The 61,843-nt window shown below is 40.2% G+C and overlaps 2 protein-coding genes across 2 annotated transcripts; both read right to left on the reverse strand.

Moving 5' to 3' along the window:
* Nucleotides 1-4,968: 4,968 nt before the first annotated feature.
* LOC138403753 (uncharacterized) lies at nt 4,969-6,135 on the reverse strand. The gene has a single exon (XM_069505534.1). It carries the CDS (start codon nt 5,857-5,859, stop codon nt 4,969-4,971), a length of 891 nt encoding a protein of 296 aa, XP_069361635.1. The 5' UTR covers nt 5,860-6,135.
* A 28,809-nt stretch (nt 6,136-34,944) lies between these two features.
* LOC117992116 (fibroin heavy chain-like) lies at nt 34,945-51,695 on the reverse strand. The gene is made up of 6 exons (XM_034979775.2): nt 51,652-51,695; nt 49,244-49,745; nt 43,791-43,979; nt 43,455-43,652; nt 42,795-42,989; nt 34,945-42,239 (listed from the first exon to the last, which is right to left on the reverse strand). Exons 1-6 carry the CDS (start codon nt 51,664-51,666, stop codon nt 34,945-34,947), a joined length of 8,394 nt encoding a protein of 2,797 aa, XP_034835666.2. The 5' UTR covers nt 51,667-51,695.
* Between the last annotated feature and the right edge of the window lie 10,148 nt (nt 51,696-61,843).

The following is a 61,843-nucleotide window of genomic DNA, read 5'->3' on the forward strand; positions in this document are numbered from 1 at the left end:
CAGAAATACCTATCAAATGTAAACCAACCAAAGTGTTTGGATTAATCCATGGATACCACATTCGTTTTCTCAATTAGAATAAAATTTAAATGAAAAATAAATAGAATTATGTGTAAGTATCTGTAACAGTATTTTAATTTATCGTACTAAAACACTGAGGTTGTTGCACTGATTTATACATAGACTAGACTTATTATAATGATTGTAAGGCTACTTGACTGAATTATAAGGATTTTAATAACCGTTAGGTAGGTACCTACGATTAGGTTAGGTTATTTAGGTAAAATAAATATAACCATAATAATTTTAAAATTACTAGATATGTGCGAGTAAACCGAGCGAAAATTTATTATTAGATACAACACACTACACAAGAATTTAAATTTAAATTCCATTCACAGTTATGTTTACTATGAAAGAGAATTTGCATATCTATCAATAGGTACTACTAGATACGACATATTATGTAGATGTAGTAAAATTCATAATAAGTAGATGACCAAAATCATGACGTAATTTTATACTTCATGTCGTCATTTTATGAGTTCTATAATGTTTGATTTCGATTCCTTAATATTTATCTAAAAAAATTATAGGATTTAAATTTACGAACACGTGAATTTTTCCTTCTTAGGGTAAGCCCGCACTGCGAAATACTGTGCTATTTTTTTCTTAGAAAATTGTAATATGAAGCCGTTCATGCGTATTTTTTTCGTGAGTGCGTGCGGTTCCATACAATATGTTACAGAATTCTGCAAATAAAATCGCGATATTTGGAGGGGAAAATTCGCAGTGCAGCCAAACTCTTACCTGTACCAATACAATATATTACCTGCCTACATGCGAGTATTATAAAAGTTGGAACTGGCTGACTAACGTACTCGTATCAACATACAGCTTGGGTCTAGAAATCCTGGATATTGGATGCAGGAACGTCTTGCTACGTCATTGAATAAGTCCCTTAAAAGGATTTTTATTACTACATTTCACGCAGGTGACGCCGAGGGCATAATCTAGTTTGATTTCATCACCATCAACCCATCGTCCCTCCATTGCTAAGCAGATTTAGGTGCTCCTTCCAACTCTTATCCGTTGAGGAGTTCCTCCGGAGCTGTTATGCATAGTTCAATGGAATTTTTGGAGTTATATCGCCGATTGTTTACCGGTCGATTGTTAAAAAAGTTCAAAGGGTAAAGTTTAAGTACAACACACTGTACCAACATCTACATAAAAGATGTTATTTTTTTATTTTATTTTATTTTAGGCAAAAAATCTGCCAAGTAAGATTTTGGTTTGTGAATTTTAATAGTCAAGATAGGGGCTTCTTTAGGGGATCATTCAGAGATTTGTATCATATTCAGCCTATAATTATGCAATATAACACTGTCATATCGTATAACTATCGGTTAAATAAATACCAAATTAACTACCGTTGAATATGACACAAGTCGTCTAAATGACACATGTCATCTAAGTGGTCCCCTAAAGAAGCGCCTATCTTGACTATGAATTCCAGTCAGGGTAACTTGTACTTAATTGAATTTAAAAATAAAATCGACCAAGTGCGAGTCAGACTCCGCGCGCACCGAGGATTCCGGACTCGGGTATTTCTTTCGACATTTTGGATGATAAATCTAAAACTATTATGCGTAAAAATGAACAAAAATCTGTTTTAGAATGTACAGGTAAATTCCTTTCATATGATATTCCTTTTCCTTCACTTGGTATAGTTATGTTACTTTGAAAATTGAAAATACTAATTGATCGTTCATGAACACGTTTTAATTTAATTTTGCGATACAACCACAAATTCACGGTTTTCGGATTTATTCCTCTACTTCTGCTATAAGACCTACCTACCTGGCAAATATTATGATTCTAGGTCAGCGGGAAGTACCCTATATATAGGTTTTCTACACGACAGACGAACAGACAGACAGACAGGCAGACAGACAAACAGACAGACAGACAACGAGGTGATTCTATAAGTGTTCCTTTTTTCCTTCTGAGGTACGGACCCTAAAAAACTTATCAAAATATTAAAATTTCTGTAGTTGCGGTTGCAAATTAAAGTTTACACCTATAATTTGCAACCAAATTTACTTAGAACTTTTATTTGAAAAAAATAACTCTTAACAACAAATACCCAGTAACTTTATTTTACTTTGACGTGGACGCTATAAATATGTATTTTTACTATTTTTATTTAAAAATCTAAAATTTTTATGAATATTTAATATTGATTTAACTACTGGTTATGACTCTTATATATTTGGGTATACCCAAGTTTCAGTAGTTTTTGTACGATTTTTAATTAACGTTAATTACTTAATTTATCCTAAAAACAGTTTAATGTGGTAAACATATTCTACCTACACTTAATATTAACATAATATTGTCTGTAATATTCTAAGAAAATATTATGATGCTTCTTTGTTTGTTTTTAAATTATCTAGTTTTGAAGGTAAAAGGAATTGTTATGATTTAATTTACAAGTAGTTACTCATGCCTCATCCGGGTACACAACTTTAGGTCACATACCTGCCTACGATTCTTATAGAATCTAGAACATGCAATGAAAACATATTATCCATATACGAAGAAGTTTATACCTAGGTATGTGTAATGTGTATCAACATTCACATTAACTTCTAAAGAATTACCTGCAAGAAAACCCGTTAAAAATCCTAATTGGTGGTCTTCAAAAATCTATAAATAATAATAAATCTTTATTTTATTAAAAAAAAAAGTAAACTTCAATTTCGCTTAAAATTACCCTCGACCCCCAAACTAGGTTAACCCGTGTCATGGAGAACTCTACATATCAAAATAGGACATGTAAATGTCAAAATAGGTCAAATTGTGCCACTTATTGATATGTCAAGACTCTACCACCGCACTGCACCGGTTCGGAAAACAAATTATAATATAGGTAATTAAAATGTTAAAATAATTATGATAAGTATTATAATTTTAATATATTTTCTCCAAGCTGCTGGCGGTTGCTATTTGTTATATCGACTAAAATTTTTGGACCTAATAAACATGTTAAATAAGACGAAGATTTAAAAGCTAGGTGTAATGTAAGTTGTAAAAGAGGAAAAAGCTGGGTTCAATCGTAGTTTAAGCACAGAATGTATAATAAGTAAGTAGGCAAGATGTTGGTTTAAGCTATAAGGAAGAGTCATAAAACGTAGTTCGAGATGTAACTAATTTGCATTCTGGTTTCAAGGTAAACGGGGGTAGGTTTTAGGTTGAACAGCTATTAATGTTTGTTGTGGAATGCCATATCCAGAAACGTACCAATTTTGTCATAACTAAAACTTATCTGTATTGCTCTACTGTCCTTATAGCATCCTTACCTGTTTTGGCGGGAACGAAAACAATGAAATGAATACAAGTGTCGGTAACATAGAGGGCAGAAGGCCACTAGTGCCTAGGCGGATCTCTAACCTGGTGCACAGCTTACATAAACTTAGGTTTCAGGTTTCCGCGACAGGTTGAGATGACAATCGGAATATGATGCGGGGTGACCGTCACCCGCGCTCGCCCGCACCGGGTTAGCGCGGGGGCTCTGCGGGTATGCGGGGCGTTCCCTTCCCGATTGCCCCCTCGACCTGTCGCGTACTATAGTTACTATTGTACTCTATTGTGATAGTTGTTGGATTTGTTCGTTGAACAGATACGGATGGGCTATGAAAAGCTGGTAGACGACTGACGGACAGACACACAGCACACACACACTTTCGCAATCATTATTATTACTATGGATGGATTATACTTAGGTACTTAACAAAAGATTAACCACCGACCATGACTGACGGTGATTATGAATTCATGATCATCAAAAACAAGAGGAGAACCGTGTGTCGGCTTGTCATAATGAAAACTTTATACCTACTAAACCTTACCTAACCTTACCGGGGGGGGGGGGGGGGGGGGGCGCTAACATCTTAGCATCCCAAATGGCAACCTCACCTGCACGTGGTGCCCCCTGCGAATCAGCGGACGAGGATATGACGACCAAAGAATGGCGGGATTCCATATGGGCTTGGCTTTAAATAATACAGATTCTTATGATACTTCAAATGAACAGCGCCAATTTGGCGCGCTCTTGGAAAGGCCTATGTCCAGCAGGGATTGGATTGGATTGGAAACCTTACCTAACTTTACCTAACTTTATACTTAACCTTACCTACCTCCTAGAAGTTACGTATGTATAGCCAGTATCCACTGTAGGCACAGGAACTCTGCTCGAGTCAGTTCCGCTATGTGCGTTGTAGAATTTTGGGAAAAACGTATGACAATTTATTATTTGTTTGCATTTCATAAGACAACCTACTCTTATTGATCTTAATACTGATAAAACAAAAAATAACCTTGAAAAACCCAGCCACTTCTGTTAAGATTGCCTATCAAGCAGATCTTCATAATATTTAAGTAGGCAAGTAAACATAAGTGGGTTTGTTTCATAGCTTTGGAGATTTATGCAGACCTACAACATATAAAAAAGCCGTGATAACCTAGTGGTGACGATGTCCGCCTCCTATTCGTGAGGTCGGGGTTCGATCCCGGGCCTCTAACTTTTCGGAGTTATGTCGCTTTAATGGTGAAAGAAAACATCGCGCGGACACCTGCACCTAAACCTAGATATAGTTATCTTACTTCGATTAATGATTGAAAATAACTAATTATTAGTTATGACCACAATTTAATTTTTTTTTGTGTGATGTAACCACAAATTCACGGTTTTCAGATTTTCCTCCGAATGTCAGCTATAATGAACCTACCTGCCTTAGACTGCTACCTGCCAAATTTCATGATTCTAGGTCAACGGGAAGTACCCTGTAGGTTTCTTGACAGACCGACAGACAGACAGACAGAAAGACAACAAAGTGAACCTATAAGGGTTCCGTTTTTCCGTTTGAGGTACGGAACCCTAAAAAAGACAAAATATATTATTAGGTACTATTTTTTAATATAATAACAAAATATGTGATCATTTTTTTCAACGCAATGTCTATTAAATAATCGTTTTGTAGATGTAGATGTTGTCGTTGTCATAGAAGGAGTTGACGTAATAGATTTTATGGTAATTATTGAAGTAGATGTTTCACTTCTCTCCGTTGACAACATAGTCGCTACTGAAAATTTTACTTGCTTGGCTTGGCTTGATACAATAGAACTTGCGATATTTACTGTGTTTGATGTGGATAAGGAAACCGAATTTTCTTTTGTTGTAGACTCTTTTGTAATAGATATGGATTTGTTCGTAGTATCAGTTTGATATATTTTTGTTACTTGGCTGAGTAGCTTATCAACGGAATCTTCGTTATTGCCATCTCTAGCTGGCGGACGTCTAGGATTGGTAAAAGGTCCTTGCCAATATCCACATTCTAGTCTATCACCCCGAATCCTACAGCCATTGCCGAAATCGATTATTTTATTAGTTATATTTCCAACATTTTTATTATATCCACAAACGACTCTATCTTCTACAGTTTTGCATAGAGTTCCATCAAAGTCATAACCTAAGCAGGGCTTCTTATTATTTGCGACTGTATCGACAGGGATTTTTCTTGAATTATTGAACATACGCACATATATTTTTGGTTTACCAACGTGTTTACTAGTTGTTTTTCTTGAACGATTAGTCACTCGCAAATATTTGGGTTTACCAAAATTTCCAGTACGCGACTCTTCATGTTGGTAATTTATAACATTATTTGTAAGATTGGCTTCATAGAGGGGGTCAAATAAAATAGATCCCATCTTAGGTGCACATTTAATTACTACTACATAATTTGATAGAAATGCACACAGTATCTGAAACAATAGAAATTTATAGAAAGAAGCCATGTTCTTTATTATCGTGAGTAGGGCTTTCGAATACCGAATTTTTCCAATAGCGATATCCCGCGATCCCAGTATTTTGTGTCCCGGTTTGTGAAAAAATTTAATGTCGAAAAACAATATTTTTCGAATAAAGTAAGTTTTCCGTATTAACTACCTATTATATTTTTTAGCTTTCCATTCCATTACATCAGCCTGTATGCGTCCATTGCTGGACATAGGCCTTTCCAAGGGCGCACCACCAAACACGGTCCTCTGCCTTTCTTATCCACCCGCTTCCCGCTTCTTCACGTCATCGGACCAGCAGCGGGTTGGAAGTCATCCTACACTGCACTTACCGGTACGTGGTTTAAACACGTCAGCCCCTACGGCTGTCGGTTCTGCGACAGACATGGCCTGCCGATTGCCACTTCAGTGCTAATCCTTTAATTTAAAATGATGTTTTTAGCTACATTCAATTCGCGCGCGTACCTACATGGGGAAATACAGGTTTTAAACTTAGTCGAATAAAAAATATTAGCACTTACAAAAAAATATATGCAGTAGAATGAGTATCTGTCACTGTGTAGTTTACACTATCGCCAATACAGGTATCGCGGTATTAGACGTTTCAATACCGGTATTGAAAAAAGGCGAAAAAAGTCCTGAATCCCGGTATTAGCCAATTCGGTATTGGAAGCCCTAATCTTGAGTAATTGTACCATATCTACCTAAAAATTTATCCGTGTCTACGTATTTGTACTGTTGTTTTCAAAATCAACACTGCGTGTGCGCACAATCGATATGACATGCATTGCAAAGCACGTTGGGTATCTGCTAAGCTAGTATCATAGATCTATAAATACTCGCTAGAATGTAGTAAATATTATAATTACATTTTAACTTTATCTTGAACTATATCTTTAACTTTAAAATGCATTGAGATGAAAGAAATGAAAGCTCTCACCGAAATTGATATTACTGACATTGCAGTGTACCTACGTACATAAAAGTTTATCTTCTCTAATTTCAATTGTTTGATTTTAGGTATCATTGCAAACAAAAATTCTTTATTTTTAGATCCCACCAAATCTATCCATTTCAAAAATTTCCCTTGATTTTTAATCGCAATTTTTGATCATCGATCGATTGATAAATTACAGATATAATCTATAATCCTATAATCTCCCTATTGCTCCCTATATACTTTTTGCTTTTTGATCACAGTTTGACACTCTGCTATGGCTAATGCCCATTAATGCCTTATTGAATACTGTCACCAAATTGTCACTGACAGAGCCTTAAAAAAGATAATGCATACATTTTAAGTTTTCACTCGCCATTTTAACTTTTCGTGTCAACTATCACGTCAAAAGTATGATTTTAGTCCTTATGATAAAGGAGAATCGTACTTTTGACATGACAGTTGACACATAGAGCTAAAATGGCACGTGAGTTTTCATTTTGTATGGACTATACCACCTACTACCTACTTCGTCTGTTTTACACATGGGTATGAATAAGTCATAGATTAATTATTGGTCTCGCTCCACTCTTATAAGTATAGAAAATGCAAATTTATATTTCTGATATAGTTATAGAAGAAACTATGAGAATGGTGAAAAAGTTTTGATGATGTAATTTACTAGAATCCGTTTAAATCATAAAAATATGTTGCTACACTGTGCATGCTCTGGTCGATTGAAATGCGTAAGCTAGCCCGTCTTAGGAGTAAGTAATACTTGAAATGAAAGGCCATGGTGGAACGTTTCTCACTTTTTTTTAATAAAGTAAATCTTCTTATCAGGAAAAGAAAAAATAAAATACCCTCAGACACAACCTAAACCAAAAGAGAAATTAGCTTGCTGGCAGAAATGTAAAAGACAGCTGTGTAGAAGATGTCGTATTTGGTTATGCCGAAGAGTTGAAAGATGTCTCAAAAGGTTAATATTTGGCAAAAATGACTTAGGAAAAATTAAATTAGGAGAGTTTAACTGGAAAAAACTCATAGTGAAAAGTTCTGTTGTTACACTTGATAGAAGTAAAAAACAGCCAAAAAAAAGTATTGTAATAGATAACGCCCTTGCTAATGAATTAGATGCATATTCTTTATCTAAATCTACAGGTAAAAAAATTAAATCATATCTCGATAACTTCCAAAACAGATACTTAAATTTATCGAAGGATTCTAAATTAAGTTTAAATTTTAAAGAGAAAGGAAGATTTAGAAGTCTCGCTGACGAAAAAAAGAGTAAAATTTCTATCATAACTCTTTTCAGAAGTAATAAGAAATCTTTAAAAAGTATTGCAATGAAAGACGGTCTTGCCAATGAAATAGATGCACATTATTTATATAAAACTCAAGGTAAAAAATTAAATCATATGTCGATAACTTACGAGAAAATAACTTATATTTAGGTTTATCAACAGATTCTAAATTAAATTTAAATGATAAAGATAAAAAGAGGTTTAGAGACCTTGCCGAGAAATACGAGAAGAAGAATAAATTATTCCCGCAAAAAGATTTACATTTTCTTGAGGATATTGCCAAGTTAAAACTAAAATTTTCACTAACACCATCGAAAGGGGCAGTTTTACAAAACATGGTGGACGATTATAAAATGGGAAAAATCTCTTTTTCTAAAATCCTTAATAAGCCTAAATTGAACATAGACACATTTGATAAAAAAGATCTCAACAAAATGTTGGCTCACTATGAATCTGAAAAGAAAAAGAAACATAGTCCATTTATAAAACAATCAAAATTGAAACAACTGAAATCTGACCTCCGAGAAAAAATTAACTTTCTTTAAAAGAAAAAAACGAAGATTTATTTAAGACTCACTGTACACATCATGGTTAAAAATTAATTGAATAATTTTACATTCGTTCATTTATGAAACCTGATAAGAGATGCTTACAAGTTACGGAGTATTGACTGCGGTGGGTTAGTTTTTAATACTTACTATAATTCGTATGTATTATCAACGTAATTAAAAACGTAATTCAGTATTGAAATTTTTATTTTTCTTGTGAAAAATTATCTAATTACCTATCTCAATAAAATTTCAGATTTGTATAACAAAGGTGATACCTTTGGTACAAGCAAGTCTATGTACTTGTCCGGGAGTTCATGGTGAAATAAAAACAACTCAATTTCTTGAACAAAAATTATTAAACGAAGTACCAGAACAAGTAACAGAAAAACACCGTAAGCGCTGTTGCCCTTACAATTTTGACGGCACAGTTTGTCGCAATATAGGAAACAGAATTTTATGCGGCTATAATAGAAATATAGGCAGCCCAGATGTAAATGATGAAGAAGTGAATTTAAATAATGGGTGCCGAATAAAACATGGAAGATTAGAATGTGGTTATGATCAACCGCCATATATCAACTTTCGTAGACCTCCGGGCTGGGATAATGATGAACCAGCTGAACAATCAAAAGAAATTTATGAAACAGCTACAGGAAAAGCTCTTTTAAAACTTTATTCTAAGCTAAGTACTGTGGTACCAAAAGTTACTACTCGATGTCTCGAGATTAGAGAACGTATTGTTTGTAAAAATATTATGAATAATTTAAAGTGAATATTTAAAAATAGTTTTCATGTCATCTAATCCTAAGCATCTAATGAAAAAAAAATCTGAAGGTGAAAATTGAAAAAGTAGCGAATATCCACAAGCAAAGTTACATGTCAATCGTGTATTTTATAAAGACGCATTTTTATTATTTATTTATTTGAACACAATATATGTATACATACTTTTAAAATTATATTATTATACATCATAGTAGGTGCAATTTATTACCTAATAAGTGGAATAATAATGTAATAATGTCAAAGTTATTTATAAAATAATTTAACAGAATATACAGAGCAACGTTCATTCAAAAGAAAATTGCCTTAGTTTTCGACTAGGTGCTTAATTTTGTGTCATCTGTCATAACTTAACAAGAGTCTGTTTCGCAACCGCCAGATTAACTTTTTCGTATTGAAAATCAGTCAAAATATCTTTCTTCGTTAGATAAAGTTTATATGGAAATTGTGAAACCTTAACCTTAATCTATTTAACTAATTTATCTTATTTCATAAAATCATAACTAATTGCTACAAAGAAATTAGGTAAACCTTGGTGAACCTCATAGTGTATTAAATCAATTATTACTAATAACATTGCCACTATTATTATTTCGTTTATCTTGTTAAAAAATCGTACGGCCAGTAATTAGTGAAATCACTGGCGTGCACACAGAAGGTGGGTGCGGTGGTTCTAGGTGGGTAAGTTCAAGCAGACAATATAAACAAACTAGCTTATGCCCGCCACTTCGTCCGCGTGGATTTACATTTTTCAAAATCCCGCGGGAACTCTTTGATTTTCCGGGATAAAAAGTAGCCTGTGTAAAAGTGTTAATCCAGGGTATAATCTATCTCCATTCCAAATTTCATCCAAATCCGTTCAGCTGTTTTTGCGTGATTGAGTAATAAACATCCAAACATCCAATCCACACTTTCACATTTATAGTTAATATTATTAGGATTATTAGGATATAAGGATTATGAATTAGGATAAGGTGTTCCATTTTTAATTGAACTTCCTACTTAAGTATCACTAAAATAGATAATTACTGTAGTCTGTATAAACTATAAAACGATTACTACAGTCTATGGAAGAGACTTAACAAGCAAAGTTTCCGCTTTACACTTTTCCTATTTAGATAAAAAGGGAAGAACTATAGGACACAGTCATCTATCATTTGAATAAATAATCTAGCGCATCTAATGAGCCCTCAAATCCAGGGTGGGTGTCGTCCGCGAAAAAGCCGAATATCTCCTTCATAATTCTGGACTCCTGGTCATCTTTAGGGAATAAATAGTCCAAGTAATTTGTGATAGCGTCTGACAAACTGCGTTGTCCGGTCGCGGGGTAAAATCCTTTGAAAAATCCTTGTAGCATACTACAGCTGCATATTGTGGCCAATATCATAAACGTTACTGTTCTTAGAATTGTTCTTCCAGACATGACTCTGAAACAAAAGATTTTGAGTGTCAGAAACTTCCTGGCGTCTCAGTAACTAAATGATGACCTCCCTGACTGAGCGCTGAGGAGGTAAGTGGGAGGTCCCGGGTTCGATTCCTGGCATGGGTAGTATTGGTTTTTTTTTAATTGTCTCTGGTCTTGTCTGGTGGGAAGCTTCGGTCGTGGTTAGTGGTTACCGCCGTACCGCTAAGCGATTTAGGGTTCCGGTACGATGTTGTGTAGAAACCGATAAGGGTTAGGTTTAATAAAACTGCCATACCCTTATCAAGTTAACCCGCTTCCATCTAACTGATGATTGACAGCATCATCACCTGGTGGTCACCAGGGTCAGTCAAGAGCTGGCTTTTTTTATCTAATCGATAAAAAAAGGTAAAAACTTAGCAGCTGTTCTTGTGATAAGGCGTCCGTTGATCCCACATCCAACGTTCTAATAGCAGCGTTTCATCATCATCATGATCATCCCATCGCCGGCTTACTACAGAGCACGGGTCTGCTCTCAGAGTTAGAAGGGGTTTTGGCCAAAGTCTACCACGCTGGCCATGTTTGGATTGGTAGACTTCACACACCTTTGGGAACATTATGGAGAACTCTCAGGCATGCAGGTTTCCTCACGATGTTTTCCTTCACCGTTAAAGCAAGTGATATTTATTTACTTAAAACACACAACTCCGAAAAGTTGGAGGGATTGAACCCTCGACCTCCGATTAGAAGGCGGACGCCCTAACCACAAGGCTATCACAGATTTACTGTAATGTTAATCCACTCGTACCTACTTCTATAGGCAATCGCTTAGATCTCTACATCTACTCAGTAAAAGTTATTGATCGAGACGATGAAGACCAAAAAACAACTCACTTATCATACCTACATACGATGATACGACTGCCCAAAAAAGGGGTTTACTTAAGTAATAATATATTTATAGGGTTCATGTAGGTATTTATGCAATATGTAGGCATGTATATTCTTTTCTACATGCTTGAACAGATTTGGATTTTGGATGTGTGGCGAAACGAATTGTTTTTTAATTTTTTTAATTCTGTGTGCATGTCTAAATCCAAACCATCGCGAACCTTCATAGATTAAAGCGCTGAATGTAGAACTCTGAACTCAACTCAGAACTCTTGACCGTTGCCTGTAGGATGGGCGCCTAATAATAATAATTACCTCGTAATTAAACATTTATTGCCTCAGTCAACAAGTGCTTTATTACTATTACTAAGACTTCACTGACAGTCCGTCCTTTCGTCCGTCTGTCTGTCAGCGGCCTGTATCTTATGAACCATAATAATAGGTAGAGACCTTTTGTCACAGAATGTGTACCTATTTCTAATGCCGATGTATTGCCGCTATAACAACAAATACAAAAAAAATCCATGAAAGAGAAAAAAAAAAGTGTTAATTTTCTTGTACGATGGTACGGAACCCTTCCTGTGTGAGTCCGACTCGCACTTGACAGATTTTTATAAGTGGGTAGATATTTATTTTTATTGTTGAATTTTTACAGTCGTTAAATACTTACTTTATACCATAAATATTCAATTATATTGAGTAAAAAATGAAAACAAAACGTGAGTAATGGTCGCAGAAAGTCTTGGCTATGCAAAATCTGAGAGTGAAATCGCGTGTGTTTCGCCTCGTGAACAATAGGAAGGAGTAGCTGATTGCCAACCTTTGCTAGTCGGAGTGGCATCCTAAACAAAGAAGATTTATTAAACTATACAACGTTAGTTTAATAAACGCAAAACCTGAAAATAGTTTGTTCAAAATCACTAACAGAATCGATTGCAATCATTTTTACTATGGGTTACATTTTGACTCTCTCTCTCTCTCTATTAGCTTAGCCGTGTTCATTTGCTTTTTTTGTGCGCATGTGCGCGAATTGTGTATTCGCATTGCTTTTAGTTGAAACAAAGTCACATGTCAGAGTACATAAGGCCGCACGCGCAAAACTAATAATTATACTAAGCAAACGAACACGGCTCTTATCAAATCGTACACGTGTATGCGCGTATTCAATGTGACGTCCTGTCATCAATTTCCGTCGCGCCTTTAATAATAATTAATAGAAGGGTTAGTTTACTTAAATCAGACCATAATCATAATATTCTATCTAGTACTTTTACTTCTTGTAGAGAAAGCTCTTGGAAAATAGTTTTTTCCAGAAGAATATCGTACGGTCTATAATTTTATGTAACGTATACTGCCGTATAATGTATGAAGGCAAGTTTCTCGATACTTAGAATGTATCTACCTATAGTAGGTAATTCTTTTAATACTGGTTTTCCATTTATAGATAACGTTTTAATTATACTTATTAGCCGTCTTTATAAGTTATTATTATAAGTGTTATAAATTATAGGTAACACTCACAATAATAATTAAAAATCAAAGAGTTCCCACGGGATTTTTAAAAAACCTAATTCCACGCGGACGAAGCAAGGGCGGATCCAGCTTTGGTGCCAGGGGGGGGTCACATAGTCGTGGTAAAGTCACAACATCTCGACCTCTTGCGACAGGTCGAGTTGGTAATCGGGGTATGACGAGCGGGGGTTGGGGGGGACGCCCCGCACACCCGCACGCAGGGCCGTCTTTAACCTATTGGAGGCCCTGGGCACATTAGAATAACGGGGCCCCTATGATCTTGACAGAGTTGGTACTATTTTCTTGGAATTGGCAAAGAAAGCAGATAAGTCACGTTCTAGACGTATAAATGCGAATGTTTCTATCCATCTGTTATCTTTTCAAAGTCCATATCCTAAATCAAAATTTGGTACTATTCAGAGATAGTTTACACTCGGAAATCGCTTTTTATCCCGGAAAATTAAAGGGTTCTCACAGAAATTTTAAAAAACTAAATCTATGTGGACTAAGTTGCGGGCATCAACCAATATAAAGTAAAAGCGCGAGCGAAGCGAGCGCGAAATTTTTCATATATTTACGAAAAGGTAGCTACTAATATTATAAATGCGAAAGCGTGTCTATCTACTTATCTGTTACCATTTGACGGTCTATCTTTTTGACCAGGTACTACACAGAGAAAGCTTTCATCCCGGAAACCTGCATACACTTTTTATGCGGAAAATCAAAGAGTTCCTACGGTTTTTTGAAAACCTAAATCAATGCGGACAAGGTTGCGGGCAGGGCAGGCAACAACTAATACAGAGCAAAAGCGCGAGCGAAGCGAGCGCGAAATTTTCTGTCTGTCTTGTTAGGTACTTTTTCACGGCCAAATGTAGGTAGGTAGGTACTACTCAGTGATAGCTTGCATCTCGGAAGGGATTTTTAATCGTAGTGAACAGAACGTCCGAGCGAAGCGAGCGCAAAATTTATGACATTATTTACAAAAAAAGAAAAGATAAATGTCAGAAATATTGTATTACGATATAGATAAATGCCAGAAGTTTTGTACTAAAAACTATAAAGTCATCTGTTGTATAAAGAATAGTTCTATTATCTTTAGGGGTCCCCAGATGCAACGAGCGCTTGGATAATAAAAACTTTACTATAAATAATAAACGTAAAGGACCAATCCGACCAATACATTATAGGTATATAATACATATTATTTTTTACTTTTAGAGGTTTTTAGTGTCGGGAAATTTTTTGAAAAGTGTGAAAAAGAATGAAATATTCTATCATTTGCGTTATCAGTAAAGACAATAAAGATCGGATATAAGACTATTTAACAATCTCTACGGTCCTTTCTTTGAGATGGCTTTTTTGACCGTTGATTTTATCGAAATAAATATGTTTTTGGGTATTCAAATATCGGTTGGTCTGTTATAGTTTGGTGATCTGGCAGGGACTACTGGGCCCCAATCGATCGTGGGCCCTGGGCAAGTGCCGTGTGATGTTCGTCAATCATTGAAGAACGTCACACGAAATGTGACATCTCGATGAAAGGTAGCGGTGTGGCGCGGTAAAATTCAAATTTTGGATGCGTTTGTTCGCAAGAACATAATGTTTTTGCCATCATACAAAATATTATATTAAATTGATTAAGTATTGAAGGAACTTACATAAAATCTAGGTATATAAAAATATAAAAAACATTATGTTTAACAATTTTAATTAGTGGTCCACCTAGGTTCTGGACGCAGCCCAGGGGGGGGGGGGGGTCATGACCCCCATGACCCCCCCCCCCCTGGATCCGCCCTTGGGACGAAGTCGCGGGCATCGGCTATTGAAGCTGTGGTAACCTAGTGGTTAGGACGTCCACCTTCCAATCGGAGGTCGGGGGTTCGATCCCGGGCACGCACCTCTATTTTTTCGAAGTTATGTGCGTTTTTAAGTAATTAAAATATCACTTGCTTTAACGGTGAAGAAAAACATCGTGAGAATCCTGCATGCCTGTGTTCTCAAATGCGTGTGAAGTCTGCCAATCCGCACTTGGCCAGTGTGGTAGACTATCGCCAAAACCCTTCTCACTCTGAGAGGAGACCCGTGCTCTGTAGTGAGCCGGCGATGGGTTGATCATGATGATGATGAAGCTATCTCCATTCCAATTTTCAATCAAATCTATACCGTAGTTTTTGCGTGAAATAGTAACACATAGGTATATTGACAAGTTGACACGGCAATCCGGGTGAGGACGCCCCGCACACCCGCGTCCCGCACAGCCCCCGCGCTAACCCGGTGCCAACATACACGGTACATCTAGGTTACCAATTGTGAATCAAAACTCTTTAAATATGTATTACTAGCTGATGCCTGCGACTTCGTTCGCGTCGAATTAGGTTTTTTAAAAATCCCGTGGGAACTCTTGGATTTCCCGGGATAAAACGTAGCCTATGTCACTCTCCAGGTCTTTATCTACACCCATGCAAAAAATTACGTCAATCCGTTGCACCGTTGCGACGTGAAGGGTACTGATTATTGATCAATTTGATCAAAATCTACACATGGATGTAGTAAATAAGTTCATGATTCTCCACTACATATTTTTAGAGTTCCGTATCTCCAGCTGGAACCCTTCCTGTGCGAGTCCGACTCGCATTTAAACGGTTTTTTGCTAGGTATATAGTGTTATGGAAAATTTGAATGTTTGTTTTATTAATAAGTAAGCTTAGTGTGGAAACCACCGAATTACGTAATAGGTACTAATTTTAAGATCTTTGAGATGTATTGTAGGTAATCATGTTTGTAGCTCTATATTATCAAATAATATACCTATTGTTTTGTCCAAAATATAACTAAGCTGTAGCGATTTTAAAATAAATATAGTATTGTAGCCTCGAAGGCTGTGGTATTTCCAAATGATCGGTCATAAGGTCACAGGTCCGTTTTTGTATTTGACAGACAGACAGTTGCAAAATAAAATAAATTAAATTTATTTACGTACTTAGGTATTACTTACCATAATATTCTAGACTAGCTGATACCCGCGACTTCGTACGCGTGGATTTAGGTTTTTAAAAATCCCGTGGGAACTCATCAATTTTCCGGGATGAAAAGTAGCCTATGTCCTTCCCCGGGATATAAGCTAACTCTGTACCAAATTTCATCAAAATCGGTTGAACGGTTGAGCCGTGAAAAGCTAGCATACAGACAGACAGACAGACACACTTTCGCATTTATAATATTAGTATGGATATACCACCGAGGTAAGTAACTAACTCCGTCGCTGTCTGTCCTGCCTACTCGCCAACTCAGTGTCTAACACTGAATGATAGCCACCGAGCTCATTTGACACTTATTTTTAACCCATTGAATGCTTTCTACGAAAACATATTTTAATATCATTCAATGAAGCAGCAATGTAGAACCTACCAATGTCAAATGAGCTCGGTGCCTATCATTCAGTGTTAGACGCTGAGTTAGCAAATCGCCTCGCAGAACCCAGGCACATAAGTAGATATCCCTTTTTTTTAACGCTGGGAAATGCGTTTACGCATCCCCCTCCTGGAAGCCAGCCAGCCAACCAACAGGAGGGAAGGGATGTGGGACTCGCCGGCCGAGAGGCGACCGGAATACCCACTAAACCCAGCGGCGCTCGTGCGCGTCGTCAGCTGACTGGGTCACGGGAACGCCGAAGCAAACCACCGCGACCCAGTCAATGACATCCGCCGAGGCGGACCCTCCACCGGGGACCCTGCTCACGTCCCCACACCGCACGTCCGAGGAGCACCGACCAGGCGCGTGCGCCTCCCGACTCGGGGACCCAACGGGCGACAACTGCACACTCCGCGCACGTCGCCCGCGTCCCATCCTCTGCCTCGTCCGCTGCGCCCTCTGCTACTCAGGGGGACAAGCGGAGAAACCTTCCCCCTGCTAGGCCATGGCTACCACATTATATTTACACAGGACGGGATGGTCTCACGCACAGGAGAGAAGTAAACTGCGGTGTTCCACAGGGCTCCGTATTAGGGCCTCTTCTATGGAACTTGGCTTACGACGCAGTTCTTCGTGTTACTGTCCCGTCTGGTATAACTATAGTGTGCTACGCCGATGATACCATGGTGCTAGCCGAAGGCGACACATTTGAGGGGGCATTAAGGCTTGCAGAGGCCGGTGTGGCCTGCGTAGTGGGTAAAATCCACGAACTCGGACTTAAAGTAGCGCCTCATAAAACAGAGGCACTATGGTTCCACGGGCTACCCAGGCGTCTGGAACCACCCAGCTTGTTGATTCGCGTGGGTGACGTAGATGTCCAGGTAGGACAATACCTAAAATATTTGGGTCTTACCTTGGACGGCAGATGGGGATTTGAAGAACATTTTGAGCGCCTTGTCCCCAGAATCCAAAAAGTAGTTGGTGCACTGCACGGTCTGCTGCCTAATCTCGGGGGGCCACGGGAAGGGGTTCGTCGACTTTACGCCCGGGTAGTACGATCAATAGCTCTTTACGGGGCGCCTGTATGGTCGCAAAGGCTTTCAGGTGTCCAGCGTCTCAGGAGGAAGCTAAATAGCGTACAGCGCAAGATAGCCATAAGGGTTGCACGCGGATACCGCACCATATCCTTCGAGGCGGCTACTATTCTGGCTCGTTTTCCACCTCTGGATATATTGGCGGACATGGATGCGAGACTGTATACCCAGACCCGCGCAGTTTGCGAGAGGAGTGCAGACAGGTTGAATACCGGAATTCTGCGACGGCAAGCGCACCGGCAAGCATTAGTAAATTGGCGCAAGCGTTTAGACGAGGAGAGAAACGCACGTCAACGCACTGTCGGTGCCATTCTACCAAACTTCGAAGCCTGGCTGGGGAGAAAACATGGCAGCGTAACCTTCAGACTGACGCAGGTACTTACCGGACATGGTTGTTTCGGTGAGTACCTGTGTCGGATCGGTCGCGAGATGACCCCGCGATGTCATCACTGTGAAGAGGACAGGGACTTCGCACAGCACACGCTTGAAGAGTGCCCTGCCTGGGAGCCCGAGCGGTGCACACTGGTCGGCTGCATAGGGAGAGACTTGTCACCACCGGCCGTCATAGCGGCAATGCTGGAAGACAATGAAGCATGGCGGGCAGTGGTCTCCTTCTGTGAAACAGTAATGTTCAAGAAGGAGGCCGCCGAGCGGGTTCGCGAGCGCGCTGATCCTGCTCGAAGGCGGAGATATCAGGGCGGCGTTGATCAACGTCCTGATCAGTTAAACAACTAGTCCCTGGCGCTAGGACTTCGAAGTCGCGAGTGGCTGCACTTTCTCGAGGATGTGTCCAACGGGCGTCGCGCGAGAGAGGCACCGGCGTACGTTCTTTAGAGTTCCCGGAGCCTCTCAAAAACGCGCTGAGGAGGGCCACCGAGGGGGTTTTAGTGGGTACAAATCCCACATAACCCGATTGGGTATCTTAAGAAGATTTCCCCCTCGAAAAAAAAAAAAAAAAAAAAAAAAAAAAAAGGCCATGGCTACCAATATCCCCGAAGAGAGATTATTAGCCATGTTACCGGGGTGCACCGACCCGAATACTACTCTTCCCGTCGGATGCCCGATGCATCCAAAAGGGACCAGCAGCACCCAGGCACATTGGGAGGTTACCTGGCTGGCCCCATGAGTAGATATCCCTAACCCAGGTTTCATCATCCCATCAATAGTGTCTATTACTAAGGTGATAGGTGCTAGTCTTGACTCTTGACATAATTTGTGGCACAAGTTGTGCTACATGAAATAAATAAGTAAAATCAAATACAAGCATTTCACCTCACTTCCTATATACTTACCTATATAATATACCCATCTATCTACTTTGTTAGACTATTGTTTTAAATACAGGATGCGTACTTTGTCGAGAAATTTAAATGACTTTGGAAAGTACTTATGTCCACAGTTTCACGTAAGTTTATTTTCGTAGAAAATGACTTACACCTTATTTGGATAACGTCGTGTCGATGATTACCTACACTGACGCATCTTCCGAATTTATTTTTTTGGTGTAGCAGAGTAATTACAATATTGTATAGGACATATTGTGTGATCAGTGATGTGTAGATGATAATAATGTTATCAATAACTAATTTAGCCCTGGCAGCCAATTTCAAGCCTATTACGTAGGAGTTATTATATTTTACGACGTATATAAATGTTTATGACCAAGTATTGTATGCACACACAGGACGTGCAGTCTCAATTCCCTAAAAGCTCTCAAAGCTCGACGGGACGGTAATTTGATACGACCGGAGAGAGAACAGGCGCAGGACGACGCGGTTTTACGTGCCCTCTGAGGCATGCCGATTGCCGAGTGCCTTCCACGGAGCTTCCCAACTCTGGGCCCGAATTTTTTCGCCTTACGTGTGCTATAAGGCTTATCTGTCTGCCAAATTTCATGATTCTTGGTCAACGGGAAGTACCTACCCTATAGGTTTCTTGAAAGACTGGACAGACAGACAGACAACGAAGTGATCCTATAAGGGTGCCTTTTTTTGTTTTGATGTATAGAACCCTAAAAGGAATATTAGCACTGTTAAATGACTAGTATTCCCCTTTCCCCCCAAGAAGCGTCACGCTTGTGCTAGGAGTAGGTATAGGTACCTACCTACGAATTGTCGTATTATAGCTATACTATTGAGTGAAACGGGCGGTGTTAGAACCGCCGACCTTTCGGTTTTCAGTCCATTCCTTTAACCGATCTGCTATTGAGGCTTTATTTTAAGGCCTAAGCTAATCAAACTAATAGGTATAGATAGCTATGAATATGTCGATAATATAGTTATAATCTTGAATACGAAGCACATTATATTCGATAACAGAATACCTACAATAACAATAAAAAAACTCGTCCTCTTTTTAATTAAAATTGGTTTAAAACCACGTGCAGGTAGATTAAAAAAGCCGGCCAAGTGCGAGTGGAACTCGCGTGGAGAGGGTTCCGTGCGAATTGCGATCAATATGCATTATGCAAGTTTGTACTACAAACTTAACTTAGATATTAAGCGCACGGAACCCAGTAATAGTCATCGATGGTAATATAAGTAGTTTATAAGTACAAACAATACGGAAGTACAAACTTGCATATTGATCGTACAGTACCCGTAGTACAAGATTTTACGTCTCACCAAACCAAACCAAATTCGAGAGTCGAAATACTTCCGCGTTACAGTAAACTGGATCTTAAGTGCCTTGTTTTAAAGCTCAAGTTTGCCTACACTTCTACAGCCAGCGCTCCAAGCGGAAACATTGCGAAATTAAAATCAGTGGCATTGAATATTTGACTTCAATTCAAGGCTGTTTAGGTCCATTTTACTGTAACGCAGAAGTATTTCGACTCTCGAATTTGGTTTGGTTTGGTGAGACGTAAAATCTTGTACTACGGGTACAGAATATCAGTTTTGTATTCAATTAATCTAAGCCTTCGTGTGCTAGTCCGCCTCGACACTTGACCGTTTTTGGGTTCCGTACCTCAAAAGGAAAAACGGAACCCTTATAGGATCACTTTGTTGTCTGTCTGTCTGTCTGTCTGTCAAGAAACCTACAGGGTATTTCCCGTTGACATAGAATTATGAAATTGGCAGGTAGGTAGATCTTATAGCTGACATTTGGGGAAAAATCTGAAAACAGTGAATTTAGGGTTAGATCACACAAAAAAAATTAAATTGTGGTCATGAACTAATAATTAGTATTTTCAACTTTCGAAGTGAGTGACTATATCAAATTGGGTATCATATGAATGGTCTTCACCTGTACATTCTAAAACAGATTTTTATTTATTTTTATGCATCATAGTTTTTGAATTATCGTGCAAAATGTCGAAAAAATACGACTGTAGTACGGAACCCTCATTGCGCGAGCCTGACTCGCACTTGGCTGGTTTTTTAGAGCATAGACTTTTTATTAAGTTTTTGTGAAACCTATAAGTAGGTTAAGAACTATTTTCTGTATTTTTGATTCTGATCAAATCGGCTGTGATAGAGGACGGACTGAAAGACTGGCACACGAGTGATCCTATATAAGGGTTCCGTTTCTACAGTCAGACTCAGACGTACGGAACACTAAAAGAACAATAGAAACTGAGAATTTTATCACACGTTATGTTTTCAGCGAGTGCAATGGGTGCGTGGGATTTGAACTGAGTCAATTATAGCCTTCACAGTTCACGGGAATTCCTATAAAAATTAACCCAGAACCTAGCCAGCTTTTTCATGTCGAGACACTTTGAAAACGACGTTTTTTTATTCAAATACAAGTAGGCATTAGACTGCAATCTCACGTGGTGGTAAGTGATGATGCAGTCTAAAATGGAAGTCTAATCTGGAAGGAATATGGCAGTTTTCATCAAACCCATTACCCCCTTGGTTTCTACACGACATCGTGCCGGAACGCTAAATCGCTGGGCGGCACGGCTTTGCCGGTAGGGTGGTAACTAGCCAAGGCCAAAACTTCCCACCGGTCTTGAACTATACTCATGCGAAAAATCACGTCAATCCGTTGCTCCGTTGCGACGTGATTGAAAGACAAACCAATAGACCAACAAACCGGCAAACAAACACACTTTCGAATTTATAATATGGGTAGTGATAATTGATAGATGGATACTAATCCATCCACACTAATATTTTTATAAAACCGAAAGTGTGTCTGTCTGTCTGCTAGAATTTCACGGTCCATGCGATTAACCGATTTTGACGATATGTACAGAGATAGCTTGCATCCCGGGCATTGATTTTATCCCGTAAAGCTGCCGCGGGATATTTAATAACTTATATCCACGCTGATGGATACGCGAGCATCATTTATAGTTATACAAAAATATCTTACCTAAAATGTCACTTTACACTTCAAGTCACTTCTTAAAAACCAGTTAATCACTTTAAAAGTCCAATTATATCTTGTACCAAAACAATGAAATAAAAGCAATAAAGCATGATACATAAGACATGGCGTGGATGTGTTCCACGGTCGACGTAATACAAGACTGTCGTACGTACTATGTCTACCACTTTCTCGCTAACCGGGAGTGGTGGCAGAAAATTTGCATCAGTTATGAAATACATCGTAATATTTCAACGGCCTCTGCTCAACGGTGTTGTCCATATTTTATTGTAGATAACGCGATAATAAAAACCTACACATGCACCCCTACATAGTCGAAACCCCATAACCTTGTACGAAATACGAAGCGATTTGCTTCCTCGTTCCTAATACACACTGCTAGATATGGGATACCCTTCCGGCTTTAGTTTTTCCCTATAGCTATAATATTCCAATCCAATCTAATTCATCAGCCTGTTTGCGTCCACTGCTGGACATAGGCCTTTCTAAGAGCGCGCCACCAAACACGGTCCTCCGCGTTCCTCATCCATTCCGCTCCCCACCACCTTCTTCAGGTTAACAGTCCAGCGGGCTGGAGGTCGTCCCACACTGCGCTTACCGGTACGCGGTCTCCACTCCAGAACGTCTGCCCCATCGGCCGTCGGTTCTGCGGCAGACATGACCTACCCATTGCCACTTCAGCTTGCTTATCCTTTGAGCTATGTCGGTCACTTTTGTTCTTCTGCGAATTTCCTCGTTCCGGATTTTATCCCTGAGAGTGATACCCAACATAGCTCGCTCCATAGCGCGCTGGGCGACTTTTAGTTTGTGGATGAGGCCAACTGTCAGTGTTCACGTTTCCGCTCCATACGTGATCACAGCTATAATATTGGTACCTACAAAATAAGGGTGAATAGTCACCCTCTGGGCAGGCGCACTCCACCAAAGGCTCCATCATCTCTTGTTTGGTGTGATTGCAGTCAAGCGATGCCTGTTTAGTTATAAAAAAAACTGACTCTCATAGGACTTAGCAGTCATAGGTACCTATGCAAACCTTTAAAGTTGTCATCGAAAAAAGCTGTGAGCTGTCGTGGAACACTCGATAGAAGTGAAGCTACCCAGCCATACGTTTCATCGACGCTGTTTCACTTTTTGTAAGTTAGGTCCCCGCCTCAAACGACTGTTATTATAAGCTTCGCTTCAAAAAATAAAAATGTTGGAGTTAGAGAGTTTGCATTAGTTACGAAATACCTACCTCACCGTAATATTATTCGAGTTACGAGTATCCGTGTTAATGACCCAAATGGCATTATGCGATGAATAATAAATACCATTTACCTTACTTTCAAAGAACTCTGTTGTACCTATACAATCTCTTAACTAAATTGACAGGCCTAAATCTAGTGCTATCCTTTTAAACCGGGAGCAATATAATTTAGACCTGTCGTTTTAGTTTCGAAAAAAACTGAAAAATCCTATTACAAAGGGATTGTTTAAATGATAAGAAAGCTTGGGAATTAGTTGCAAACCAGCTTCTTGATAGTTCTAATAAGTATAAGTGATATTGTAAAGTGGTGATAGTGAAAAAGAAAGATACCCGGCTGAGTTCTCAGACCTGGGCGCATTTGGAACCCGCGTAGTTTTAGTTTTAAATTTACGTAATTAATCATCACCACTAACTAACATCATTGTATTGCAAATTCAGCAAATGCCTATCAGAAAGTGTACCCAATTTGAATAAATGATTTGACTTTGACTTTGAGAAATTAGCCACATTATACCTACTAATGACGTCATTATGACTGAACACCTACAGCTCAAAATCATAAAAACTAGAAAGCAGAAAATTTCAATCAATCAATTTCTCTCTGAGGGACAAAATCCGGAACGAGGAAACTCGCAGGAGAACCAAAGTGACTGACATGGCACAACAGATTAGCAAGCTGAAGTGGCAGGCCATGACTGCGCAGAACTGATGGCCGCTGGGCAGATGTGTTGTGGAGGGCACACCGCGTAACAAACGCAGTATGGGACGATCTCCAGCGCGCTGGACTGCGACCCTAAGAACGTAGAAGAGTGGGTGTAATACGATTGATAATGGAACGAATTTTTGTAAATATTTTTATTTTTCAGGTGCAGTTTTTGTTCTGCGTCACAATGTAATAAAATAAATAGCAGTGGTATAGCTAGGTACATATCCAGGTTTAGCGTAAGATAATATTTACAATAATCTATATCCATCTTCATCTTTTGAAGTCGACGGTCAACTCAAACACGTGCAGCCGCAACCGCGATAGCTCGGTCGGTAGCCTCGTGCAGAGATAGTATGCATTCCGGAGATGGACAGGCTACTTTTTATCCCGGAAAATCAAAGAGTTGCCATGGGATTTTAAAAAATCTGAATGCATGCGGACGAAGTCCCGGACATCACCTAGTAATATGATAAATTAGATGATGCCCGTGACCTCATGCGCGTATTGATAATTATTTCACTCTCTAGGTCTTTAACCATGCAAAACCATGAAAGGCATTCCGAACCAGTGGTAGATGCATCCGACTATTCGAAAGTACTTGTAAAAGTCTATTTCAATAACAAAGATTTTTATTTATTTAAAAATATATCGACGTGACCACGACGACCAGTTGCTCCGTTGCGATATGATTGAAGGATAAACCAACAAACAAACACACCGTCGCATTTGTAATAAGTAATATGCGTAGTGATACGCGTGTTTATAAATTGAAGTGATGTTGCGTTCGGCACGTCATAGTAAATTATACCTACCAAATACCTACCGAATAGGATATGTGGAAACGATTAAACGTAATAAGGCGTAGTAATCATGGCCGTCTAATTGACATTATTGTCACAAAAAAATACCAAGTTAAAATAGATACGTTTTAAACAAGTTTCACTGGCGTTATTTCTTTACATTATAATTCCGCGCATGCTTTCGAAACCAGTCATATTACTTTCCAACTATTTATTTACACTTATTTTAGGTTCCACCTCACGTCCGTCAGTCTGTTTATTGATTTATTCATTATTTCATGCCTTTTAATAAACTTCGCGTGCTAAAGTATTTGGATATGAAGGAGAGTATCTAAGGAACTATTCGATCTAGTTCTCCTCTCGCCTTTTTAGTATCGAATCGCGAGGAATTGGAAAGGTTTGCTCCCCTCGTGTACCTACTACCTAGTCGAAATTCCATGTATGTTCCCCGATTACTTGAAGAAGCTTGGACCGATTTGGAAAATTCTTTTTTGTTTGAAAGGATATACTTTCGAAGTAGTCCCATGTAAATTTGGTAAAAATCTGATGAACATCTTCGAAGATAGATAATGGAACTCCTCAACGGATAAGAGTAAATTGCTCGCGATCATTGTAATAGCTCAATAAACAGTAGGATTTTAACCAGGTATAGAATATTTTAACTAATTAGTCACTAAAAATTGTGAAATAAAAAAAATGGTTACAAAAAAAACCGATTACCTTACCAATACCACTAAAAAATAAAAAATAATTAAATTTATTACCGAATATATTATTATGTGTACAAGAGTTAATGTAGTCTAAAAAAATATTTTTTGAAGCCGGTGCCGATTAGCCGCACGAACCGTCTACCTACTCTTCATGTTTTGTTGCTCCACATTGGCACCGACTCCAAAAAATATTATTATAGAACTTAACATTAATTAACTCTTGTATACATCATAATATATTCGGTAATAAATTTAATTATTTTTTATTTTTTATTTTTTAGTGGTAGTGGTAAAGTAGCAGTGGCGTTCACAGGGTTTGAAGCCAGGGTAGGCATTAGTTAGGTGAAAACCTGTTTACTGGCAGGTCTTAATGAAAAATATGCATTGAGCCATTACAACTGGGGTAAGCACTGCATTTATGCCTTTATGACCTGCACGCCACTGTAAGGTAGGTACCTATTGAAGCCGGTCTTTTTTCTAATACGCCCAGCTAGAATATGGAATTCCCTTCCGGTTAGCGTATTCCTATTTATCTAAAATTGGTACCGTCAAAATAAGAGTAAATAGGCACCTTCTAGGCAGGTGCGCTTCAATTAATTATTGTTGAATAATAGTAAGAATGTAGGTATTTCGTATTTCTGTAATGCAAGTCTATACCTAATACCTATTATACTTTTTATATATACATAATATTATAGGTATACACTTATAAAAGGCATTTAAGGAATTAGAGTAATCGAGTATTAGATAATGGTAATAATTCAACTTTAAATTCAAAATTTAAGCGTTAGAATTAGCTTTATTACATCAACTGTAAATAAATTGAAAAAAAAGAATAGAATGCAGACATTAAGTTATTTAGGTATCTATTCTGGAAAAGTGATTTTCCGTTACAATACAGTAATAACAAATCTGGGTTTGAATGCGTTGATCTTAATCGACCACAATAATTTTCCTTGTCCCAGTTTTAAGCTTGAAGAAATGGTAGCGTGCTTGATAGTTAATGATCTTTTTTGCGACTACAATAGTGACTACATTATAAAAATGTTTATTTAAAGGATCCTTAGCAATTCTCCATTCACAATTCTCTTGGTTGTATTAGTGAGTGATCAAATATGAAATGTTTTATTCAGGTATTTATCGTATTTTTTACCGAACTTTTTATATTAGTGCTAATCCTATTCACCTAATAAACCTTAAATTTAATAAACCTACTCACGATTATAATATGTTACATACTTACGTGATTCTTCGCGTTATATACCTACTGTAGATTATTTCTTTTAAGTAATTAGTTAATAGGTATCTTCGTTGCAGATAGGAACCGAGGACAAACCTCTGTGGTTTTTTCGGTGTTTTTAGTTTAAGCTTTTATTTGTATGTATTTTTATTTGATAATAAATTAAAAAAAAAAAATATTTTGTTTAATAGACATAATTTTGTTTTATTTTAGATAACAGTTCTTATCATCGCAGTTCAGTGGTGTTGTGAAGTGAAATGCAAACCTTTTGTAAGAAAAAAACATATTCATAAGAGTTTCCATCTTGGATTCGGCCCCTTGCCACCGAAACACTTTTCTATGGTATTCGAGAAGTTTACTCCATTTGGAACTTACGAATTTAAGCATGATATCAAGAAGAGGCAAATTGCACGGGCTGAGGTACCTCCAGTTACCAATGAAGTATTGGCCGTAGAAGATGGTCCTTTAAAAATACCTATGACACATTTATTAGAAAAAACAGAAGCGGAAAATTTACCGGCTGAAGTGTTAATAACATCGGTTGTAGAGCCATTAGAACCTGGTAAACAGATTTCATTTTTATTGCCAGTCGATTCTGAAGTAGTTATAACGCCTGCGGTAAAAGATGTTGCAGCCCCTTCACCACTCACTGTAGCAGTTCCAGTGGGTCTAGAGCCTGAACTTAAGCCAGAAGTAGTTGCTCTTCACCCCAGTGCTATCGTAGAAATAACTCCAAAACACATAGAAATTTTACCGCCAGCAGAAGTTACACTTGTCGAGCCAAAAGTGGTCTTAACTACTCCAATAGAAAGTACTGTACTACCACCACCACCTACTGATTTAAAAACTCCTATCATAAGTCCAGTAATAAATAGTATTCCAATTGCACCATTTTTATATACCAGCATCAAAGGGATCCCGTTCTACACTCCAGCTGCTAACATCATACCATTTGTAACTCCAGCTGCAGTTCCCATTCCAGAAGCTGTCGTACCGCCTGGTCCGCCGCCCGTAATTAAAGAAGTGGTTCCCGTTGTTAAAGAAGAAACACCTCTTGTAGTAGAAGAAACGCCTCTTGTAGTTAAAGAAGTGATTCCTCCCGTTGTCAAAGAAGAGCCGCCACCGAATTTCTTTGTGAAAAGCTCCCGTTTTGTTTTATATTTTGGCTCTATGATGCTCCAAATGCTATCAAGATTTGTAAATGGTGAAATTGATCTAAGTAATAGGATTCCTTTACCACTACCATTGCCTGGTATTCAATAAAATTCTTTGATGTACAGTTTTGTAAAAAAATAGTTTAATTTTATTAAAAAAATAGGTGAACCTTCAGGACCACCAACTTTACTTACTAACTTATTGAAGTCGGTAAAAATAAGTAATTTAACAGTCTATAATATCATCAATCCTGTTTGAGAATACGATTTTGAGTCCATTTAGTTTTTTTTGGTTTAGTAACGGTGACCATAGCCTCCAAAGCCACCAAAGCCACCTCGTGGGAAGCCGCCCCCATATCCACCATGGCCAAAGCCTGGACCAAAACCACCTCCGTGTCCATATCCGCCCCCGAAGCCACCTCCATATCCGCCGCCATATCCACCTCCGAAGCCTCCACCGCCAAATCCTCTGCCATAACCACCATATGGGTTCGCGGATACTACGCACATCAATATGGTGAATAATGCTAGCAGAAAGGTTATCTGAAAAAAGATACATTATACATTAAAATTCTATTCTCTTATAACCACTACCCATATTAACACTACCCATATTATAAATGCGAAAGTGTGTTTGTTGGTTGGTTTGTCTTTCAATCACGTCGCAAAGAAGCAACGGATTGACATGATTTTTTGCATGGGTATGTGGTATAGACCTGAAAGATACAGAATTGGGCTGCAGAGTGACATAGGCACTTTTTATCCCGGAAAACCAAAGCTTTTCCACGCGATTTTAAAAAACGTAAATATTAAATCCACGCGGACGAAGTCACGGGTGTCAGCTAGTCTATTCTATAATACCATTAGCTGACCCGCCCCGGCTTCGTTCGTGTAGAATTTACGAAAATCGGTGAACGGAGGAATTTAAAAAATCCTGAAACACGTAGGTAGGTACTTCCTTATTCCTTGCCCGTAAGCCCATTATTTTTAAAAAGCTGTGATAGCCTAGTGGTTAGGACGTCCGCCTTCTAATCGGAGGTCGGGGGTTCGATCCCGGGCACGCGCCACTTCTAACTTTTTGGAGTTATGTTTTAAGTAGTTAAATATCACTTTTTTTAACGGTGAAGGAAAACATCGTGAGGAAACCTGCATGCCTGAGAGTTCTCCATAATGTTCTCAAAGGTGTGTGAATTCTACCAATGGCCATGGCCAGCGTGATAGACTATGGCCAAAACCCTTCTCACTCTGAGAGGAGACCCGTGCTCTGTAGTGAATGGTGAAGCCCAATTAATTCCAAATTTTATTGGTAATAACTTTCATACAAACTTTAATCCCCTATATAACCGTCTTGGGGGAGCAATTTCTAAAATAACCCTGAAAAACATGTTTCTTCGTTCTTAACTAAAAGCTCGGACACCATAATTCACAGGTAGGTATAACTTGAAATATGACGGACAAACTTTCATCCCCTATTAAACTCCCATAGGGGTTGAATTTTCAAATATCCATTCTTAGTTGGTGCCTACTACGTTATAAAGGGAAGGGGCCTACTCTCCTAATTTTATGTTTCTTACCCCAGCGGCCGACAAGTCTTTTTATATACCTAATATATATATATATACATAGCTATAGATTATACAGACATTATGTTATAAATAGGCATTTATTGAAAACAACTTCTTACAATTCTTTAAGTTCTTAAGTAGGTATGGGTTGCCTGGAAGAGATCACTGGTAGTGATAAGGTCGCCCTTTGGTTTTAAGTATATCCTGTATTTTCTATTCTTTGTGGATAGTATTAAGGAATAAAGATATTTAATTTAAATTAAAGTCAAAGTCAAATGATTTATTCAAAATAGGTAATAAATTACTCTTATTGATGGTCTGGTATGGTGTTAGATTAAATTAAAAACTATGTACTTATGTAAGCGGTACCGGGTGATACAGCTTCCTTGCATAGTTACCTTGATGACCTTGCTTTAATTTAAATTTTGATGCATCTACAGTTTATCATTACACGTTTTTTAATTTTTTGTTTATTTTTCTTTAATAGGTCAACAGATTTATTATTCATAGATGATTATGGATTCACTAGAATCTTCTAATGGCTTATCTGCAAATTGCGAATCAATAAAGAAAAATATTATTTTAATTGTTCATTATGGTCCAAGATCCCCGTGCCGCCAGACGTTACTTGTTTTCTGAGAAACGAAATACCTACATATTATGTGAGATAGAGTACTTAGTGCCGGCGGCCAATTTAAAATATCAGCTGCTATAAGTCTCGCAAATTGCTAAGGCGCGTGGCCGCCATTTTAGTGACGTCAGCACTAGACTGAAGTTTCGAGCTGATGGTATATTTTTACTTCGGCTGACCCTCAAAATGACGTCATTTCGATGTTAAATCCCACACATTTTGTTTCTCAGAAAATAAGTAATTCTGGCGGCACTGGCATCTTGCTCTAATACTATTATTTAATATGTTAATTTCACGGCCAACCTGCGTTCTTTTGTTTATATTTTGCTGCATAATGTGAGTCAATCAGTAGAAACATCCAACTTGTAGACATTTTTACCTCATTTAGCATTAATTACTTAGGTGTCTTCCTAATTCGTATCGATCGTACGATGGCACGATGCGTTTCGGTCGTGCGATGAAAATGATCGTACGATCATCCATCGCGCGATGCTCATCGTACGATGCCGTCGCACGGCGCCACCATCTGCGCCATTACAATGGCTAATGACTCTTTATAGATATGCACAGTTTTTGCTGTCGAGAAATATTGTTTTGAAAATTACAAATGAAATTCAAAAAACCGGTTAAGTGCGAGTCGGGCCTCACTCTTTTAGGCCTCGTTCGTTCCGTACATAATTATTATGAACATCATATTTTGGGTGTATGAAATATTTATTTTCCGAGTTAGAAGATCGCAATAAACCGTGAAAGAAAAATGTTCGTTTGTTTTGGTCACAACTTACAAACTATTTTATAAATCGTTGTTTTCAGTATTTGTTATACCAAAGTTTCATATTCCTTACTACTTAGTTTAGTTTTTGAGATAGCCCCCATCACAAAAATAGTCTGAAACTGACAAATTTGATGGCCGCCATTTCCTTATTTTTAAGATAAAAATAAAATAAAAAATATATTCACACTCTACTCAAAGAACTCTAAACAATGATACCCCACGTGCTAGGTTGAGAAAAAAAAATCCGGCTCCTTTTTCATGTAGGTCCATACCTACATGAAAAAGCTGGAGCCCAAAACCAAATATTGAATTAGAAATATTTGGTTTTGGGTCAACGTTCTACACGAAATATCCAGGTTTGTAACTCATTTCGTCTCAAGCTAGAGACCCGCGGGACAGGCAGACAGACAGATAGCAGTGTGTCATTTTTTACCCTTTGGTTTGCTTCGGTTCTCTCTCGAGTCTAGAGTCTAGACAAACACAGAAAGATTTTTAAGGAATTCTAATATAAGTCTAAACTAGTGTCAAACAAGGAATAGCACTTTTAAACCTATTCGATTATAGTCTTCAGGGTGATAGTCCACCACGCTTGCCAAGTGTAGATTACCTTGAACGTTAAAGCAAGTGGTATTTAATTGCTTAAAATATACGTACCTAGCTCCGAACCCCGGACCTTTGGATAGGAGGCCGAAGCCTTAATAACTACTGGGCTATCACCCCTTGGCCTTATCGCATACTGATTACCAAAATATCTAAAAAACTAGAAAATTTGTACAAGTTACACTTACTTTAAAAGCCATTTTGAGAGATTATTTTTATCACTGTCAATCCTATTATACTGAAAACTCTCCAAGGACTGATCTCTATAGTTAATAGGTTTCATTTAAATACATTACTGTCAACAATTTTGGGATTCCTTCATGTTATGGACTTCCAGCTTGAATAAATAATTAATAAGGAGGTGTGATTCTCAATGTTAGTAAAAATTAACATTGATGTGTTAACATGGTTTTTCTATTTTTAAATGTAGGTATCAGTATAACAGCTCTGACTAGGCGCGCACGAGTGGTAAGTTGACAGGTGCGGGCGGGTGGTCAAATAGGGTGACCGATCAATTCACAAAAAACAAATAATAAAGTTTCATTCCACAAACAAAGTTTGGCAAAATTAGTATTCATTTAACCATCGTTATAAAACTTCTGGTTCTACAAATAGGTAGTAGACAAATTACGAGACAAATTGTCATTTCATAAAATATCACAAACTAGCTTATGCTCGCGACTTCGTCCGCGTGGACGATCCAAATTTCAAACCCCTATTTTACCCCCTTAGAGGTTGAATTTTCTAAAATCCTTTCTTAGCAGATGTCTAGGTCGACTTCGTCTGACTGACTGTCATAGCTATCTGCATGCCAAATTTCGCGTTGCGTTGATAGATCAGTCAGTCAGTTATAGCATACTTTTTTTGATAAAATGCCCACCATAAATTAAGTTTATTATATTATAGGAAAAAACAGGCACAGAGAATTTAGGAATCAAGAGCGAGCGAAGCGAGCTCGGGACTCGGGGCACTCCAACTCGGATGGTTTAGGTTAGTTCTTCATGGTTATTTCTTTTTAAACCACCCAGAAGGAGGAGCTCATAGTGGGGGTCATTTTCCGCCCGACCACTTCAAACTCGTGATTTTGTAAAACTGCGAATTTGGAAAACGAATAATTATTTGGTGAAATAATAAATTTATATATAAATGATATTTTAACATTCATTTTAGGTACATTTGCAGAGTAAAACATTTGTTAATAGAATATTTGTCAAGTGATCTTTTGTAAAATGATATGTTTGCGGAATACGACGTTTGTGATCTTATTACATTGTTTAGTTAATAAATCAATCTTATTAGTTTAAAGTATTTGGTGAAATCAGAAATGATCATATTTTGTTATACGTTTTTTGTTAATCAAGTGAACTGTCAAGCAACTAGCTGCCTCGATCCATCAAACGCAGGGTTGGGAAAAACAGTTTTACTATAAAACACAAAACGTTGTTTAAAACAGGATTAAAACGTGTAATAAGACTGTTTTTTTAATTTAAAACATGTTTAAAAACCTGATAAAACGTTAATGTAAAACATAATATAGTATGCGCACAATATTACTACCCGTATTATAAATGCGAAACTGTGTTTGTTTGTTGGTTCATTGGTTTTTTGGTTTATTGGTTTGTTGTTTGTTTTTCAATCAAATCGCACCGGGGCAACGAATCGACGTGATTTTTTGCATGGGTATAGATAAAGACCTGGATAGTGACATAGGCTACTTTTTATCCTGGAAAATCGAAGATTTTCCACGGGATTTTTAAAAAACTAAATCCATGTGGATGAAGTCGCGGGCATCTGCTAGTTTGTATGATAAATCGCCAGCCGTTCATTTAACCGTGCACGCCAAGCCTAAGGGTCATTATACACGCACCACAACGACTCTATTGCGGCAAAAAAATATTCGGTACAAAATTGTATGAATACGCATAGTTCCATTTATTTCAATGGGTGATCACAATACTGAAGACATCGCAGCCATCTACCGCTCGCGGAAACGTGCACCTAATTCCTGCGTGCAACGACTTCACTTCAGGCGCAAAGCCATTCCCAGAATACACCCACTGCCTAGAGACATGTCTGCCGCTGTTGTAATGTTGTTCGTCTGAATACACACTAACTGAAAATCCTCATGTAATATTATATACTAGCTGATGCCCGCGACTTCATCCGCGTGGAATTATGTTTTTAAAAATCACGTGGGAACTCATTGATTTTTCGGGATAAAAAGTAGCCTATGTCACTCTCCAGGTCTTTATCTATACCCATGCATTTATTACGTAGCTATACGTTTCTATACGTTTTCTATACGTTTCTATACGTTTTCTATACGTTTCTATACGTTTTCTATACGTTTCTATACGTTACGTAGCTATACGTTTCTATACGTTTTCTATACGTTTCTATACGTTACGTAGCTATACGTTTCTATACGTTTTCTATACGTTTCTATACGTTACGTAGCTATACGTTTCTATAGCTAAAAATATTATTATAGTTATCATGGCACAAGTAATTATAATAGGTACTAGCTAATGCCCGCGACTTCGTACGCGTGTGGATTTAGGTTTTTAAAAATCCCGTGGGAACTCTTTGATTTTCCGGTATAAAAAGTAGCCTATGTCACTCTCCAAGTCTTAAACTATACCCATGCAAAAAAACACGTCAATCCGTTGCACCGTTGCGACGTGATTGAAGGACAAACCAACAATTCAACAAACCAACAAACAAACACACTTTCACATTTATAATAGGGGTAGTGATGTGAAAGTTTGGTTAATGAAACCACAGGTAACACATAAAATAAATAAATCGGAAAACATTTATTTTTTTGATAATAATACATACATTACTGCCAAAATTAGGTTGAGCCCCTGATGCCTAAGGTAAGCTGTTGTAAACTCGTGTATAAGCATCAGTGCTTTCCCCTTACAAACTAAAATAATAAAAACTATGTTCTGACAAAAAGCAAAACCTGAAATAAATTTATAGGTACCTACTTATCTGGATTATAAAATATACATAGTATTTTTTTGTACGAGACAGGTTAAGATTGCAATCGGGGAGGGAACGCCCCGCACGCCCGCACAGCCCTCGTGCTAATGGCCTCATACCCCGATTGCAATGTCGACCTGTCACGGACTATATTATAATGAACAGTACAAACTATCGGACAAAAAGTCGCGGATGTAACCTTGAGCGCTTGGACGTCCGAAAGATATCTCGCAAGCCGCGTCCAAAACAACTGTTCACCTATCAGAAGCAGCTGTCAGCCGCGGCTCACGGACGCATCCCATAGTTTGTTTCCGTCTGAAGTTGGTATATTTATTTCACTGAATATATGATACAAATGTTTTTTCAATAAAAGGCAACAATATAAAATTATAATTCAATAGACAATAATTATTTTCATTGTTTTCCAACATTTAAATGGGCGACTGCTTAGCCTAATAATGAATTAACGAAAGTACCGCCTACACCCCCGCTATTTCCAGCCCCGTAGCTTCCGCCAGAACTTCCTAGACTTCCACCAAAACCTCCCAGACTTCCACTTAAACTACCAGAGCTACTTCCAGATACTTGACTTCCACCGGAACCTCCTAAAGTTCCAGAACCCTTTGTGCCTCCTTGACCACTACCCGATACATAGCTGCCACTGGCACCTCCTAGTCCAGTTCCAATTGAACCTCCTAGACTTCCAGACCCCTTTGCACCTCCTTGACCACTACCCGATACATAGCTGCCACTGGCACCTCCTAGTCCAGTTCCAATTGAACCTCCTAGACTTCCACCAAAACCTCCCAGACTTCCACTTGAACTACCAGAGCTACTTCCAGAACCTCCAAGATTTCCAGACCCCTTTGCACCTCCTTGACCACTTCCCGATACATAACTGCCACTGGCACCTCCTAGTCCAGCTCCAATAGAACCTCCTAGACTTCCAGACCCCTTTGCGCCTCCTTGACCACTACCCGATAAATAGCTGCCACTGGCACCTCCTAGTCCAGTTCCAATTGAACCTCCTAGACTTCCAGACCCCTTTGCACCTCCTTGACCACTACCCGATACATAGCTGCCACTGGCACCTCCTAGTCCAGTTCCAATTGAACCTCCTAGACTTCCACCAAAACCTCCCAGACTTCCACTTGAACTACCAGAGCTACTTCCAGAACCTCCAAGATTTCCAGACCCCTTTGCACCTCCTTGACCACTTCCCGATACATAACTGCCACTGGCACCTCCTAGTCCAGCTCCAATAGAACCTCCTAGACTTCCAGACCCCTTTGCGCCTCCTTGACCACTACCCGATAAATAGCTGCCACTGGCACCTCCTACTCCAGCTCCAATTGAACCTCCTAGACTTCCAGACCCCTTTGCGCCTCCTTGACCACTACCCGATAAATAGCTGCCACTGGCACCTCCTACTCCAGCTCCAATTGAACCTCCTAGACTTCCAGACCCCTTTGCACCTCCTTGACCACTACCCGATACATAACTGCCACTGGCACCTCCTACTCCAGCTCCTATAGAACCTCCTAGACTTCCAGACTCCTTAACACCTCCTTGACCACTACCCGATACATAGCTGCCACTGGCACCTCCTAGTCCAGTTCCAATTGAACCTCCTAGACTTCCAGACCCCTTTGCACCTCCTTGACCACTACCCGATACATAGCTGCCACTGGCACCTCCTAGTCCAGTTCCAATTGAACCTCCTAGACTTCCACCAAAACCTCCCAGACTTCCACTTGAACTACCAGAGCTACTTCCAGAACCTCCAAGATTTCCAGACCCCTTTGCACCTCCTTGACCACTTCCCGATACATAACTGCCACTGGCACCTCCTAGTCCAGCTCCAATAGAACCTCCTAGACTTCCAGACCCCTTTGCGCCTCCTTGACCACTACCCGATAAATAGCTGCCACTGGCACCTCCTACTCCAGCTCCAATTGAACCTCCTAGACTTCCAGACCCCTTTGCACCTCCTTGACCACTACCCGATACGTAACTGCCACTGGCACCTCCTACTCCAGCTCCTATAGAACCTCCTAGACTTCCAGACTCCTTAACACCTCCTTGACCACTACCCGATACATAGCTGCCACTGGCACCTCCTAGTCCAGTTCCAATTGAACCTCCTAGACTTCCAGACCCCTTTGCACCTCCTTGACCACTACCCGATACATAGCTGCCACTGGCACCTCCTAGTCCAGTTCCAATTGAACCTCCTAGACTTCCACCAAAACCTCCCAGACTTCCACTTGAACTACCAGAGCTACTTCCAGAACCTCCAAGATTTCCAGACCCCTTTGCACCTACTTGACCACTTCCCGATACATAACTGCCACTGGCACCTCCTAGTCCAGCTCCAATAGAACCTCCTAGACTTCCAGACCCCTTTGCGCCTCCTTGACCACTACCCGATAAATAGCTGCCACTGGCACCTCCTAGTCCAGTTCCAATTGAACCTCCTAGACTTCCAGACCCCTTTGCACCTCCTTGACCACTACCCGATACATAGCTGCCACTGGCACCTCCTAGTCCAGTTCCAATTGAACCTCCTAGACTTCCACCAAAACCTCCCAGACTTCCACTTGAACTACCAGAGCTACTTCCAGAACCTCCAAGATTTCCAGACCCCTTTGCACCTCCTTGACCACTTCCCGATACATAACTGCCACTGGCACCTCCTAGTCCAGCTCCAATAGAACCTCCTAGACTTCCAGACCCCTTTGCGCCTCCTTCACCACTACCCGATAAATAGCTGCCACTGGCACCTCCTACTCCAGCTCCAGTTGAACCTCCTAGACTTCCAGACCCCTTTGCACCTCCTTGACCACTACCCGATACATAGCTGCCACTGGCACCTTCTAGTCCAGTTCCAATTGAACCTCCTAGACTTCCAGAGCCCTTTGCACCTCCTTGACCACTACCCGATACATAGCTGCCACTGGCACCTCCTAGTCCAGCTCCTATAGAACCTCCTAGACTTCCAGACTCCTTAACACCTCCTTGACCACTACCCGATACATAGCTGCCACTGGCACCTCCTAGTCCAGATCCAATTGAACCACCTAGACTTCCAGACCCCTTTGCAACTCCTTGACCAATACCCGATACATAGCTGCCACTGGCACCTCCTAGTCCAGTTCCAATTGAATCTCCTAGACTTCCAGACCCCTTTGCACCTTCTTGACCACTACCCGATACATAGCTGTTACTGGCACCTCCTAGTCCAGTTCCAATTGAACCTCCTAGACTTCCAGAGCCCTTTGCACCTCCTTGACCACTACCCGATACATAGCTGCCACTGGCACCTCCTAGTCCAGCTCCAATAGAACCTCCTAGACTTCCAGACCCCTTTGCGCCTCCTTGACCACTACCCGATAAATAGCTGCCACTGGCACCTCCTAGTCCAGTTCCAATTGAACCTCCTAGACTTCCAGACCCCTTTGCACCTCCTTGACCACTACCCGATACAAAGCTGCCACTGGCACCTCCTAGTCCAGTTACAATTGAACCTCCTAGACTTCCAGAACCCTTTGCACCTCCTTGATCACTACCCGATACATAGCTGCCACTGGCACCTCCTAGTCCAGTTCCAATTGAACCTCCTAGACTTCCAGAGCCCTTTGCACCTCCTTGACCACTACCCGATACATAGCTGCCACTGGCACCTCCTACTCCAGCTCCAATTGAACCTCCTAGACTTCCAGACCCCTTTGCACCTCCTTGACCACTACCCGATACATAGCTGCCACTGGCACCTCCTAGTCCAGCTCCAACTGAACCTCCTAGACTTCCAGACCCCTTTGCACCTCCTTGACCACTACCCGATACATAGCTGCCACTGGCACCTCCTAGTCCAGCTCCAATAGAACCTCCTAGACTTCCAGACCCCTTTGCACCTCCTTGACCACTACCCGATACATAGCTGCCACTGGCACCTCCTAGTCCAGCTCCAACTGAACCTCCTAGACTTCCAGACCCCTTTGCACCTCCTTGACCACTACCCGATACATAGCTGCCACTGGCACCTCCTACTCCAGCTCCAATTGAACCTCCTAGACTTCCAGACCCCTTTGCACCTCCTTGACCACTACCCGATACATAGCTGCCACTGGCACCTCCTAGTCCAGCTCCAACTAAACCTCCTAGACTTCCAGACCCCTTTGCACCTCCTTGACCACTACCCGATACATAGCTGCCACTGGCACCTCCTAGTCCAGCTCCAATAGAACCTCCTAGACTTCCAGACCCCTTTGCACCTCCTTGACCACTACCCGATACATAGCTGCCACTGGCACCTCCTAGTCCAGCTCCAACTGAACCTCCTAGACTTCCAGACCCCTTTGCACCTCCTTGACCACTACCCGATACATAGCTGCCACTGGCACCTCCTAGTCCAGCTCCAATAGAACCTCCTAGACTTCCAGACCCCTTTGCACCTCCTTGACCACTACCCGATACATAGCTGCCACTGGCACCTCCTAATCCAGCTCCAACTGAACCTCCTAGACTTCCAGACCCCTTTGCACCTCCTTGACCACTACCCGATACATAGCTGCCACTGGCACCTCCTAGTCCAGCTCCAATAGAACCTCCTAGACTTTCAGACCCCTTAGCACCTCCTTGACCACTACCCGATACAAAGCTGCCACTGGCACCTCCTATTCCAGCTCCAATTGAACCTCCTAGACTTCCAATTGAACTACCGGAGCTACTTCCGGATACTTGACTTCCGCCAGAAGCTCCTAGATTTCCAGATCCCTTTGCGCCTCCCTGACCACTACCCCAAACATAGCTGCCACTGGCACCTCCTGGTCCAGCTCCAACTGAACCTCCTAGACTTCCAGACCCCTTTGCACCTCCTTGACCACTACCCGATACATAACTGCCACTGGCACCACCTAGTCCAGCTCCAATTGAACCTCCTAGACTTCCACTTGAACTACCAAAGCTACTACCAGATACTTGACTTCCACCAGAACCTCCTAGACTTACAGATCCCTTTGAACCTCCTTGACCACTACCCGATACATATCTGCCACTGGCACCTCCTAGTCCAGCTCCAATTGAACCTCCTAGACTTCCACTTGAACTACCAAAGCTACTACCAGATACTTGACTTCCGCCTGAAGCTCCTTGATTTCCAGACCCCTTTGCGCCTCCTTGACCACTACCCCAAACATAGCTGCCACTGGCACCTCCTAGTCCAGTTTCAATTGAACCTCCTAGAGTTCCAGACCCCTTTGCACCTCCTTGACCACTACCCGATACATAGCTGCCACTGGCACCTCCTAGTCCAGCTCCAACTGAACCTCCTAGACTTCCAGACCCCTTTGCACCTCCTTGACCACTACCCGATACATAGCTGCCACTGGCACCTCCTAGTCCAGCTCCAATAGAACCTCCTAGACTTCCAGACCCCTTTGCACCTCCTTGACCACTACCCGATCCATAGCTGCCACTGGCACCTCCTAGTCTAGCTCCAATAGAACCTCCTAGACTTCCAGACCCCTTTGCGCCTCCTTGACCACTACCCGATAAATAGCTGCCACTGGCACCTCCTACTCCAGCTCCTATAGAACCTCCTAGACTTCCAGACTCCTTAACACCTCCTTGACCACTACCCGATACATAGCTGCCACTGGCACCTCCTAGTCCAGTTCCAATTGAACCTCCTAGACTTCCACCAAAACCTCCCAGACTTCCACTTGAACTACCAGAGCTACTTCCAGAACCTCCAAGATTTCCAGACCCTTTTGCACCTCCTTGACCACTTTCCGATACATAACTGCCACTGGCACCTCCTAGTCCAGCTCCAATAGAACCTCCTAGACTTCCAGACCCCTTTGCGCCTCCTTGACCACTACCCGATAAATAGCTGCCACTGGCACCTCCTAGTCCAGTTCCAATTGAACCTCCTAGACTTCCAGACCCCTTTGCACCTCCTTGACCACTACCCGATACATAGCTGCCACTGGCACCTCCTAGTCCAGTTCCAATTGAACCTCCTAGACTTCCACCAAAACCTCCCAGACTTCCACTTGAACTACCAGAGCTACTTCCAGAACCTCCAAGATTTCCAGGCCCCTTTGCACCTCCTTGACCACTTCCCGATACATAACTGCCACTGGCACCTCCTAGTCCAGCTCCAATAGAACCTCCTAGACTTCCAGACCCCTTTGCGCCTCCTTGACCACTACCCGATAAATAGCTGCCACTGGCACCTCCTAGTCCAGTTCCAATTGAACCTCCTAGACTTCCAGACCCCTTTGCACCTCCTTGACCACTACCCGATACAAAGCTGCCACTGGCACCTCCTAGTCCAGTTACAATTGAACCTCCTAGACTTCCAGACCCCTTTGCACCTCCTTGATCACTACCCGAAACATAGCTGCCACTGGCACCTCCTAGTCCAGTTCCAATTGAACCTCCTAGACTTCCAGACCCCTTTGCACCTCCTTGACCACTACCCGATACATAGCTGCCACTGGCACCTCCTAGTCCAGCTCCAACTGAACCTCCTAGACTTCCAGACCCCTTTGCACCTCCTTGACCACTACCCGATACATAGCTGCCACTGGCACCTCCTAGTCCAGCTCCAATAGAACCTCCTTGACTTCCAGACCCCTTTGCACCTCCTTGACCACTACCCGATACATAGCTGCCACTGGCACCTCCTAGTCCAGCTCCAACTGAACCTCCTAGACTTCCAGACCCCTTTGCACCTCCTTGACCACTACCCGATACATAGCCGCCACTGGCACCTCCTAGTCCAGCTCCAATAGAACCTCCTAGACTTTCAGATCCCTTAGCACCTCCTTGACCACTACCCGATACAATGCTGCCACTGGCACCTCCTATTCCAGCTCCAATTGAGCCTCCTAGACTTCCACTTGAACTACCGGAGCTACTTCCGGATACTTGACTTCCGCCAGAAGCTCCTAGATTTCCAGACCCCTTTGCGCCTCCTTGACCACTACCCCAAACATAGCTGCCACTGGCACCTCCCGGTCCAGCTCCAATTGAACCTCCTAGACTTCCAGACCCCTTTGCACCTCCTTGATCACTACCCGATACATAGCTGCCACTGGCACCTCCTAGTCCAGCTCCAATAGAACCTCCTAGACTTACAGATCCCTTTGAACCTCCTTGACCACTACCCGATACATAGCTGCCACTGGCACCTCCTAGTCCAGCTCCAATTGAACCTCCTAGACTTCCAGACCCCTTTGCACCTCCTTGACCACTACCCGATACATAGCTGCCACTGGCACCTCCTAGTCCAGCTCCAACTGAACCTCCTAGACTTCCAGACCCCTTTGCACCTCCTTGACCACTACCCGATACATAGCTGCCACTGGCACCTCCTAGTCCAGCTCCAATAGAACCTCCTAGACTTCCAGACCCCTTTGCGCCTCCTTGACCACTACCCGATAAATAGCTGCCACTGGCACCTCCTACTCCAGCTCCTATAGAACCTCCTAGACTTCCAGACTCCTTAACACCTCCTTGACCACTACCCGATACATAGCTGCCACTGGCACCTCCTAGTCCAGTTCCAATTGAACCTCCTAGACTTCCAGAGCCCTTTGTACCTTCTTGACCACTACCCGATACATAGCTGCCACTGGCACCTCCTAGTCCAGGTCCTTTAGAACCTCCTAGACTTTCAGACTCCTTAACACCTCCTTGAGCACTACCCGATACATAGCTGCCACTGGCACCTCCTAGTCCAGTTCCAATTGAACCTCCTAGACTTCCAGACCCCTTTGCACCTCCTTGACCACTACCCGATACATAACTGCCACTGGCACCTCCTAATCCAGCTCCAATTGAACCTCCTAGACTTCCACTTGAACTACCAGAGCTACTTCCGGATACTCGACTTCCGCCAGAAGCTCCTAGACTTCCAAACCCCTTTGAAGCTTCTTGGCCACTACCCGATCCTTGACTGCCACTAGTGCCTCCTTGCCCAGTTCCAATTGAACCTGCTAGACTTCCACCAAAACCTCCCAGACTTCCACTAGCACTACTTGAGCTACTTCCAGATCCGTGACTTCCCCCAGAAGTACCTAGAGTTCCAGACCACTTTGAACTTCCTCGATCAATACTCGATCCAGGGCTGCTACTGACACCTCCTAGTCCAGCTCCAATTGAACCTCCTAGACTTCCACCAGAACCTCCCAGACTTCCACTTGAACTACTAGAGCTACTTCCAGATCCATGATTTCCCTCAGAAGCACCTTGTATTCCAGGCCACTTTGAACTTCCTCGACCATTACCCGATCCATGGCTGCCACTGACACCTCCTAGTCCAGCTCCAATTGAACCTCCTAGACTTCCACCAGAACCTCCCAGACTTCCACTTGGACTACTAGAGCTACTTCCAGATCCATGATTTCCCTCAGAAGCCCCTTGTATTCCATGCCACTTTGAACTTCCTCGGCCATTACCCGATCCATGGCTGCCACTGACACCTCCTAGTTCAGCTCCAATTGAACCTCCTAGACTTGCACCAAAACCTCCCAGACTTACACTTGAACTACCAGAGCTACTTCCAGATCCGTGATTTGCAATATATCCTCCTAGACTTCCAGACCCACTTGAACCTCCTTGACCACTACCCGATCCATGGATGTTACTAGCACCTCCAACTCCAATTCCAATTGAACCTTCTAAACTTCCACTTGAACTACCAGAGCTACTTCCAGATCCGTGACTTCCCTCAGAAGCACCTAGAGTTCCAGACCCACTTGAACCTCCTTGACCACCACCCGATCCATGGATGTTACTAGGACCTCCATCTCCAATTCCAATTGAACCTCCTAGACTTCCACTTGAACTACCAGAACTACTTCCAGATCCGTGACTTCCCACAGAAGCACCTAGAGTTCCAGATCCACTTGAACCTCCTTGACCACTACCCGAGCTGCCACTGATACCTCCTAGCCCAGCTCCAATTGTACCTCCTAGACTTCCACCAGGAACTCCCAGACTTCCACTTGAACCACCAGAGCTACTTCCAGTTCCGTGACTTCCGACAAAACCTCCTAGACTTCCAGAACTACTTGAACCCCCTTGAATACTGCCGGATCCATGGCTGCCACTAGTTGTTACTCCTAGTCCAGTTCCAACTGAACCTCCTTGACTTCCACCAAAACTTACCAGACTTCCACTTCCACCAGAACCTTCTAAATTTCCAGAACCTTTTGAACCCCCTTGACCACTTCCAGATCCATGACTGCCACTAGAACTCCCCAGTCCAATTCCAATTGAACCTCCTAGGCTTCCGCCAAAGCCTCCTAGGCTTCCACTTGAACCACCGTAGCTACCGCTTAAACCACCGTGACTACTTCCAGTCCCGTGACTTCCACTAGATCCTCCTAGGCTTGAACCACTTGAACCCCCTTGACCACTTGCGGATCCATGGCTACCACTAGAACTTCCCAGTCCAATTCCAATTGAACCTCCTAGAATTCCACCGAAACCTCCCAGTCGTCCACTTGAACCACCGTAGACACCGCTTGAGCCCCGTTGACCAAAACCGCTTGTACCTTTATTTGATCCCCATCCCCATTTGTTACTTGTCCCAGATCCCTGGTTACTTGCAGATCCTCCTAAGCCAGCTCGGCTTCCAAAAGCTCCACTTAAGCCACCACCAGAGCTGCCTTTACTCCACTTCCATGGAGTTGATCCACTTAAACGTCCACTGCTTCCAAATCCTTGGCTACCTCCTCCTATAGATCCAGATAGGCCGGTAGAGCCCTGGACTCCTCCTTTATAGTTTTCTCCGAGGGTTAAGGCGATGAGTGCAACTGCTACACCCACAACAAGTGATGTCTGAAAAATGGCATTTACAGAAATTTAAAATTTCGTTATGTTTTTAATTGAAAATTTTAAATGGCAACATAGTAATTGTAAATACTAGCTGTGATATTAGGTATATTTGCAAATTGTTTTGTTATATATAACTGCAAGTGCAAGTTCTAGACGTGCAATGTTCCGTTATTTAGGTGCTAAAGTAAGTTTATAGGTACCGGGTTACACGGGTATTATAATAGGTACCGGGTTACACGGGTATTATATAGGTACATTGTACGTCCTTTACGCACAATGGAACGTGAAAGCTATATTATTCAGTGTGTAATGTGGGCGGAAGAGATCATTACACTATTTATAGATTTTTGAAAATAAAATGTCTTTGGGTTTTTTTAACTTCAAAGGTATCGCTAAGTACTGTGGTATGTTGAGAAACTTTTTGTTTGTAAAAACTAAATGGCATATGCATCGATTTAATCTACTTGAAGAGATGAGTCGGCCTTAGGATACAATTTGCCACACTACACTACTTACAGAAAAACCGGCTAAGTGCGAGTCGGACTCGCGCACAAAGGATTCCGTACCATCCATACTTTCCATACTATTAATATTATAAATGCGAAAGTGTGTCTGTCTGTCTGTCCATCTGTCTGTCTGTCTGCTAGCTTTTCACGGCCCATTCGTTTAACCAATTTTGATGAAATTTGCAGAGATAGTTTGCATCTCAAGGAAGGACATAGGCTACTTTTTATCCCGGAAAATCAAAGAGCTCCCACGGGATTTTTGAAAAACCTTATTCCACGCGGACGAAGTCGCGGACATCAGTTAGTTATCTATAAAAACGAGCAAAAAATCACCCTTGTTGTACCGGAGCTCCTTTAAATATTTATTTTATTCTGTTTTTAGGGTTCTACTCTACAAGAAATGACTACTTACACTAAAAAGCTTAAAGTAAAAACGATTTTTAATTTTCGGCTTCAACGTAGGTTATAGTACGCGACAGGTCGAGATGGCAATCGGGGTATGAGGTGGGAGAACGCTCCAGACGCCCCGCACAGCGTCCGCGCTCGCTCGCACCGGATTAGCGCGGAGGCTGTGTGGGTGTGCGGGGTGTTCCCATCTAGTTTGCCACCTTGGCCTGTCGCGGACTATACATGTACGTTCAACATACACGTGTAGAAACAAAAAAAAAATACTTTCTACTGGCTTTGGAAGTCGGTTTTTTGCATTTTTTGTACAATACATATTGCCTAGTCTAGTCACGGTTTAGAAGGTTTTAACAATAATGACGTATTAATCCTAAGCCTAACGCAAGAGAATCACTTGTTTACATGACGCTATGCCTATAAACTAAGATAAATAACATCTAGTAAAAATTAATATGTACGAAAAATAAACTCGGTCGCAATTATAATATTAGATATTAAAGTCTCGAATTTTCCTTACCTTATATAGCGTCATCGTGTTGTGATATGCTCATAATATTATGGTTTGTGAGATCTTTATATACTAAGTTCTAGCAACTTTTCTAAAAAACTCTAACAGGTTATCCTAAAATAATTATCTATTTTATATATTTTTTTAAACTTATATACTTATAATGTGACTCCAAAAGAATAAAAATCAATATTTTATTTGCATGAGATGATTCACAAATACTTAGGCGCCATCTCCACAGGGTGATATTATCGCGGCGATACGACAAGTGACTCTGAATGAGTATAACGACGTCACGGACTCGTCACGTCTCGCGGCGATACCATTGAGTCTTGCGACGATACCGTCGAGTCTCGCGGCGATACCGTCACGTTACGCCACAGTTGAAACACATATCTACTCACGTGGTTGAGACTTGAGAGGCGCAACGAGGCGTTGCGATCACGTCACGCGGCGAGGCGGTACAGTCTCGTAGCGTTACGTTTCGACGACATGTTGCTGGCGGAATTAGGGCGTTTGTGCACTCATCCGTATTCGGTTCGTATTCGTGTTTTTTACGTAAGCAAAAAAACGGATCGCCGATTATTAGCTTAAATAAAAACACGAATACTAACCGAATACGGATGAGTGCACAACCGCCCTTATCGTTGTACCGTGGAAATTTTCCGACGATCGATAGTAGGACGGACTCGTTGCGATTCTCTCGCCCGTGGAGATGGCGCCTAAGATGCTTTTTTTGTAACCTTCGAAACAAAAGGTCATAAGTTTGTCGTTCTGTCTGTCTGACGACTTCCACATCCCTCTGATCCATCTTAAAACTCTGTACAAAATGTGTTATTGGAAAGTAGTTCATTAGTTTACTTAAGTAATTGTTTAATGTAAAATTTCAAATTTCCATTGAATTATCTGTGGTTATTAATGTTGTTAATTATGATGTCAAAGTACAGCTCAAACCTTGAGATTGAGAAATTTTAATCGATTGAAGTCGGGGCGAGCCAGCTAGTCGAGTATGATAATGTGCTGGCGCTTGCCTGCGACTTCGTTTGCATGGATTTAGTATTTTATAAATTCCTTATTCCCAGGATGAAAAATTATTTAGATCACTCTGGCATAGTTGTCTACTGGCCTGCAAAAAGCGAAAGATCCGTCAAAATTGGTTAACCCGTTTCGTAGATTAGCCCGGACAAATAGACAGCCAGATTATCAAGTATCTATTTACTATTTACCTTGGTATTAATAAGGTACGTCTGCTTAAGTTTTTTTATGCAATTAAATGAAATTAGCTAATTCTAAATTTTATGACTACACATCTATATACGTATATTTTATGATTATACACTATTAGAGATTTATTGCCTGCCTACACCAACGTGGACGAACCGGCATTTGGTACAGTGTTGTCTTTTATTTTTATAACCTGTCTTACTGACCAGGTACTGATTGACTGTTGACTTCGCACGGGTGAGCCATTAATTCAATGAGGTGAGCTTACGTATTCCGTAAGTACACAAATATGAATATATCATTACATTATAATACATAATATGAACTTTCATTTGAAATGTTTGACGGACAGACGGACAGACGGACCGACGGACCGACGGACAGACGGACAGACGAACAGACGGACAGACGGACAGACGGACAGACGGACAGACGGACAGACGGACAGACGGACAGACGGACAGACGGACGGACGGACGGACGGACAGACAGACAGACATACAGTGTTGATAGTGATAAAAATAATGTCTCAAACATCTCAAAATGGTTTACCTCCTAGAATAAGTTTACCTATATTAACCTACGTGAGAGTGGCTTGAATATATTAGTATGGAGCGTATCTAGTAGTCCGACATTCTTTTTAAAATAGCGACAGACGACAGACAGACAGACAACGAAGTGATCCTATAAGGCTTAAGGGTTCCTTCTTTCCTTTTGAGGTAAGGAACCCTAAAAAATTATCAAAATCCATTAAGATTTAACGCAGTTATAGAGTAGCCGCAGATAAAAATCTCATCGCCCATCCCGAATGAACCTTATCATTTTTGGGATAGTAAAAGCTGGTCAAGTGCGATTTGAATTCACACACAAAGAGAAAATCCTTATCCTACCATGAAAATACACACTGTGTTAGATGCGTGGCCGAGATCGATCGCCGGACCTTAGGATAGAAGGCCGAAGTAGTAACCCTTGGGACCATTGACTTATAAGTTATACATATATTACTTCTTGGGGCTAAGCAAACACCCTTGGGCCTTATCGCATACTGATTACTAAGATATCTGAAGAACTAGAAGGGCTTTGAAGATTTTGGCCTACCTATTAGTCGGCCATTTTTCTTTTTAGGGTTCCGTACCTCAAAAGGAAAGAAGGAACCCTTAAGCCTTATAGGATCACTTCGTTGTCTGTCTGTCTGTCGTCTGTCGCTATTTTAAAAAGAATGTCGGACTACTAGATACGCTCCATACTAATATATTCAAGCCACTCTCACGTAGGTTAATATAGGTAAACCATTTTGAGATGTTTGAGACATTATTTTTATCACTATCAATCCTATTATTATATTGAAAACTCTCCAAAGACTAACTGTCAGATCAGAATTTTATACAGAGACCATTATAAAGATAGCCTCTCTGCAAAATTTTGACTTTTTAACTCTCTTGGACCAAGAGTTATCTATAATATAAAAAAATGAATCACTAAAATGTGTTGCTCATCGCAAATCTCGAGAACAGCTGAACCGATTTCGCTAATTCTTTTTTTATAATATTCCTTGAATTACAAGGATGGTTCTTACGGAGAGAAAAATTTAGTTCAACCTCCCCCTCAATTTTCTAAACTCCACCCGAGCGAAGCCGGGCCAGGTCAGCTAGTGTTTTTATATTTAGTAAGTATATAGTTTTATAGTAAGTAAATAGATGATTTGGATTAAAAACAAGTAGCCTTTCTCGGGGATGTTTATAAATGAAACCACATAGGTAACACATAGAATAGTAAGTTGGTGTGTTTATTATACGTTTTACAGTGACAAAACTGTTTTATTAAAAGGCAACAATATAAAATAAAATTATAATTCAATAGACGTTAATTAGTGCATAGTTTTCATCGTTAACCAACATATTTAGGATGACTGGTTTGACCTAAGATCCACTTAGGCCACCGTAGCTACCGCTCAGACCTTGAGTGCTTCCAGACCCGTAACTTCCGCCAGAACCTCCTTGACTTCCAGACCCACTTGAACCTCCTTGACCAATGCCAGATCCATGGCTACCACTGGAACCTCCCAGTCCAGATCCAACTGAGCCTCCTAGACTTCCACCAGAATTTCCCAGACCTCCACTTGAAGCACCATAACTACCGCTTGATCCTCCCTGACTACTTCCAGACCCGTAACTTCCTCCAGAACCTCCTAGACTTCCAGACCCACTTGAACCCCCTTGACTACTACCGGATCCATGACTACCACTGGAACCTCCTAGACTTCCACCAGAACTTCCTTGACTACCACTTGAACCACCATAGCTACTTCCAGATCCGCGACTTCCACCAGAACCTCCTAGACTTCCAGACCCCTTTGAACCTTCTTGGCCACTACCCGATCCATGGCTGCCACTAGAACCTCCTAGTCCAGTTCCAATTGAACCTCCCAGACTTCCACTTAAGCCACTGTAGCCACCGCTTGAACCCCCTTTACCAGAATCACTTGGAACTCCACTTGCTTCCCGTTTGCGACGAGTACCAGATCCATAACTACTTGTAGATCCTCCTAAGCCAGCTAGGCCACCACTGGATCCTCCTTTACCAGATCCACTTAAATCTCCTTGACTACTTCCGGATCCATAGCTACCTCCTCCTAGGCCAGATAGGCCATCGCTTGATCCAGATGGGTTGGTAGAGCCCTGGACTCCTCCTTTATAGTTTTCTCCGAGGGTTAAGGCGATGAGTGCAACTGCTACACCCACAACAAGTGATGTCTGAAAAATCAGACTTATATTAAAACTAGCTTATGCTTGCGACTTCGTCCGCGTGGACTACATTAATTTCAAACCCCTATTTCACCCCCTTAGAGGTTGAATTTTCAAAAATCCTTTCTTAGCGGATGCCTACGTCGTAATAACTATCTGCATGCCAAATTTCAGCCCGATCCGTCCAGTAGTTTGAGCTGTGCGTTGATAGATCAGTCAGTCAGTCAGTCACCTTTTCCTTTTATATATATAGATATAAAGAAGAAGAGAAGATTAAATCTCTTCTAACTTAAGAGGAAAATTGTGAATAGCAACAATATGAATAATACTAATTACTAGGTATATATGCAAATTATAAGTACTAGCCGTGCAATATTCCTTTATTTAGGTACTAAAGTAAGTTTTTTTTAAAAGTTAGTTAGTTACCGGTATTATAATATATAGTTACTTTGTATGTTAGGGGTGTATCAATAAGAACTTGAATTTCGAAACGTGAAATGTAAAGTCAGCAATATTATTCAGTGTGCAATGTGGGTGGAAGGGATCATTGCACTTTTTAGGGTTCCGTACCTTGAAAAACGGAACCCTTATAGGATGACTTTGTTGCCTGTCTGTCTGCCTGTCGTCTGTCTGTCTGTCTGTCTGTCTGTCTGTCTGTCCGTCTGTCTGTCTTTCAAAAACCTACAGGCTACTTCCCGTTGACCTAGAATCATGAAATTTGGACATAAGGAAAAAATCTGAAAACCGTGAATTTGTGGTTACATCACAAAAAAAATTTTTGGACATGAACTAATTGGTATTTTCAGTTATTCAAGGGGCGGACCAACAAATTCGTAAAAGCCCGGCAATGCATCGGCGGTTCCTCTGGTACTGCAAATGTTCATGGGCGGCGGTAATCACTTAACATCAGGTGACCCGCCTGCACGTTTGCTCGCTATCTCTATTAAAAAACATCAAAGTACAAGTATACTACATATAGGTATCAAGTGGGGTATCATAATATAAAAGGGCTTTACCTGTATATTTTAAAACGGTTTTTATTTATTTTGATGCATAGGTATACTTAATAGTTTTTGATTTATCATGCAAAATGTCGAAAAAAATACCCAAATACGATACCCTCGGTGCGTGAGTCTGACTCGCACTTTTCTGGTTTTTTTGTTAATTTGTACCTACTTAATGCTCTTTTCGAATTTTTTAAACATACTTAAAATAAGAATTTTTTTATGTTCTTCAGCGCACTATTTTCGGAAATGTCGATATTTTGATAACCATCTATAAAAGTTAATCTGACCACTAACAGTTAAAAATGGCACGCGTTTCAAAATCCAAGGTACTTACTGAAACACTCTTTAGATACCGATACTTATTATGATTTTTACAAAGCCCTAGTTTAGTCACGGGTTAGTAGGTTTTAGTAATAATTTTGTGTTTTATTGGGTTATGAGCATAGAGGTTATGAGACTGATACTGGGTTCTTTATAGCAGTAAAAGATGTACAAGTGCCTAGTCTACTGCCGCCAAGCGATTTAGCGTTCTGGTACGATGCCGTGTAGAAACTGATTAGGGGTGTTATGTAATCGCCACATCCCTTCCAAGTTAGCCCGCTACTATCTTAGATTGCAACATCACATACCATCAGGTGAGATCACTTTTAAGGGCTAATTAAAAAAAAAAGTAATTAGTTGAAGTCTACCTACTAAATTTTATACAACCAGTAAGTAATAAAATATAGTTTATGGTATTAAGGTTTTTCAATGAAAATCACCTATTTACATTTTACACCAATCAAGTAAGTAACTAAGAAATAATACCTTAGTACAAAAATAGCATTCACTTAAAATTAATATTTACGAAAAATAAACTCCGTCGGAACTCGCAATTATATTATTATTAAAATTGGGATTTTCCTTACCTTATAAAGCGTCATCGTGTTCTGATATGCTCTTAAGATTATGGTTTGTGAGACCTTTATATACTAAGATCTAATTTATTCAGTAATTTTCCTAAGTATAAAAACTCTAACAGGTTACATTTTATAAATTATTAACTTAAGTATGTAAGTACACTTATCTACCATAACCATGTCAAAAGAATAAAAATTAAATATTTTATTTGCAAGAGTCATGCTGATTCGCTAATAGGGTCTTGGACTGTCATAAAATGATGTGATTTTTTGTATAGGTAGTTTATGGGGCTAGAATTCATTACTAAAGAGAACTCACATCATTTTATTACTACAGTCCAAGACCTAATTCTTAGATGCGTCTTTTTAACTTTCGAAGCAAAAGGTTTACCTATTGTTATAATTATTATGTCAAAGTAAGCTCATTTTAGATTTGGCACCTAGGTTGTCGTCGACCTGTGGTCGAGATTGGTGTATGAGCCGGGGGTCGCCCCGCATACCCGCACTTCACCCGCGCTATCCCGCAACGGGTTAGTGCGGGGGGTGTGCGGGGCGTAACTTCCCCGATTGCCATCTTGACCTGTCGCGTACTAAAAGTAGTCACCAATCACAGAATAAAGTTATGATTTCAAAGAATTCAGCCGACTGAAGGTGCGCCAGCTAACCAGTTGAGTATAATAATATACCTACTGGCGTTTGCCTGCGACTTCGTTTGCGTGGATTTAGCAGGTGTTTTATGAATAATTCCTTATTCCCAGGATAGGTACTTACCTATGAAAATGAAAAATTGTTTAGATCACTCTGACATAGTCGTTGTCATAATTAATAGTAATAATAATTTATGTCAAATCCCACAGTTATCCAAAAAAATCCTTAACACTATTGTTCGCGCCGCTAAGAACGAGTCGTGTGTGTGTGTGCATCTGTGTGTGCGGACATCTCGCCATGCGAACCCCGATCATTCTTCGAGAAAACTTGTGCTCGCACGCCGGGCGTGCGCTAGTCAAAATTCGCCACTCAGAGCAGTCACATTATGTTGTATATCTGTTGTATATTTTTAATTTAACTCATTACAAGCCATGTTCACGAAGTAAAGGTTTTAATTATTAAAAACACAATCACGAGGAGGCCATCGAAGTCCCCCAACAACTATATAAACCATAGAAACATTGGTCAATTAAATAGTCAAATATTTTTTTCTTAAATTTAGACCAAAGAAGTTGGAAGTACTACTTAATATGTCGATGATTTAGACAGTGGTAGACTTTTAATGTTGTCAGATAGTTTATTATACAAAGTGATAGCCATACAATAAGAATTGCGGGAACATATCTCTAGTCTTGGCCCTCGCCTTCGCGTATTTCTAATTTAAGTTTATGTCGGCGGCGTCCGTTATCAGGCTTCACATCAAATAAATGCACATGTTTCTTTACAAATAGACATGTTTCAAATATATATAAACATGGCAAGGGTAATATCTTTTTTTTTAAACAAAGGCTGAAGATTTTCGACGATTAACCCGGACAGATAGACAGCCAGATTGGTTATCAGGTTAAATAGCTATTTGGCTGGTTTTAAGAAGGTAAAAGTTTTTTGGGTATGAAATGAAACTAGCTAAGCAATTCTTAATTTTATGAGATTATATACACTAGCAGAGAATATTACCTACCTACCTACACTAATGTGAACGAACCGGCACTTGGGTAAATACAGTGTTAGCTTTTTTTGAAGAATACCTATATCTTTATGACAACGAGTAGGGGACTTCGCACGGGTGATTGTATTCTATTACAACTCATACCTATATAAACTGCCATCTAAAATGTTCAGAATGATAAAAATAAAACCGTAATTTTACTGAAACTTGCATGGGAGCCATTCTAATATTTTATCAGGTCTTCAGGTCAGGTTTCTTTCTGAAAATTTCCACTCTCTACCTTGGTATTACGGTTCATGAGATACAGGCCGCTGTCAGGCAAACAGGCAGACGGACGGATAGCTAAACTATTGGACAGAGGAGGCTTAGTAATAGGGTCCTGTTGGCACCATTCGGGTACGGAACCCTAAAAATCAATAGGCAATTAATTTCGACCATCTTAATTTTATTTATATATAAGTATTTATAGATACCTGCTTAGTGCTTACCTACTTATTATGATTGTTTCATCTATAAACTATTTTATGAACTATTTTATTTATTATATTTCTAGAACGAATTTAATATTTATAAGTTTCAATGCAGTTATCAACAATTCTTTGAATATAGAATTGGTACCTACATAATAGAGAGAGAGAGAGCCTGTGAGGGCATCTTCGTTATTTTATAAAAGCGGAAAGTTTCTCTGCGTATTGTCCCCAACACTGGGAGGAACGATCAGCAATTATGAAGTTTGGGTCATGGTGGCTTTGTGCAGATAACAGGTAACAAAGGTATATATACTTTGACGTAAAATTATTCTTCAATACGTCAATACGCAATGGAATTATGTCACTACCTACAAAATGGCAGCAAGTTATCGAACAAAATGGCACATTTATTTTAAAGTCGAATATAAATAAACAATGAAAAAAAATATCTTATCATTTTGATAGAGAAAAATGGCAAAAACATTCAATATTTTTCATCACTATTTTCCTAAATCCACGCGGACGAAGGTGCGGACATCATCTAGTAGGAAGTTGTAACCACAGAATTAGGAAGATTTTTTTCATTAAAAATTCAATTAAGTGATTGCTGAAAGTCGCGAAATAAAATTACCTTTTAAAATGCAACACGTGACATCACGCGATCCCATTAGCACGCAAAGCGGATATCGAAAGCAGTACGACTATACGTTAAGCCTTGGTAGCCTAGTGGTTAAGACGTCCGCCTCCTATTCGGGAGGACGGGGGTTCGATCTCGGGCGCGCACATCCAACTTTTTGGAGTTACGTGCGTATAAAGCAATTAAATATCACTTGCTGGTAAAGGAAATCATCGTGAGGAAACCTGCATGCCTAAAAGCTCTTCAAAATGTTCTCAAAGGTGTTTGAAGTCTGCCAATCTGCACTTGGCCAGCGTGGACTATGGCCAAACCCTTCTCTTTCTGAGACGAGACCCGTGTTCAGTAGTGAGCCTGCAAATCATGAAAACATGTTAACGGGCCCCGGCTTCGTTTGGGTAGCATTTCTAAAATTATTTTCTTAGTTGGCTAGGCTTACGTTATAGAGATAGAGAAACTTCAAGAAAAATCTTAGTTCTAATTAAATTTTCTAGACCCAGCAGTTTGAACATTTACTGAAAACAACTGTTTCTATTACTCTGTCTCCATTACCAAAGGTTATCTGGAAGAGAAAATCGAAACCTACCTACATTCTATTTTTTATAGAATAGAATTTTTTATTCAAGTAAACTTTTACAAGTGATTTTGAATCGTCAAGTATGACTGGTTCGGAATGCTGTTCCTACCGAGAAGAACCAGCAAGAAACTCAGTGCAATAAAGAGTTTAACGCAAAACAAAAATCGGTCAAGTGCGAGTTGGACTCGCACACGAGGGGTTCCGAACCATGCATAGTAGGTACAAGAAATTACACTTTTTTAAAATTTCATGTCATTTTTAAATTCTTATTAAGTATTTGTTGTTATAGATAGCGGCAATAGAAATAGACGGACGGACAGCGGAGTATTAGTAGCGGGTCCAGTTGGCACCCTTCGGGTACGGAACCATGAAAACATTATACTAACATAGCTCAACGAATTAGCAAGCTGAAGTGGCAGTGGCCTGGAATCGATGGCCGCTAGGGCAGATATGTTCTTGAGTGGAGACCGCGTACGCGTGGGACGACTTCCAACCCGCTGGATGGACGACCTTGAGCCTCAAGGTAGCGAGAAGCGGGTTGATGAGGAAGGTGGAGGACCGTGTAATGTGTGTAGTGGCGCGCTCTCGGGAAGGCCTATGTCACTAGTAGACGTAATCAAGTTGATTGCTTGATTGATTGAAAACGTTGGTCTGGTGGGGGGCTGTACCATAGACTTAAAAAATGTTCGCTAAACCTATGGGCTGTACGGCCGTGGCTAGTTACCATCCTATCGACAAAGTCATGCCGCCAAGGGATTTAGCGTTCCGGCACGATATGAGTGCAATAAAAACTGCCACACCCCTTCCAAGTTAGCGCGCTACCATATTATCTAAGAAGACTGCATTATTACTTACTACCATGTGTGATCGCAGTCAAGGGTTAATTTTGTAATGGAATAAAAAACCAGTGAGTCAGAATTCAGAGTAAATAGATGCTCAGAATAACTAAAAGTTTTACTAATATCTAAATCTAAATCTAAATCAGCCTGTGCTGTCCCACGTCTGGGCAAAGGCCTCCCTCCGATCCTTCCACAATTTTCTATTTCGTGCCTCTTCAGGCCACGTAACTGTAAATTTATCTAATTCATCACGCCAACGTCGCCTCGGCCGACCACGCTGGCGTTGATGATTCTGGGGCGTCCAAAAAGAAGCAGATTTTGCCCATAACTCATCTGGCATACGGCACACATGACCTGCCCAATCCCATTTGAGTAAAGCGGCTGCAAGGCCAACGTCAGCTACTCGCGTTTTGGAACGTATAGCAGAATTCCTTACGCGATCTGCTAGTTTTATACCTAGTATGCTGCGTTCCATGGCTCTTTGGCAAACCTTGAGCTTGGACTTTTGAGAGTTTGTCAGGGACCAAGTCTGAGCACCATACGTGAGAGTTGGCAGAATGCACATGTATTTACTAATATATTATACTATTATTTATATATATATGTTAATGTTGTATTAATGTTTTCTTTTAGATGACAATATAATAATGATAATAATCGCACTTTCCACATAGGTTTACCGAACAATGACATCAATTCCGTTGTACATATTCTAAACTGGCACGTCTCGAAATCTATTGCTATCCCTTTCATAATGTTGCTTGCAGAAAAAGGTAGCACTATATTTAGACCTCTTAAATTAGTTTAGTTTAGAGATTGTGTACAAGAGAATCGGCCCCAATATTAAAATTAAACAGCTTTAAAATTGGGCTTGTGAATTTCTTTCTTGAGGAAGTAATTCACTTCTGGATATGCAAATGGTGGGCGGTAATATTCGTTCCACATATTATAATAAGGATATGTATAAATTCCTGGGTAATAAGGTGATTTTTCGTTCTGAAGGAAAAATTTATCGCCTTTGACTTTATGTTTTATTGGTTTTGTACGATCGTCGTTTTCAAAAATTGGTCGCCATTCCTCTTGTTCCTTGTTATCTTTAGTTAGTTCACTCTCCGGTCGATTATGTTCTTTTTCAAGTCTGTCACGTTCATTTTCACAACGTTCTTGGTCTTTAAATCGGTCTCCATCTTCATACGGCTTGCTAAATACCAGAACAATTAGGCAAACTAATATTAAAATACAAGAGTAGTACATTTTTTAGTAACTAATTTTACAAGTAGATCCTTAAAATAGTTTTAGATGACTACGTGGGTTGCCTCAGTAAGACTATTTATGTATTGTTGCAGAACAATTATTATAATTATCAACATTTACCTTAGGGTACGTTAAACGTAAAATTGTTGTCTTATCTGTGTCTTGGTCATGAACAATAATTGTTTTTGGATATTGGAAGGGGTTTTCCAGATTGCTTTTGAAATAACTTAAAGTACCTCACACACACGGTACCATGGCCGTAGCCAGGGATTGATTTCGGGAGGGTCGCTCGACTTGATGGGGTAACTGGTTAGTGATATGACACCATACTACTACTAGACTACATGACCTACATAGGAACACGTCATTTAACTTTATGTGTCAATTATCACAAGACAATTTTTTTAAAATCAAAAGTACGATTTTAGTCACTACACTAGTCCTTATTTTAAAGGTTAACCCATCCCCATAGAGTTAAAATAGCGCGTGAGAAGTGAATTTTGTGCGGATTGTATATCCTATACAAAAAAAAACCGGCCAAGTGCGAGTTAGGCTCGCGCAACGAGAGTTCCGTACTACAGTCGTATTTTTCCGACATTTTGCACGATAATTCAAAAACTGTGATGTATAATTAAAAATAAATAAAAATCTGTTTTAGAATGCACAGGTAAAGCCCTTTCATATGATACACTACTCGATATAGTCATCTGACTTCGAAAATTGAAAATATTAATTACTATGGACAGGGCTATTGAACAACCTCGACGACCTCCCTGGCGCAGTGGTGAGCGCTGTAGTCTTAATAGTGGGAGGTCCCGGGTTCGATACCTGACAGGGGTTTGGAATTTTATAATTTCTAAATTTCTGGTCTGGTCTGGTGGGAGGCTTCGGCCGTGGCTAGTTACCACCCTACCGGCAAAGCCGTGCCGCCAAGCGATTTAGCGTTCCGGTACGATGCCGTGTAGAAACCAAAGGGTGGGTTTAATAAAAACTGCCATACCCCTTCCAGGTTAGCCCGCTATCATCTTAGACTGCATCATCACTTACCACCAGGTGAGATTGCAGTCAAGGGCTAACTTGTATCTGAATAAAAAAAAAAATACAAACAAAATGGCACCGACTCAGTGGTGCTTTAGCATCTAAGAGGTGGCGCTGATTTATTTGGTTCCAAAACCGTGAAAAATTTTGTTCGCTTGGGCATATCTTGTCATAATATTATGTCGATGTTCATGACCACAATTGTTTTTCCTCTTATGTCTGCTATAAGACCTACCTACCTGCCAAATTTCATTAGGAGATAGGCAGGCAGGCAGGCAGACAGGCAGGCAGACAGACAGACAGACAGACAGACAGACAACAAAGTGATCCTATAAGGGAGCCGTTTTGGTCGTGGTTTTCTCGGACTGATTCTCGGTTTTGACAGCTTAAGCTCAAGTTAAAAAATAAAATATTTTAGATAAATAAAGTAGAACATTTCTTAAGAGCATAACTTAAATCTAAAGGAAAGAAGAAAATTAAATATATATTATATTTTTTACTTTATTATATTTTGTACATGCATGTAATTAACTTTTGAACTTAATGACTGAATATCATATATAATATTGTAGCAATTTGTTTCGGGTTTAGCAGTTTCAACAATTTGGCTAATAAATTGACAACAAGTATCACTTTTCTCAATAGAGAAGGTTCCAAGCTTGCCAGGCTTCCCAACATGCCACTCTGGCCGCGTTGTTCCAGGATGATGGTCACGATGATTTCCAGCATACCGTCAAGGTTGTTATCTCCCGAGTTACAACAGCACAGGTCGGTATCTTCAGTTTCGTCGGTTCCATTTCCGCCGATATTAGTTCCGTTACCTGCAGTTCCGTTAACTCCAGTTTCGTTGACATCAGTTCCGTTACCTGCAGTTCCGTTAGTTCCAGTTTCAGTTTCGTTGACTACATTTCCATTTCCGCGATTATAACTCTTCCAAACTCGTGGTGTACAATATATTGTTTGAATTATGCTTACCAACATAATAACGGCGAAGATCAGTACCTACAACATTAAAATACACTAAGTATAATTTTTCACAAATACCTGCCTACTAAATTGAACAGTAGTATATGAACGCTCAAAATATTATTGTTACGTTATTGTAACCTAACACCGAGCGAGAGCCCAATGAGAAGGTTTCCAGGCATCGTTTGAGATAATTTTCATAGATGGCGCTGAATACTTCCACCACTAAAGATGAAAAATAATACCTATATCTATATGATCTATGCTTTAATGTTTAGGTCGTGTCAATTAATGACATAGAAAGCAGTGTCTTCTGTCGCGAGTGACGATTTAAATCGCGAGCGTAACGAAGGACTCGAGCCTTACTCCCGAGCGTAGCGAGGGTGTTAAAAACTTAAATCACGAGCGAAGCGAGGGATTTAAGACGAGTCCTAAGTGTAGCGAGGGATTTAAGTTCACCCAAGACTAAGACAGCTTTATCACCGAGGAAAATACTCTACTTTTCGTAGGTACCATTTGCGAAAAAATTAACACAATAATAATATGAGATAAGCATTTATTAAACGTATTTTTAGAACGTAAACTTTTTTATAAAAATAAATTAAAATAAACTTAACGTTTATGTATTTGAAGAAAACAAAAACGCGACAAATTCCTAGACTAATATTTTTTTGTCGGAAAAGCAAAGGCATCAAGCTCATACACGGCCTTGTCGGTTTTCGTAATTTTATTTAATAAAATTAACTGCATAATAAATGCGTATTCCTTTTTCAAAAAGATGTAAAATGCTTTATATACAAACTCAACAAACAGTGGTGTAAACAGAGATGTAGTTCAGTATTTAAATTTCGGTAGGTAAGTATTCCAAATTTAAATCACATTCTCCCCCTAAAGGATGAATGAAATTCAGTACAATTTTCTTTCCCTGTTTTTATTTGATTAAAAATAACTATTGTTATGTTCGCTTTTTGTAGCATAGAATGTCACTTTTTTGATCAAGTGGTACGAAAAAACTTATTTACCTAATGACTGAAATATAGCTCGTAACGGTTTGTGCGTAACACTCCGGCATAATTAAGATACTTGACTACTCCGCTCGTAATGACAATCTTGGCAATGTAGGTATTGCAATAATTCTTATATTGAGAAAACATCAACATACAAAAAGGTTTATAAAAGTTCCTCCGAGTTCGATGTCCAAAATAGTGCTTGTTTCTTAATCTGTGATGTCAGTCCTAATGCATTTAATTAATTTCATTGATGGATGTACTTTGGCTAAAAACCCTTTGAGGAATGAGCGTTTCCCTTAAATTCTCATTCGCCATTTTAACTTTATGTGTCTAGCTTATGCTCGCGACTTCGTCTCCGTGGACTACACAATTTTCAAACCCCTATTTCACCCCTGGAGTTGAATTTGAAAAATTCTTTCTTCGGGGGGCAACGTCCTTTTATAATATTACTTTATCTACACCCATGCTTTAAACCCTCCATAAAAGATTCTGAAACAGTTAGCTTATTGCCAACATTAAAACACCCAATGTTCTATTAACCACTATACCTATCATTCATCCAAACGGGTGATATAATGTTGTCCTGAATTTCATTATAGCACTACTTTTTTTTCGATCCCTTCTGCGCAAAGGGCTTACTCAACAGACAGCCACATTCATCAGAGTGTCAGTCAGTCAAACAGTCAGTCAGTCGGTCAGTCAGTCAGTCAGTTACGCCAGTCAGTCAATCAGTGGTTATTCAGTTAGTCAGCAGTTTGATTATTCAGTTAGTCAGTCAGCCAGTCAGTTAGTTAGGCCAGCCAGTCAGTCAGTCAGTTTGGTTATTTAATTAGTCAGTCTGGTCAGTCAGGTTGGTTATTCAGTCAGTCAGTCGGTCAGTCAGTCAGTCAGTGAGTCAGTCAGTCAGCCAATTAACTTTTCCTTTATTATATTCTAATATTATGAGCGATTGTGCACTCATCTATGATTTACGGATCCGTGAAAAAATACGAATCGAATGTAGGTACGTATTGTCTCAGAATACAGACTGTATTCTGAGGTATTTGTATGACGCGGACGGTCACTTCGAAGAATCACGGATACGAACAATTCGGATGAGTGCACAAACACCCTCCTGGGTGTAGATAAGTCTATATGCAACTGTTGATAATTAGGTATATTATACAACAGTTGCATAAATAGGTAACTATAGTAGGATATACCGTACGTCCCTACCTATCTACTGTCATAGGCAATAATTTCCTTCAACATACAACTTGCGTTTTGTAATAGGTAATACAGATAAATAAAGTCCTTTAAGAGCTTACCTTGTGCGTCATGGTGCTAGAGTAAAAATTATCAAATGCAGTTAGTAGTTGAAACTGGCAACTTTATACAACTTTCTTATCAAAATATATTAAATGAAAATATTTTAATGGAATTCTTCTCTCACTTCAGGTTTTAATAGCCATCATTTATTTCAGTTCCTAATGATACACAAGCTAGATTAGTTTTATGAGCTGTATAATAATTATGCTAATTATCATTTCGCGTGTTGTTGATAAAACTTCAATAATGCTTCAATAGTAATGAGTTTTCACTTCCATTGGTTATTGTGTTTTCAGGGTTCCTTCTCTAGGCATGGTTGGTTTTTGGTTTAGGATTGGTTATGATAGGTTATCCGTCTTGTCTCAAGTTGTAAATAATGTTGTAATAATAATAAACTGTGTAATAATACTATACCGGCTGTAACCAGAACGCTAGCAAACACTTAGCG

Source organism: Maniola hyperantus, chromosome 20, assembly GCF_902806685.2.
Source record: "Maniola hyperantus chromosome 20, iAphHyp1.2, whole genome shotgun sequence".
Lineage (NCBI taxonomy): Eukaryota > Metazoa > Arthropoda > Insecta > Lepidoptera > Nymphalidae > Maniola > Maniola hyperantus.

What these genes read in the sequence shown, in the direction of transcription:
- LOC138403753 (XM_069505534.1), bottom strand. Translation starts at nt 5,859, where the DNA reads ATGGCTTCTTTCTATAAATTTCTATTGTTTCAGATACTGTGTGCATTT.
- LOC117992116 (XM_034979775.2), bottom strand. An exon ending in CTTTGGCGGAAGCCTAGGAG is followed by an intron (nt 43,653 to 43,790) that starts GTTCAATTGGAA and finishes GAAGTCAAGGAG; the next exon opens with GTTCAGTTGGAACTGGACTA. An exon ending in AATTGGAGCTGGGCTAGGAG is followed by an intron (nt 42,990 to 43,454) that starts GTATCAGTGGCA and finishes CTGAACTAGGAG; the next exon opens with GTGTCAGTGGCAGCCATGGA.